Below are 72,089 nucleotides of genomic sequence, written 5' to 3'. Positions count from 1 at the left end.
TTGCTGCTGTATCGTGCGGTGTGACAATTTTTTCGCTCTCAATTTTTCCACAGCCACCAGCATCCTGATGCTGACCTGGCTCAAGTTTCGAATACTTATCCCCCGACAGTGGGGTATTGGGGCATCATTGCTAAGCATTTTGATGCATTCGGGGTCAAAAACGAATAGGTCAAAATCTCACTACTCTTAATAATCGGGATTTTTGCACTTCACCAAAAGTGAGATTTGAGACCATAAGCGTGTGTGCTTAGGTCTTATATAATTTTCCTAGTAGTTTCATAACATTCGGATGTCGTTTGATGCTGTAACGGTCATGTTTTGTTTGCCTATTAGCGATTAGCTTTTGATGACTTAGGTCATTTGAGTGTAGCTTGTGTTAGATACGGGAAACGACGCCAAATGTGGGATGGGTTTTTAACCTCACTCCTATCTTATTGCAGACATAGCGAGAACCACAAACATAATTGTCAATCCATGGGACGAAGCTGAATCAACTATTGCATAGAGGCTACAAGAGGGTGTCAATCGCTTGGAAAACAACAGACAACTCATATCTAACACAAGCTACACTCAAACGACCTAAGTCATCAAAAGCTAATTGCTAATCGATAAACAAAACATGACTGTTATAGCATCAAACAACATCCGAATGTTATGAAACTTCTTAGACAAGTATACAAGAGCTTAGCACACATGCTTATGGTCTCAAATCTCACTTTTGATGAATTGCAAAGATCGCGATTATTAACAGCAGAGTGAGATTTTTACCTAGTAATTTTTGACCCCGAATGCATCTAAATGCTGAGCAATGATGTCCCAATACCCCGCCTATGCTTACTTTGTAATTTTCTAGCTTAAATTCCTACTTATGATGAAATTAGGCCACGGGTCGGTGACACCAAAAGCTACAGTTTACCATGATATGTTTATGCCAATGCGTAGAGCTCTTACGTGCGATTGCAACACAACAAACGGCACTGCAATGTGACAATCAAGAAGGGATTAGGAAGCGCAAGAAGGAGAGAAGTGAGCACCGTTAGCTCACGCTATGTTTCTATTATCCAAAACTTAAAAATAACTTACAAAAATTGTCCTTTATACCTTAGCCAAGGTTTCTTTGGTCAAAAATTAATAATTTGGGAGCTCTAACTAAGGATAAGTTGATACAATTTGGAATCTTATAGCCTCGACTCATTGATTACAATATCCATCTGAAAAATAGGAGTTACAATATTTCCAATTTATCAAAAGAATAAGTGTTTTTACAATGAAATCTCCCAAAAAATGTTACATGGGTCATCTTGCTAGCTAACAGATATATAATTCCCTTACTGTCAATAAACTTTTTTGTAAGAATTTTGAGATTCCTTATGTAAGAGATACGTAACTCATTTTAAGTCACTCTAGAAGTAATGGGGGTTTTGAAAGTGCCAAATGCAACTATTTTGAACTATGAATGTTGCTATATTGTAAGCTCTTCATTTGTGATATTTAAACAAAAAGATCTCTACACTTTCACTACACTACAAGCTCTTTATACGTGATGTTAAAATAGAGATTATATCCATCACAAAGAGTATGTGGTAGCATTGATCTATTTTTTTTGAATGAGAGTAGAGTTTTAGAGTTACTGATAAAAAACTTGCCAAATTTGAGGGCTGAGCAAATAGCTATGCCATGGAGTATATGTAGCCCATTTACATCATTCCGTACTAGGAAACTAGATGTAGATTCTACTTGCAGTAAAAGATGAACTTCCACATTAAAGTCCATGCTTTGCAAGAAATAAGAATCCCTCTAATCCATGTTAGCCAGATTGATACCTTTGCATTTAATGGGTTTATACTACCTTGACTACACCAATATATTACAATTAGGTACTTTCCATTGTTGAAAATTAAAACCATCCAACCTCTCAAGATGCCCTCTTCCTCTTTGTCATCACACCTGCTCCAAGCTCCCTCCTCCCTACTCCACCTCCCACACCCTCTACCTCTCTCTCCCTTGTCCACCTCTCTCCACCTTCTCCCTCACACACAAACACACACACACACACACACACACACACACACATTTTGGTTCGTTTGCGAAGGAGTTTTGGTTTTTTGCGACGAAGCCTTTGAAGGGGGTTTACCGCGAATGTCATAGGACGCTCAACCTAACGTTCAACATCTCCCACACACACACACACACACACACACACACACACACACACACACACACACACACACACAAACACGTGCACACACACATACAAACACCCGTGCATGCGTGCGCACACACACACACACACACACATTTACATGCATAAAGATAAAGACAATAGGAGAAAGAGAAGTGCACATACCTCATTCATTTGACGTAGGTTGCTTAATGAAATAGATGCAATCTTCTTGCGCATTGTTGTTGTATGCTAGCTTTGTTTGCAAATGAATGCGGTAGATTTGTTAGGAAATGGATTATGAGAGAGATAGAGAGAAGTACATAAAAATAGGTTAGAGAGAGAGAGAGAGAGAGGAAAGAGAGGGAGAGAGAGAGATAGAGATAGGAAAAGAGAGAGAGAGAGAGAGAGAGAGAGAGAGAGAGAGAGAGGGAGAGGGAGAGGGAGGGAGAGGGAGAGGGAGAGGGAGAGGGAGAGATAGATTGATTCAGAGAGAGAGAGAGAGAGAGAGAGAGAGGGAGAGATAGGGAGAGATAGATAGAGAGAGAGGGGGGGAGAGTTAGATAGAGAGAAAGATAGATAGATAGATTTTATTATCGTCCTCGGAGGTCAAACATGACCTATGGGACCAAAGTTACATGTGATGTAGTATGTGTATGGCTGATGAGTGACTCTCAATGCTCCAAAATTGTGGTGATGAGAGTCGCAAAGTAGAGCCCACACTGTGGCTGGGAGGGGAAAGTGTGTAGTTCTAAGTCATGGCTGAAAATGTGAGAGAAGCAAGTTCGGATATGACCAAAAGCTGAGCACTCTAGTAGTGTGTGATACTTAGACTCTCAAACTTATAGTGAGCATAATGTGCACAGTCAATTTGACTCCTTTCCATTGCCCCAACCCCCTGTCTCTTATCGAAGGAAATGGAAGCTAAGCCGAATGGTTGCGATAGTGTGTATCATCGACAAGGGGATAATCTTAAGCATGTAAGTGTGAGTATGGTTTCCTCTTTCAATGAAGAACATGGTTCTGTAGTTGGGGGCAATATGGTTGGTGTAATGTATGAAGCGTGACCCACTGGATTTTTCCCAAGCCGTAATACATTGGCATTGTAGAAAAGCTTCATTCACTTGGGAGTCAATTGAAGCATCATGTAGCAAGTGTAATGCATCCCATCTCCCAAACCACTTCTTTATGTCTTGCATCCATCCTTCGATCAAGATCTTGCTTTTATGTGTCTTCTGAACTTTTCTATTTGCTTCCCATGAAATTGTAGGAAGTCGATGTGAGGGGTTTTGAGGCATCTTTATTATGTACTCCCCAACCCTTTCCATGCCCATAATCTCTATTGGAAGAGATCCTTACTCAAGAAGTAGGATTATATATGGTGTTTGTGTCTTAACTTGGAGAAAGTTTGTAAGAAAACACTTTTGGACATTCTCAAACTCTTTCCAAGTAGACTTTGAGATGCTCCCGTCCCACACTTCAAATCCATAAAGAAGAACCGGTGTCACCAATGCATCAAAAAGGTACTTCTTGAGAACCCAACACTTGATGTTTCCCACATTACACATGTTCTCAAATGCATAATATGCTCTCTTTCCCACTTCCAAATGACGCATAGCACATTCATGCCACTTGTGATTGAACGAAACCTCAACGCCAAGGTACTTAAAGCTCTCAACAACTTTAAGTGTCTCATTGTTGTACACAATGCATGGCTTCTCCTTATGGTTGGTTTTCACAAGCATAACCTTTGTTTTGGATTCATTCACAATCAGCCCACTATGCAAGCAAAAGTCCTCAAGGACAACCATATCATCTGCATACAACAAAAGCATGACTACCGCTAATGGTCGGGTTTCAAAGCCGTGGACGTGGGAACAAACCCCACTTGGGGAAGCATGAAATAATAACAATAAAATAAAAAAGCATTATTTTTTTGTGGGTTTCTGCATGCCACCACCTCCCTCCTTGACCAGCACTCACAGAGGGGTCCGCCAAGCATGGCACCACCCTCTCCCTCTCCTCCATTCTCTCTCTCTCTCTCTCTCTCTCTCTCTCTCTCTCTCTCTCTCTCTCTCTCTCTCTCTCTCTCTCTCTCTCTCTCTCTCTCTCTCTCTCTCTCTCCAATACCACAAGCGACCAAAATCTCTCTCTCTCGCTTGTTTGTCCCCATCCGAAGGGGTCGCCATGTCTATCTTTCTCTCTCCCCCTCATCCATTATCAAGCCACTCTCTCTTCCTCTTCACTGACACTCCCTCTCTATCTCTCACTCTCGCCATCTTCTCTCTCTCTGATTCTCTGTGTAGCCAGCCCATGTAGGGTGCAATAAAATATATATATATCTCTCTCTCTCTCGTTCGTCAACCCAAGGGGGCCGCCATGAAGCAATAGTCTCTCTCTCTCTCTCTCTCTCTCTCTCTCTCTCTCTCTCTCTCTCTCTCTCTCTCTCTCTCTCCTCTCTCTCTCTCTCTCTCTCTCTCTCTCTCTCTCTCTCTCTCTCTCTCTCTCTCTCTCTCTCTCTCTCTCTCTCTCGTTCATCAACCCGAGGGGGGGCATGAAGCAATAAGATCTCTCTCTCTCTCTCTCTCTCTCTCTCTCTCTCTCTCTCTCTCTCTCTCTCTCTCTCTCTCTCTCTCTCTCTCTCTCTCTCTCTCTCTCTCTCTCTCTCTCTCCCCCCACCCACCCATGCCCTCCTGTTGCCTCACACTCCCTCACAGCTCTCTCATCTCTCTCATTGACTCTCTCTCTCTCTCCCTCTTCCCTGGCAGCCGGTTCAGCCCACATAGCTCTCTCTCTCTCTCTAGACAAAAACCACACACTCTCCCCCTCAGCCTCTCTCTCCCCATCTCTCGCTTACTCCCTCCCTCTCTTCCCCTCGTTCAGCCTCCCTCTCCCTTCATGTCCTGTGTCGGCAGCCCGAGCAGCACGGTTCAATAGGCGCTCTCTCTCTCTCTCATTATTTACACACACACACAAATCCCACACCCCATACACACACACACACACACACTCACCCTCTCCCTCTCTCTCTCCATCTCTTGTTCATTCTCTCTCTCTCTCTCTCTCTCTCTCTCTCTCTCTCTCTCTCTCTCTCTCTCTCTCTCTCTCTCTCTCTCTCTCTCTCTCTCTCTCTCTCTCTCTCTCTCTCTCTCTCTCTCTCTCTCTCTCTCTCTCTCTCTCTTCCTGTGTCGGCACCAGCCGTGGGCCATGTAAAAAATCTCTCTCTTTCTCTCTCATTCCCACACACTCACACACTTACATACACATACACATTTTGCTACAAACGGGAGCGTGGTTGCCCTGCCAAAATACCCCAAACAACATATTGCTAATCATAAATGAATGAATCAGCATACCTGACACCTCGCATAGCACATAATCAACGATGTACGCAAACAGAGAGAGAGAGAGACATGGAGCATGATAGAATGAGAGAGTGCGTGCAGATGCACCTCTTAGAGCGGAGTGCTACGCCGACACGACGAGAGAGAAGAGAGGAGAGGAAAGAAGAATAAGGCAGACATTGGGTGCAATCTCCCCCCGAGCAAGAGTGAGAATGTCCCCCTTGCACATATTTTATTTATAGAAAATTTCATGCTCAAAAATTGAGCTACATCAGTTACTTGGGCATAAGATAGTCATGGATCATAAAGAGCTCAATATAACAATTAATAGTTGTCTGCATCTCAACTTATAACTAAACCATAAAATACTAAGGCTTGACACGAAATCCAATGGTGGAAGGTTTATTCTGAATAATTGCTATCGCCTTATTGTCTAGCACGTGCCAGTCACACTCATCTGCTCACACAACACCCGACAAGTGATCATATCCACAATTCAAATCAACATTGCAATGCTTCATGAAAATATCAAATATTTCAAATAAATCATCAAAATATCAGTTCCATTACATACCCCGCGGTTGAAAGACAATTGTCCTCAATTGTTACCAAAACCAAACTAGCAACGGTGGTGGCCAGAAAGCCACCACTGGTAGAGTAGTCTAGTAAGTGGTGTTGCCTAAACCGGCGGATCTACACCAATGGACATGCTGCCTAAATTGGTGGATTTGCACTAAACTTGCCTAAACCTACAAATTTGCATTTTGAATTCGTGTTGCCTAGATCGGCGAATTTACACTAGTGCTACCTAAATCGACGGATTTGCACTTTTAAAATTCGTGTTGCCTAAATTGGCAAATCTACACGAGAAGAGAGGCACTGCCTAAATTGAAAAATCTGTGTCTCTAGGTGTGTGGTATGCAAGGATCAAGTGATCGTACTGCGGACGTAGCGATTGTTCAGAAATCCATTGACACTCTTCCAAAGAATGGTTTTTGTATTTTATCCAATATCTTGTGTAGTGGTCTCCTCTGCGGGTAGTGGTCATGTCATGATCTAAAATTATTTTGGGAGTCAGAATTTCTTCATCATCCTCAATTAAGGGGGGGTCAGCTGTGGAAGGAGTATCAAGAATAGGTCTCTTATGTGGTCTCAACAAACTAACATGGAAGGAGTTGTGTATTTTTTACAATGTGAGGGATTGCCCAAGCAGAACGCATTGTCATTTATCTTTTGAAGGATTTTGAATGGGCCATAAAATCTAGGGGCCAATTTTACTTTGGGATGTTTTTCTATGCTTTTTAAGCGGCCTTTTTCTATTCTAAGCAAAACAAGGTCATTTTCTTTAACAAGTGCAGGTCTTCATTTCTTGTTGGCCTGTGTAGTTTATCATTGTTGTGCTTGTTTAATACAGGTCGTGGATTCTTGTAAAATGTGTGTGTGGTCTCTTGCTAAAGTACCAGCTGCTGCAGGTACATCAGTGCCAATAGTGGAGATAGGGACATGGAGTTTCTTCCCATAGACCATTTCAAAGGGTGCACAGTTTGTGGAGGAGTGAGGGGTGTTATTGTAAGAAAATTGAAGCATAGGGAGGTGTTGGTCCCAGTTTCCAGTATTTTCAATGGTATAAGATCTAAGGAGGTCCATAATAATGATGTTCGTGGCTTCTATTTGACCATTACTTTCAGGGTGAAAGGCAGACGTGAAATCCATTGTGGAGCCTAAGTTTTTGGCTAGGGCGACCCAAAAATGATTGCAAAATTGTCCATCTCAATTGGAGAGAATGATCTTGGGGAAGCCATGATAGGGAAAGATGGTTTTGAGGAAAAGGCTTGTAACCTGCGGTGCAAACAGTTGTTTTTTTGCAAGGTACAAAGTATGCTTGTTTGCTAAAATGGTCAGCTATGGTCCATATCATATCATTGTGTGAGGATGTGGTGGGGAGTCCCGTGATAAAATCCATGGACATTTGCTCCCAAGGGCCATCAGGGATAGGTAGAGCCATTAAAAGACCATAAGACTTACCATGATAATGGTGGTGCAGCCAAAGTTGGTCCGAGCTAGGAGATGGTCAATGCCAGGCAAAGGCAGCAGCTGAGTGCAATGTAGAAGGCTAGGGCAGGTACCAAATCCCTAGGCAGCCCAAGGATAGTGGAGATGTATGTTTAAAGTGGTTTTTTTAGTCCAAAGGTGTGCTGCAAAGAGCCGAGAAGGTTGGTGGCCTATTGTACCCGATATGTGGGCTTTATGTCCTAGAATGTAGTGATCAGTGTGCTCTAGAAGCCGGTCCAGACGGCTTGTCAAACGGAGCCCAGGTGCTCTAGATATTGCAGTTTAAAGTTGAAGTGTGTAGCAGATCCCCGACGGACAGGGTAGCTGGGGACAGGTGGCCTGGCCTGAGCCGACTTGACCGCATTGGGAAATGTGCCATTTGGTAGTTTTTTGGCCTCACCAAGGTTCTTGGTGGGAGTGTTTACCATGTGGAGCTAGCACAAGTTGACTGCACGTCAATCGGATGCTCGGTCGGCCAGATACAGCAAGATGAAGTCGGAAGCCTTGGACAGTGAAAGATTGGCAGATGATTTTTTTCGGGTTTTTGTGGCCTTGGATAGCGGACCCAGGGAGTTTGAAATTTGAAGAGCATGGGAGGAACTGAACTCGAAAACCTAGACGATCGGATGGATTTTGTGCTCGGGTCACGGGCCTTTTCAGTGGAAAATGGCAGGATGACAAAGTGGGCCACAGAATCAATGGGAATGAGCAATTTTTTACAAAGCCTTGGAGGCCATTCACAGTGAGACGGACCCAGGCACTGCCACGTGGTGGGAGACAAACCCCACATGCGCAGAGAGAAGGCAGGGGCGTGCAGTATAAAGGCCAAGCCTTTGGGCCTTTTGAGGTTGTGTGATGGAGTGTGGGGAGCGAGAGCTCCGCAAGCTCTTGGATATGGCGCAAGTGGTGGAGTTAGTTATGGGCACTACGTGTGGCATTTGGCGGCGCTGCATTAGTGCGCCCGCGCGGTTTTGGAGGAATGCCGGCGCAGTAGCGCGCCCGTGCGGCAGCGAGGTCTGGTCGCGACAGAGGACATGGCAAGCCCGATAGGGGGCAACTCCCGTGCCCCTTGTTGGGGCCCCGATGTTTTAAAGGAGAGAGAGGGAGCAATAGCGACATCGCTATTGCCTCCCCCCTCAGGTAAGGGGAAGGTCCCACAGTAGGGTAGGAGAGCTAGAGAGACAGAGAGAGAGAGAGAGAGAGAGAGAGAGAGAGAGAGAGAGAGAGAGAGAGAGAGAGAGAGAGAGAGAGAGAGAGAGACAAAGTCCGAGCTCGAGGGTGGCAAAGACCAAAGGAGCAAGGCCAAATGGGCCAAGCTAGGGAATGTCCGGACAAAGTGGAAGCCAAGGTCAAAAGAGGGCAAAAGAGGCGTTGGATAGAGGAAAGGGAGAGTCAAAGTAAAAAATGGCGCAGTGTAAGGTGGAGGCCATAAGGGTAAAAAAGGTGAAAGATAAAAAAATATAAAAATGCTAGGCGACAATAGCGACGTCGCTAATGCCCCCCCCCCCCCAAGTGCAAAAGAAAAGAAGAGAGCAGATGGAAAAAGGCGGTGCCCCCTTCCCAAGAGATACCAAAAAGGGTGCCACATGGACCAATTAGAGGGCAATTTCCCAAATTGAACCCCCCACCCTATAAAAGTCAAAAAATGATCAAATTAGGGGCTGCTTCTTAGCTTCTTCTTAGCTTTTTCTTGGCTTGTGGAGCCCGTTTGAAGCCTGCAAAGGGGAGCTGTTGGCCAGAGGAGTGTGCCTGTCAAGCCCTTTGCATTTTTCTTGTGGAAATGGCCATAGAGATGGCAGTGTGAGTTTGTACAGGTGTTGGGTGGAGTGTAATCGAGTCGTTGTTGTCTCCTGTGCTATTGTTTCCCCTTTCCCCCTTCTCTTTCTCTTGATTTCATCGTTCTCCTCGGTGCCGGTTGTGTGGAAGTGTGTGCCCCCCCCGGACCGACGGTGTTTTGAGTGAGAGAGTGAGATTGAGTTGTTGTTGTGTGTGTGTAAGGGTGAAGACAGGCCATGACAACAGGTGTATCTTGTGTGGTGGTTTTGTGGAGTGTGTGAGCAGTGTTAATCGAGCAGGCGGTGGTCTGCTAGTGTTATTTGTGTGTTGAAGGTGTTTTTTCGAGAGGATAGGGGTGCTGTGAATGCCCTGAGCTATAGAGAGGCCCTTGTGTTTGTGCCGGGCGTGTTCCCCCATTCCCCCTCTCCATCTTCTGGTGCCCCCACTGAGGAGTATTCTGATGCTCCTAGTTAAAGTTGAAGTGGTGATTTCGGTGATACCAAAGGTGCGGCCTTTGAAGAGCAGGTGCTGCTAGTGATGGCTTGGACGGGATTTCCCATTTTCACTGGGGTTGAAGATGCGGAAACATGGCTTCAAGACTACGGGTTGTTTGTGTTGGAAAGCGGTTTATCAAGAGAAGATGGTGCGGTACAGGTGTTCCCGCTCCTGGTTCGTGGTAAAGAAAAGCTATGGTTCGATAGCCTTGGTGAAGAAGGAAAAACAGATTGCGAAGCCCTGGAGGTGGCTTTTCGAAGCAGATTTGTAGCGGATGCGCAACTAGATGATGTAAAGCAGAAGCTAGACAGTTTGAAGCAAAGCTTGGAGGGAGATTTTCAAGCGTTCGAATAGGAGTTCGAAGCCCTATGGGGGAAGTTAATCAAGGTAACTGTTGCAGAAAATGCCAATTTTTTGAAATTGTGTAAGTTTATGGATTGCCTGCATGAGGAAGTCCGTGATAAGGTGGAAATAGATGGTCCAATGTCGTATGAGGAGGCGGTAGCTCTAGCGAGAGGGCGAACCAAAAAGATTTTGAAGAAGTGCGAGGCTAGGAGGTGTTTGCAAGGTGCAGTGGTGCCAAAGCAGTGCGAGGTGGTGGTAGCCGAGCCACAGGTGGTGCAAAGAGAAGTGCAAGTGCGAGAAGAACCAAGGGTTCTTTGGCTGCAAAGAGACAGGATGGTTCCTATGCCGAAGATGCCGGCTAGAGCGGTTCCCTTGTGGAGGAAGTGCAGGTGGTTCTAGAATGGACAAAGATTGAGCTGCCGAGTTCGAATGAAGCCTGTGAAGCTCCAATGAAGTGTGGTAACGAGCAAGGAGTGCGGTTTGCAGACGAGGTTGAAGCGGTGAAGCTAGAGGAGATTCTCGAGCTTGAAACCGAAGAGGAGGTTGAATCGAATGACAATAGCTCTATGGACGCAAATACGAGTTGGGAGACCGAGTCATCCCAATCCAGGTATGATGAGTTCGACCTCTTGCATGTAAGTGGAGAGGCAATGAATATGTGCGAGGAGCAGCATGAAGTGCAAGCCGAAGTACTTAGTGAAGACCGAGCGGAGCAATTTAGTCCTACATGTGGTGGAGAGCAGGTAAAGCTGGTGTGCAGTGCCATGCTAATGTCTATGTTGATGAAGATAGCGGTGGAATATGCCATAGTGGTGCAGCAGGTGCAAAGTTGTGCTAAAAGATGTGAAGCAGTTGTACGTATGGAAGGGGATGAGGCGAATGTGATAGAGAACGAGTTTCTCTCTTCCTTGGCAGAGCTTGAGGATGCAGTGGTAGAAGAGCAGGTAATTGCAATCAACAAGCAGGTGGTGCTTATTGACCTTGAAGGGCCAGTTGACAAGGAGGAGCTCGACGGTGCTGGAATTGAGTTCATGACGGGTGAGAAGGGCAAAGAGGAGTCAAAGTTAGAGGTGCTTCCTAAGCAGTTGGTGCCCTCTATGACAGGTGATGCGGATTCTAAGGCGGTGTCCAAGCTTTGTAAGGAGGTCTGTGAGTGGTGGTTGAAAGGAATGGTGATAAAGATAGCTGTGCAGTGTGCTGTTAAGCCGGTACAGGATCTGCTGGACGAGGATCTAGCTTTACATGGATGGGAGGGCGGGTCACATAGGTCGCGACTGTTGATTGAGCAGGATGGTGAGCACGAAGGTGATCTATTTGGTGTTCTTGAAGGTGCTTTGTTGCGAGTGGGAAGTTTGCTAAGGAGTACTTGGAGTGGTAGAAGCATGTGGATGGCAGTTTGGCTATGCAGTTGGGTATGTGCCTTGGTGTGGCACTATGCAAAGCTGTTGCAGGTGGATGGAGAAGACCAATGCAAAGTGTTTGACCCTGGTGGGTGATTACAGGTAAAGCAGGGGGTTGGGCAACCCGCATGAACCAAGATAGCGGGTAGCAGGTGCCAGTTTTGTACATATGGTGGGTGTTTTGCAGTGTACAGAGAGTTTGTTTTGGTGTGCAGTTTTCTAGTGCAATAAGGCCATGTGTGGTTGAACATAAATGTTCAACGAGGGGGTGGGAAATGATGGTGCAGCCAAAGTTGGAGATGGTCAAATGCCAGGCAAAGGCGGCAGCTGAGTGCAATGCAGAAGGCTAGGGCACGTACCAAAGCCCTAGGCAGCCCAAGGATAGTGGAGATGTATGTTCAAAGTGGTTTTCTAGGCCAAAGGTGTGCTACAAAGATCCAAGCAGTTTGGTGGCCTATTGTGCCCGAGATGTGGGTTTTATGTCCTAGAATGTAGTGATCAATGTGCTCTAGAAGCCGGTCCAGACGGGTTGTCAAACGGAGCCCCGGTGCTCTAGATATTGCAGTTTAAAGTTGAAGTGTGTAGCAGATCCCCGACGGACAGGGTAGCTGGGGACAGGTGGCCTGGGCTGATGTCAGTGTATATGTGTGTAGTGATCGAGTTGTGGAGCATGCCTGTCTTCTCCGATCGCGAATCGGAGCTCTGGATAGCAGTTGAAGATTTCCCGGGGGCCGGGTCTGAGCCCACTTGACCGCATTGGGAAATGTGCCATTTGGAGGTTTTTCGGCCTCGCCAAGGTTCTCAGTGGGAGTGTTTACCATGTGGAGCTAGCACAAGTTGACTACACGTCAATCGGATGCTCGGTTGGCCAAATACAGGAAGATGAAGTCGGAAGCCTTGGATAGTGAAAGGTTCGCAAATGATTTTTTTCGGGTTTTTGTGGCCTTGGATAGCGGACCCAGGGAGGTTGAAATTTGACGAGCATGGGAGGAATTGAAGCCAACAACCTAGACGATCGGATGGAGTTTGTGCTCAGGTCACGGGCCTTTTCAGTGGAAAATGGCAGGATGATAAAGTGGGCCACAGAATCAATAGGAATGAGCATTGTTTTACAAAGCCTTGGAGGCCATTCATAGTGAAACGGACCCACGCACTGCCACGTGGCGGGAGACAAACCCCACATGCGCAGAGAGAAGGCAGGGGCGCACAGTATAAAGGCCAGGCCGTTCGGCCTTTTGAGGTTGTGTGATGGAGTGTGGGGAGCGAGAGCTCCGCAAGCTCTTGGATATGGCGCAGGCGGTGGCGTCCGTTCTGGGCGCTGCGTGTGGCATCCGGCCGCGCTGCATTGGTGCGCCCGCACGGTTTTAGAGGAATGCGGGCACAGTAGCGCGCCCGTGCGGCAGTGAGGTCTGGTCGCGACAGAGGTGACGTGGCAAGCCCGATAGGGGGAAACTCCCGTTCCCCTTGTTGGGGCCCCGATGTTTTAAAGGAGAGAGAGGGAGCAATAGCGACATCGCTATTGCCTCCCCCCCTCAGGTAAGGGGAAGGTCCCACAGCAGGGTAGGCGAGCTAGAGAGAGAGAGAGAGAGAGAGAGAGAGAGAGAGAGAGAGAGAGAGAGAGAGAGAGAGAGAGAGAGAGAGAGAGAGAGAGAGAGAGAGAGAGAGAGAGAGAGAGAGAAAGTCCGAGCTCGAGGGCGGCAAAGACCAAAGGAGCAAGGCCAAATGGGCCAAGCTAGGGAATGTCCGGACAAAGTGGAAGCCAAGGTCAAAAGAGGGCAAAAGAGGAGTTGGATAGAGGAAAGGGAGAGTCAAAGTAAAAAATGGAGCAGTGTAAGGTGAAGGCCATAAGGGTAAAGAAGGTGAAAGATTAAAAAATATAAAAATGCTAGGGGGCAATAGCGACGTCGCTAATGCCCCCCCCCCCCCCCCCCCAAGTGCAAAAGAGAAGAAGAGAGCAGATGGAAAAAGGCGGTGCCCCCTTCCCAAGAGATACCAAAAAAGGGTGCCACATGGACCAATTAGAGGGCAATTTCCCAAATTGAACCCCCCACCCTATAAAAGTAAAAAAATGATCAAATTAGGGGCTTCTTCTTAGCTTTTTCTTGGCTTGTGGAGCTCGTTTGAAGCCTGCAAAGGGAAGCTGTTGGACAGAGGAGTGTGCCTGTCAAGCCCTTTGCATTTTTCTTGTGTAAATGGCCATAAAGATGGCAGTGTGAGTTTGTACAGGTGTTGGGTGGAGTGTAATCGAGTCGTTGTTGTCTCCCGTGCTATTGTTTCCCCTTTCCCCCTTCTCTTTCTCTTGATTTCATGGTTCTCCTCGATGTCGGTTGTGTGGAAGTGTGTGCCCCCCCGGACCGACGGTGTTTTGAGTGAGAGAGTGAGATTGAGTTGTTGTGTGTGTGTGTAAGGGTGGAGACAGGCCATGGCAACAGGTGTATCTTGTGTGGTGGTTTTGTTGAGTGTGTGAGAAGTGTTAATCGAGCAGGCGGTGGTCTGCTAGTGTGAGTTGTGTGTTGAAGGTGTTTTTCCGAGAGGATAGGGGTGTTGTGAATGCCCTGAGCTATAGAGAGGCCCTTGTGTTTGTGCCGGGTGTATTCTGCCATTCCCCCTCTCCAACGGGATACTCTTTGACAAATCAAACATTCTGAAACAATTTTTGTGATATCGTGCTTTATTCCAAGCCAAAAAAAATGATCTTGACATGTGGATTGAATTCCTTGATGACCCATATATGGTGGTGCATGCATTTCAGTCATTTCTAGTTCCTTAAAGGGTGTTGTGATGCATAGCTTTTGCTGAAAATAAATATAACCATATGCCAAGGTGTAGTATTCATAGGGAAGACCATTATTGTGAGTTATTTAAATCCAATCACGTGAGAAATGTGGATCTTGAGCATATGTGTTAGGCATAGAATGAAATGATTGCACATCACTCACATAAATATGATTCAAATAAGCATGCTTGATTTTATCAAAGACACATGAACGAGTAATAGAAAGAACATTCACTTCAGGTTTTCTACTTAATGCGTATGCTACTACATTCGCTTTACTTGGTTGGTATTGTATCATGGGATGGAAATTTTGAATGAAACTGGCCCATTTGATATGATGGTCAAAAATGGTGGATTGAGTCAGAAGATGTTTAATGGCCTGTTGGTCAGTCTTCATTAGAACTTCAGAGCCCATAAGATAGTGTTTCCAAATGTCTAGAGCATGGACTACGATTAGCAAGTTTTTATCATATGTGCTATATTTGGTTTCAGATGGTGTGAGTTTTTGACTTTCAAAGGCAAGTGGGTGATCATTTTGCATTAAGACTGCGCCTAAGCCTGAGCCACTCACGTCTATAACAACTGCAAAGAAGGATTGTGTGAAGTTGGGCAATTGTAGGATGGGGGCATGTGTCAGGAGATATTTGAGAGTGTCAAATGATTTTTGTTGTGTGGGACCCCAATTGAGTGGTATTATTCTTGACAAATTAAAGTGGTCATCGGTGATGCAATGTGTGAGAAGTTTTTGACAAATTTACAATAAAAACCTGCTAAACCTAGAAAGGATTTGATGTCATGTATGGATTTGGGGGTAGGCCATGTTTTAATAGTGTCAATCTTTTGAGGGTAAACAGATATGCCTGTTTCTGAGACTATGTGGCCTAAATAATCAATGTGTGTTTGAAAAAAATGTACTTTTGTTAGGATTTGCAAACAATTGGTGCTCACGCAATACCTCAAAGACAATATGCAGGTGATTTTTGTGCTCATGCTCATTACGACTAAAAATCAAAATTTCATCAAAGAACACAGTCTTGATAATCAAGAAAGATTTTGTTCATCATCCTAGCAAATGTGGCAGGTGCATTTGTGAGATCAAACGGTAAAACAATAAACTCATAATGACCAGACTGGGTACAAATGCAGTTTTAAAAATGTTATTGGGGTGCATACGGATCATATTATCTTGATTTTAAGTCAATTTTGCTCCTCGTAAGAGATCCAAGAGTTCGTCTATACGTGGGATGGGATGGTGGTTTTTGAAAGTGACCTTGTTTAACGCGCAATAGTCTATGCACATGCGAAAGGTGTTGTTTTTCTTTTGGACTAAAAGAACTAGGGCACCAAAAGGGGATGCACTGGGACGTATGAGGCCCTTGTCTAGGAGTTCGGTGGTTTGTTTCTGGATTTCTTGCTAGTGCAAGAGACTATGTCTATATGGTGCTCTGTGTGGAGGTTGTGAGCTTGGAAAATTTTCAATTTGGTGATCTAATTCACCTTGAGAGGGTGGAAGGGAAGGGGGGTAATCATCCACAAAGCAATCGTTATACTATGAGAGGAAATCATTATGTGTGTGAGAGATAGACGATTGTGTGTGCTCCACTTCAGTAACAAATATCATGTATGCCTTGTCATCTTTTTGTAGTGCACGTTTTGCTTGTCTGTGCGATATCAACGGGAACATAGCAAGTGATGCATCAGTAGTAGACAGTGAAATAGATTTTCCATTGAAAGTAAAATTCATTGTGTGTGTGATAATCAATTTGTGGATTATGTTGGTGACAAAAAGGCATGGCCAAAACAATATTGATGGATTGCAATGGTGAAATTAAAAAATCACGTTGTTGTGTGTAATCACCAATAGTAATTGCGGGAGATTTAATTTTATGTGTGCCATTGTACCTAGTTCCTTGAAAAGCACATTTGACTTTGTAGGCAGATGGTGTGGTGGTTAAATTCAATTTTCTAATTAATTTTTCAAAAATAAAATTGTGTGAACTACCCACATCGTCTAAAATAGACACACTTGAAACTTAAATTTTCCCTGACTAACGGAGCAAGGCATGAATTGGAATTGGCTTACCTGGTACATGAGGTGGTGTTGCAACTGTCTAATCATCCATGTCATCATCCAGGGATCCTAATTCATCTTGAATGTTGTGTATGTGAGCTGTGGGTGGGCGAGGTCGGGGCGGACGGGGTTGTTGGTGTAGTTGGCTTCAACATGGCCGTATTGGCGGCACTTGAATCACCAAACACCATTACAACGTGCAAGGGGGTGGGGATGATAATGTGTGTTTGAATTTTGAGGTGCAGTGCTTGTGCGTGGAATGGATGTGTTGTGTATTAGGGGATGATTATTTTGGTGACGACGAGGAAAAGGGGGTAGACGGTTTTGTGTGTAATTATTTTTGCGAGGGTTTGAAGTATACCTGTAGAAATTATCACCATTGCAATTGCGATTTCGGTTTCGGTTTTTGTTACCACTACAAGAGGTTGTGTGCACTTATGACGTTGTTAGCGACGAAAATACATTGGGTTTTTTTACTCCCCGGCATCGCTATGACCGTCGCTAATAGCATCAATATGGGAACATCACTATAACGGTCGCTATATGCGTCGCTATATAGCGACACCTATAGAGATGATCATAGCGACGTTTACAAGCCACCTATAGTGACGTTTATAGCGATGTTGCAGAGCCTTATATAGCGACGGTCATAGCGACACCTAAGAGAAACAAATTTTGGTGGCAGGGCATTGAATGCCTTGCTACCCATCAACCATATTGAATGTTTCAATAATTGAGTAAACCTAAATGAATCCAAGATAAGCCCAGATTCACCTTTGAAAGAAAGTGCAAGCTTAGATAGAGATCCAAAGTAGTCACCCACAAGACAATATAACAATTAAGTCCATCATCCATAGTATTGTTTGCAGAATAAAGATACAAAACTGACAAAAGTAAATTGATGAAAGTAAATCAATGAAAATTGTACACATCATATGCAGAATTGTTAAACTTTGCAAATGTAATAGTTACAACACCATTGTCATTATTGAAAAAATATACATGGTTTTCAAATCATGATACATATGCTATGACAAAAGGAAACTAATACTATCTAGATACAGCTAGACTGACATCGTCTAATCAAACGTCTCATCGCATCCAAGCGGCGTATCTGTCGGATTTTGCAAAAAAAAAACAATAAGACAGCTTTTTGTAAGTATAAACATATAATTTCTAAAACAATACAACAAATAGAAAAGAGTAAACCCTAATACTAACCATGTTGCCGCGATAACTCAGAATGTCCATCAGGGCGTTTAAGCCCTTCCTGCCTGCGTACTCGCGTCGTACGGTGTGGGGTCACGACCTGTCATCGATCACTGTCATAACATACAAAGAATCCATTATGTTAGAATTTAAAAACCCCTAAACCCTAAACTATCAAACCTAAAGAGCAATGCAAAAACACTTACAAAATCGGCCTCAAATAATGCCCACCCGCCGCTCCCCAAGTGGTGCGAGCTCCCTGCCTCTACTCGCGCTCTGGCTACCTCCTTTTGTTGCTTCCACTTGTCGGGATTCTCGTGCGCTGCTTTCTTTGCATTCTTCCAATCTTCTTTGGCTAGCCAATCTGGTATGTTCCACCCATTATTAATTGCTTTTTGCACTTCGGAACGCTTGTGCTTGCAGTATTCGCGCATTCAAACCTTCATCATGTCTTCATTGAAGCGGTCATCCCGTGTTGAAATGGGAAACTCGTCATGCAGCATGCGGATAACTCTGTCTTTTAAATCACTTGGTACTTCACTCTAGGTGTTTAGTATGTAGTGTCTAAACACCTGAGAGCGAAGACCGCGCATGCGCGAGATCACCTTCTTCCCTTCATCATCCAAGATGATGTCGTCGCAGAAGTCAACAGAGTAAGGCAAGCCCTCTTGTCGGTGATGCATGAACCTGGGTGTCCTGACAGGGGTCTCTAGCGGCATGTCAACGGGGGTACAGACGTCAGGTGTCTCTGCTGGAGTCTGGTCCCCGAAGCGAGGAGTGTTGACTGGAGTGACTCCTGAGGAGTAGCTAGTAGTGTGTAGCCGCTAGGAACGGCCGTCAGCGGTGCAAAACCTGGTGTAGATGGCGATGCCGTGGCTGGTGTGGGGGCGGGCGAAGAAGGGGAGGGTAAAGATCCTCGTCGAACACGAGGTGGTGTTGAGGCATTGACGGATTATGGCGGCATCCCCACAACAACTGCTACCGCCACCACTAGAGCACCGGTGCCTAGACAAGTGTGAAGATCATCTCGTCGATACCGAAGCTTCGGAGCGCGTTGAATGCTCCGAAACAGAGGGAGACGTGAAAGAAGTAGGAACGCGTGATGGTGTTGGGAGCGATGACGCTCCACGTACCATTGTCTCTGCTCGAGGTGACAAAGAAGAAAGAAACTCCTCATCATCCATACCTGCATTAAACACATGAACAATTAAACTTAATATTGAATGAATGGAAAAGAAAACATGGACAAGTAGAGAGAGAGAGAGAGAGGGGGGGGGGATTCCTGTGTAGAGAGATTTCGTTGAATTTTTGTGAATTTGTAAAAGCATTGCACTCCGTGTGCGATGGAGACTGAAGCTGCATCGCAAAGGTCTGCTCATAGAAGTTGCTTGCCCCACCAATAAATCTAATTGATCGGGTGAAAGAAATGTTGAGAATCAGTAGTAGTGCTTCTTAGTGTCTCTTTCACCAGATCAACTAGGTCTAGCGGTGGGACGAGTAGCATCTATATTGAGTAGACCAGCTTCGCGATTGCAGCTTCAGTCTCCATCCCACTCGGAGCGCAGTGCTCATCGTCCCTACTTGTGAGAGCATACCTACAGCATACTTACCTGGAGTGGATGCAAAGACCATTAGATACAATGACACAATGATGCATATAGATAGAAATGGACAAAAAACCATGTGAATACAATATACATTATAAAACGGAGCTAAATTGTTCAAATACAATATTTATGGCTTTAAGAGGTCTCTCTCTCATCCTCGCAAAGCTCAGCATAACTTCCTATATCTATATAGCGCTCTCCGTTTAAACAGGTGTCCTTCGTTTCATTCTGTAGATCCTCTGCATGCACCCCATAGAGATTAGTAGCTTGATGCTCGTCTAGCACCACCTCAACGACTTCTGACTGAGCATCTTCTCTTATCTCCTCCATTGATTCCGTTGTGGTTGGCACATGGTAGCCTTCATACATCCGTGCACTACGAGGGGCTACCTCTATGACGTACCACCAGTTTGATGCTGACTTTGGATGTAACATTTAATGGCCAATAACTTGTGTGTAGCGGAAATTAGCATGAACATAGTGGGCATTTCATTAGAATAGATTCCTAATGAGAATTACAAGAGTGCTTGGGTGGAGAGAGCAACAAAAAGCATAACACCTAGTTAGATAGCATCAACAATACTTTCAAAAGAGAGAGAAATTAAGCTATTGACAACAGTTGAGGACCGGATTTGCATGGAGCCGGTCCCCCCTCCAAAAGGCTTTGTATTATGGTTTCTCCCATCAAGAGAGACATTGTACAATACAATTCTTTGTGTTCCTTCAAGACTAGCTAGTGCAATGAAGATGAAAGCTTCATGCAGCAAGAAAAACACTCAGCAAACACAACTTTAATTATCCCCGGTCTCAGACCCAAGACCTCGCACACCTTCGAAGATGGTGAGAGCTAGCAGGGTATGAGAGTAGATTGAGAGGAAGAAGGAGTATCTTACGAGAAAGATGTACATCTCCTCACATAATCACTCATATTAGCATAGCTTTAGTTTAGTAATTAGCTTGATAGAGGAGATGAGCATGCATTGAAGCTTGGCTCTTGGTTGGATTTGCATCCACACGCCAAGAGTGTGTCGATGTAGGCTTCTATCTCACAAGCTTGGAGTAGGTGATGAGCTCTCCATTAAAGCTTGGGAAGAGATAGTCTTCTCTTTCTTCACACATGAGATTGTGTGAGTGTGTGTGTGATAATGCCTTCAAAAATCAGCCCCCTCTCTCTCTTGGGCGAGCCCTCTTGCTATATGCTCTTGCAGGCTCCCCATTGGACCTCCCCAAGTCAAGCCAATGGCTATTAAGCAGCATAAGTGATAGCCTTCTGACATGTGTCCCCCTTTCCCCTTTTGTGAGAGCTTAATCAATTAAACTTAATTGATTCAAATGAATTAAATCCCCATTGGACCTTTCCCCATTCTGACCAATAGGAATTAAGTAGCCCATTGGGCTGCTCAATTCCTATTGGACCCCTTCACGGGCTGTCCAATAATCATCCAGGAGACTTAATTTTCATTGGTTCTTTTTATTAAGTGTTTTTTTAATTAATTACACTAGATTTACTCTAGCCTAATTCTCATTGGTCCACCTCTAAGGCCATCCAATAGGAATTGAGTACACCTTGTGGGCATCTGGCCTAGGGAGCTGACATGTATCCCTCATTCCCTTTGTGTAAAGGGAACTTGTGTGTGTGTGTGTGGCTTTCTCTCTCATCCCCTAGAAGAAAGGCTCGCCCCCTCCCATGTAGGGATATGCAAAGACTTTTTTTTACACACACAAAGCATCCAATTCCCCTAGGGTTGACCTTTGGACATAACCTTTGAATTTTGGAACCTTAGCATTTTGGAAGTCTTAATGGGCTGAACCTTAGGGTCTTTTTAGCCCATTGTTGCACATGGATCTTTTGCAGATGGCCCCCCTTTTGGATCCCTATTTTCCCTCCTTTGGATCCCTACTGTGGCCGGTCTGCTAGCTTAACCAATATTCTAGCTTTTTCTCCCCTGGCACTTCCCCACATTAAATGATCAGTTTAATATGAGAAAATCATTTAGGAGAATTAGATATTGATTATTATGACATTACCTATCTCTTGAAATCATAGTCGTCCTCGACTATGGTGTAGAGAAGATAAAGCATATTCATGAGTCCTTTTCTTAGCGGGTAGAGGATCCCTATGTTACCCTACGACATCATTCCACAATGGATGACTAGTCCATTCGGTGCTTGAGAGCCTGACGCCGCCGCAAGCATGTCTGCACATTAGTCCTATCAGTCTTCCATAGTAGAGTGACAAGCTCTACTTGGTGTTTGGGAGACATCGTCTCCAAACACTTGATCTAAGCATGCATACTACTTCATTTTTGTGCACAATAAAGAGAAAGAGAGTCTTATAAGACAAAAAACTTTGTTCATTTTGTACATTTGCTTACTCTTGGGAAGCATTGTAAGCATTGACAAGGTTTAGGTTATCCTTTAATTGTATGCCTTGCATCCATCTAGAATCTTCAAAAGGATAATTCTTAAACTGAATAAGATATCGTCGGATAGTCTTACCGCCTCTTAATACCTTGTCTTCATGTCGGAGAATTGACTCGGGCTGTAGCACCTCCTCTTGGTCCTCGATCTCTGGTGGGTCTTCAATAGTTGGTTCTTGATGTGTCTCTCCTTTGTAAGGCTTTAATAGGCTCACATGGAAAGCATTGTGTATGAGCCAATGATTGGGAAACTTGAGTTGATAGGCCATCTCATTGATTGGCCTAAGAATCTGGAAGGGACCATAGTACCTTTTTGCTAGTTTAGCATAGTACTTTTGGTGGCCTGTAGGATTCTTGCCCGTCGTGTGCCTTAATCTAGCCTTGGGAAACTTTAACAAGACCCAATCGTTTTCTTTAAAGGCTTGGGCTCTTCTGTGCTTGTCAGCAGCAGCCTTTTGCCTTTGCTGTGAGATAGAGATAGCATCCTTAATCTTTTGAAAAGATTCTTATAGGTCTCCTATACTCATATGCAGCGAAGATCTTCCCATGTACCTTAAGTAGCAAGGGACTTTTTGATCTTCCCTCAATTACCTCGAAAGGTGCTTTTCCCGTGGAAGTATGTACAGTGTTATTGTAAACATACTCCACTAAGGGTAAGTACTTCTCCCATTGGGATCTTTGATCTACTTCCGTTACATAGGCTTTTAGTAGATCGAGAATTGTTAGGTTAGCTATTTCACTTTGGCCATCCGTTTGTGGATGATAGGCCGAAGAGAAGTTTAGCCTTGTTCCTAAATTCTCAAAGAGACCCTTCCAGAAATTACCGGTCATTCTAGGATCTCTATCCGACACTATAGACATTGGCAAGCCATGGTACTTGAGAATTTGTGAAATGAAGAGGGTTGCCATTTGATGGGCTTTGGTAGTCTTTTTGACAGGTATAAAATGAGCTTGTTTACTGAACCTGTCTACTATCGTCCATATTCCCGTATTCCCATGGATAGACTTAGGCAATCCAAAGATAAAATCCATGGATATGCTCTCCCATGGTGAATTAGGAATTGGCAAGGGTTGAAGCAATCCAAGTTGCTTCCCTCTATCAAATTTTGTCTTTTGGCATACCACACATTTAGAAACATACTCTTGTATGTTCACATTCATGGTAGGCTAATAGAAATATGTTTCAATTCCCTTTAAGGTAGACTGAATCCCCCTATGCCCCGCATAAGATGGAGCATGAGATTCATACATTACTTTCTCACGTAGTGAATTAGTAACACATAGTCTATTGCCATAGAGAAGATAACCATCTTGTAAAGTAAATGGTTCTTCTTTCTTCCCTAATGCAAGGGCTGAAATCACATCTCTAAAATCGGGATCAATAGCGTACTCATCTATCATTGAAGATAGATCATTGTGAGTGGCTATGGAAACCGCATTCACTCTCAATCGTCTTGAGAGTGCATCAGCTACTTGATTATGCTTGCCAGCAATGTGAGCGATATGAAAATGAAATTGAGAAAGGAAATTTGTCCACCTCATTTGTTTGTCGGAGAGCTTGGTCTACATCATGAAGTACTTGAGACTTTGGTGATCCATTCGCAGAATGAAAGGAGTTCCCAATAAATAGTGCTTCCATGAGTCTAAGGCATGTAGAACTGCAAGGAGTTCCTTTTCGTATATGCCTAGAGCTTGCTCAACAGGGTTGAGCCTTCGACTCTCATAGCCTATGGGGTGCCCTTCTTTGGAGAAAAACAGCTCCAAGGCAATCACCACAAGCATCACATTGGACCTCAAATGGTTTTGAGAGATCCGGTAGTGTAAGCACAGGTTGAGAGATAAGCTTCTCTTTAAGCTTTTTGAAAGCATTGTTCTCCTTAACAGACCATGTATACCTAACGATTTTCTTTGTTAGGTCATGTAATGGTCCCGCAATTTGTGAGAACTTTTCTATGAAGCGTCTATAGTATGCACACATACCTATAAAGCTTCTTAGTTCATGAAGATTCCTTGGTTTAGGCCATCCTTTTATTACCTCTAGCTTTGATGGATCCATTTGGATGCCATCTTGAGAGATAATATGACCTAAATACTAAATCTCTTGCAAGAAAAATTCACTTTTCTTTCGATTAACATAAAGTTTATTCTCTCTCAAAACTTGAAATATTACCTAGAGGTGTTGCTTGTATTCGTCTAATGAATTAGAGTAGATGATAATATCATCAAAGAACACTCCAGTGAAGGTTCGATGAGGCCTTAACAGCTTCTCCATCAAGCGGTTGAATGTGGCTAGTGCATTGGTCAAGCCAAAAGGCATGACAATGTATTCATAAAGACCAAATGTGGTGCGAAATGCGGTCTTTACAATGTCTTGATCAACTATCCTTATTTGATGATAGCCACTTTTTAGGTCAATCCTACTGAAGTAGGTCGATCCTTGTAGCTTATCAAATAGGTCCTCTACCCGTGGAACGGGAAACCTATTTTTGATAGTGATCCTATTTAGTGCTCTATAGTCAACACACATACGATATGTGCCGTCTTTCTTTTGCACTAATAGCACAGGTGAGAAAAATGGAGATGAGCTAGGCCTAACCATGCCCTTCTCAACTAACTCATGCACTTGCCGCATAATCTCCTCTTGTTGAGCTTGAGAAACTCTATAAGGAGGTTTATTAGGCGGTGAACTTCCTGAAAGAAGTTCAATTGCATGGTCATCATTACCTCGTTTAGGAGGTAGCTCACAAGGGATGTCCTCAATAAAAACATCTTGAAACCCCTTGAGAAAATTGGATGGGTCTAATTCCTTTTGGTTGTTTTTATTTTCTTTTGTTAAAGCATTAGGTTCATTTTGAGAATCTTTAACAAAAATCATGTACATGGAAATAGAGCTCTTTATTGACTTGTTGAAAGCTGGTGTATGTACAATGGGGATAGTGTTACCCATTTCCTTAGCATCTATATACATGTCTTTTTCCCTGAACTTAAAGGAGATTCTCCTTTCAGGAAATTTAACATCAGCAGCCAGGCGGTCAAACCATGGTGCCCCTAGGATTACATCCTCATGCTTGAGAGGAGAAATAAAGAAGTCCTCTTTGTCCACATAGCCTTGGACATGAAGCCTCAATTTCCCGATTAAGGGAGTGACTGAAGCTTCTTGCCCCTTGAAGGCACAGTCTGCGGGTAGGACATCTCCCATCTCGTAGGATTGTATGCCTAACTTGGTAGCCAACTCTATAGATATAAAATTGTGAGTAGAACCAGGGTCAAAGAGAATAAAAGCATCATGTTCTCTTACCTTTCCCCAAGCATGGCATAGAGGAGATCCTTTGTGGTGAGTTTGGTGAGTCTCCTCCTCTTGGATTTCAACCAAGGAAGCTCTAGGAGGATCTTGTGAGTTGTTCTTTTTGGGACAAGCACGGTACGCATGCCCTTGTTCACCGCACTTGAAACACCGGTTATCCTTGTGATAACGCTCAAGCTCTTCAGGAGAGAGTTTTTTCTTACCTTTGTAAACTCCCTTCTCTTTAGCTTTGTTGGAGTTGCCCTTAGGAGACTTTTGGACATTGTCCTTCTCCTTAGGCTCATTGGAACCCTTGTTTTCCGGGGGCTTATTATTTCTTTTAGCCCCCATTTGGAAATTGATTCGTGAGGCCACCATAGTATGGTGTATTACCGCCGATATGGTACGTGGCCTTTGGGAGTTGACATACTCCGCCATTTTTTCGGTTAAGCCCGCACAAAATTGTTGCTTTTGCTCTCCAAAATCCAAATTTTTAAAGACAGTGGCTTTGAGTTGTAGGTCCCAAAACTTGTCTACATATTTTTGGATGGATTCATTGGGAGAGAGTTTTAAGCTTCACCATTCGGTGAGTACTTTGTCTTTGGCATCGGTGGCCCAAAACTGCTTCATAATGGAAGCTCTTAAAGCTTTCCATGTTCATGGAGCTTCACCGTTGGCTCGTAGGCTAGACCACCATTGCCTGGCGGACTTTTGAAAGTGCATAGCTACATGGCGTAGCTTAGAGGACTCCGTGAAGCCCTCATCTCCAAACGCCGCATCAAATTGCTGGATAAAGGCCAAGACTTTGTCCGTAGCACCAAAGGTGCCATCATAGGTAAGGAAAGAGATTCTTTTCCCTCCCTCTTTGAACTTCTTCAGCTTGTATGACCTCTTCCATGCGGCATAGGATTTCCTATGGCCTCTTCTTTTTGATGGTTCAAAGGTTGCACCATCACTTTCTTCAGAAGGTGTCTTGATCTTCGTTGTCTTTACCATCACTTTCATAACAGGAAGAGGATGATGAAGATGGAAAAGAGGGTGTCCTCTTTCTCGCCTTTTTATTCTCTTGCTTTTTATCATCCCTCTTTGAATTATGGCGTGGAGAAGAGTGTGATGGTCTTCTCCGCTTTGGTGGTGATGGAGAGCGTTTAGCCCGCCGTCTTCGTGGAGCCATCTCCGCCGAGGTGGCGGGAGACTCATTTCTTTCTCGTTCCTTCAGTGGAGGCTCTTGAGTTCTTCTTTGGGAAGGAGATGCATCATCAAGAAGTAAATTCTTGATCCCTTCGTATGGATTCTCTTCTTCTTCCCGAATCGGAGAGAGACCTCTTTTGGAAGTCTCACAAGGAGGCTTCCTAGGTGTTCTCTCGTCATGGTGATGAGCTTGGAGAATCTCGTGAGCACGGAGCTGCCGTTGCACTTCACTTTGGAGAGTTGGATTGCCCATGGCTTGTTGAAGCCTAGAAACAAGATAGTTAACAAGCATTGAAGCATCATTAGTAGCTTGCTCATGTGAGCAACATCAAAGTTATCAACATTGATTTCACTCTCTTTACTATTGTCAGCCATTCTAACAACTTTTAGGTGTAAACTTTTTAGGTGTACTTTGGCACTTCAAGCCCTAGTTGCTACTCCTCTTTACCCCTTTATAAAAAGCACTCAAGCTACTGTACCCGTGGCTCGAATACCATTAATTGCAAGGAATAGAAGAGAGGGTCTTTCGACACCAAAACAGCACCAGCTCCTGTCAAGCTTCTAATAGCTCAATAGTGGTTAAGCCGTAGGCAAGCCCCGTAGGACTCCACTATTAACACCATAGCTCTCAACGGTGATGCCCCGTTAACTGCACAAAGGCAGGCGCACTGCAAGGCTGAAAAATCCCTATTCGACTTACTCACAGGCAATTAATAATACCAACCATTTATAGCTAGCTTGAGGACCTCCCTTCTTGAGCAAGAAAAGAGAAACCTTGTGCTCTGATACCAATGTAACATTTAATGGCCTAATTGAAGGAGTACGAGCGGAAGTGCGACGCGAGAGAGAGTGCGAGAAGAAGAGCACGATGATATGGTGAACTCACTCTGCTGTAATGTGTAGAGCATAGTGAGTTCTTATTAGGTTTTTACAAAAGAATATGTGTACATACCTGGCGGCCCGCCCGCTTACCTGGGCGACCACATTGGGCTTTATACCCCAACAACCTCCCACTTAAAGTCCAATGTGGTACTTTAAGTGTGAGATGTAGAGAAGTGATGTACTACCCTACACCTAACTGCTTGCGAAAATGCGCAAAGCTCTCTGAGGGAAGTCCTTTTGTAAGTAGATCAACAGGATTTTCTGTGGTGTGAAATTTGACAAGCTGAAGTTGCTTATCCTCGAGCATTTCCCTGATGAAATGATACTTCACATCCACATGCTTTGTCTTTGAGTGATAAACTGGATTGCGAGCCAATAGTATAGCACTTTGACTATCACAATATAACACAGGCATCTCTTCTTTGATTCCCAAATTTGTTACTAGTCGATTAAGCCAAATTGATTCTTTGCATGCCTCTGATGCTGCAACATATTCAGCCTCTGTAGTAGACTGAGTAACACAATCTTGTAATCTAGAACGCCATGATACTGCTCCACCAGCCAATGTAAAGACATACCCTGACGTAGAACTTCAGTTTTCTAAGTCACGTGCATAATCTGAGTGTGTAAAACCCTTTACACTTAGCTCCTGACTCACATAGCATATACGCATACTCTTTGTAGCTTTCAGGTATCTCCATATTCCTTTCACTTCCTCCCAATGTTTCTTGCCTGGGTTTGACATGTATCGACTTACTACTCCCACTGCAAACGCAATGTCTGGGCGAGTAGCAATCATTGCATACATCAAACTACCCACTGCAGACGCATATGGAATCTTATCCATTTCAGTCTGTTCTTCCTCAGACACAGGACAATCTTGTTTGCTAAGTTTCACATATGGTGGCAATGGAACACTTAGTGCCTTTCCCATCTCCATATTGAAACGTTGCAAAACCTTGTCAATATACTCTGTTTGAGATAACCAAATCAACTTCTTTTATCTGTCTCTCTCAATGCGCATACCAAGTATATGACTTGCCTCACCCATGTCTTTCATGTCAAACGATTTTGCCATCTTTGACTTCAAAGCTGAAATTTCTTCCAAGTACTTGCCAACAATCAACATGTCATCCACATACAAAATAAGGATCAGCCAACTACCATCCTTAGCCTTCTTTGTATATAGACAGTGATCTAACTCACTACGCTTGTAGCCTTGAGAAAGCATAAACTTGTGGAATTTATGGTACCATGCCCTCAGTGATTGTTTTAAGCCATAAAGACTCTTTAACAACTGGCATACCCAATCTTCCTTGCCTTTCTCAACAAACCCTTCTAGCTGCTGCATGTAAATTTCCACATCTAAATCACCATGCAAGAACGCTGTCTTGACATCCATTTGGTGCAACACCAAATTTAATATGGCAACCAATGCAAGAAAGCATCTCAATGTAGTCATCTTGACCACCGGGAAGAAGACTTCATCAAAGTCAATGCCTTGTTCTTGCTTAAAGCCCTTGGCAACAAGCCTTGCTTTGTACTTTGGCTGACTATCATGAGCGGTGATCTTATTCCTGTAAACCCATTTACAAGGTAGAGCCTTTTTGCCCTGTGGTAATTTAACTAGCTTCCATGTCTTGTTTTTATGCAGAGCTGTCATCTCTGACTGCATGGCCAATTGCCAATTCCCGGAGTCCTTCATTTGCACTGCTTTCTTGTAACATGAAGGCTCATTGCAATCAGTCAACATGACATAATTCATAGATGGAACAAACCTATCAGGAGGTCGCGTGACATGTCCAGATCTACGCACAATAGGTGGCTCAGGCTCAGCCACAACCTGTGGTTCCACTCTATCCTGTCCTTGCTCCTCTTGAGCCCTGACATTTTGTCTTACACGTGCATGTCCATCTTCTTGGAAGACAACTCTTCTAATCTCCTCAAACCTCTCTGGTTTAGAATGATATTTGGATTCATTAAAGTGAACATCATTGCTGCGTACAACCTTTCTAGATTCGGGATCCCAAAGTCTGTACCCCATCTCACCAGAATTACCATAGCCTAGAAAGATGCACTTTCTACTCTTTGGCTGAAGTTTGTTCCTAAATTCCTTTGGAACGTGAGTATATGCCTCACAGCCAAAGACTCTGAGATGCTTGTATGAGGGCATTTTGCCTGACCATACCATCTCTGCCACTGAATCCTTCTGCAAAACCTTGCTAGGAGATCTATTTACAAGATGAACAGTTGTTGATACAGCTTCAGCCCAAAACCCATTTGGCAGCTGTGCATTAGACAACATACTTTTGACCTTCTCTTGTATGGTCCTATTCATCCTCTCAGCAACACCATTTTGAGGAGGATTGTAAGGAGCAGTAAGTTCACGTTTTATACCTTTTGACTCACAAAAGTCCTAAAACGCCTTTGAAACATACTCTCCACCATTGTCAGTGCGTAAGCATTTAAGCTTCTTGCCACTCTGATTCTCCACAAGTGTCACAAACGTTTTGAAAACACTAAACGCTTCATCCTTGTGCTTGAGAAAGTAAACCCATACTTTCCTCGAGTAATCATCTATAAATGTCATAAACTAAGAAGCTCCCCCTACAGATAGGTTAGGCATAGGTCCACACAAATTACTATGAACAAGTGCCAACTGTGTATCTCTTCTACTGCTTCTATGCTTATGTGGCTACTATGTTTGCTTACCATACAGACAATGTTCACAGAATTCAAAATGATTAAATGAAAAGCCAAGAAAATAACCAGAACGAGACAAGATTTCCATTCCCTTCTTGGACATATGTCCTAACCGGCTATGCCACAAAGAAACGTTCGGCTGCTTGGTTACATTGATTACATTTTTAGAGACATTTGATACATAAGTCATGTAAAGTCCTCCAGACTTTACTCCATGTGCTACTGTCATAGAACCCTTGGATATCTTCCACATGTTCTGTCCAAAAGTGGTGACGTAGCCAGCATCATCAAGTAAACCTGTGCTGATCAAGCTCTTTGTAATTGCGGGAACATGTCTCACATTCTTCAGCATGAAAGAACAGCCATTCTGAAACTTCAATTGAACATCTCCAACACCTAAGATCTCACATGTCTGCCCATTTCCTAGCCGAACGTGATCTTTAGTGGTCACATAAGAAGTAAACCACTCCTTGTTTGGAGACACATGAAGTGATGCCCCTGAGTCTATAATCCAGTCACTCAGTGCATCTCCATCAGATGCTGTAAGAAGAGCTGAGTCCATTGTATTCTTCAAGAAGTAGATGTCTCCTGACACTAGACTGTCATCCTCTGCAACAGTGCTTGTCACATTTATTTCTTGAATCTTCACTGAGGACTTGTTCTTCTCACCATGGTCTTTAGCTTTCTCTTTGCCTTTTTCTACTTTCCATTCTCTGCAGTCTCTTTTCATGTGACCCTTTTTGCCACAATGGTAGCATTCTATGTCACTCTTGCCTTTAGCACTGCGGGACTTGCTACGAGACTGATTCCTCTTTCCACCTTTGTACTTTTCTTTGGTCCTTCCCCTGACAACTAAGGCTGTTCCTTTGCCTTTGTCCATTGTCTTTCGATTGTTTCTTCAGTAAGCAGACTTCCTTCTACACCTACTATGTTCAAACCATCTGGAGGTGCAGAATTACTCAAAGCTGTGCGAAAAGTGTCCCAACTTTCCAGCAATGTGATCAACAGGAACATAGCTCTAACAGGTTCATCAAACTTGACACCTTGAGCTGACAACTGACTATAGATTGTGTTGAATTCATTCAAATGATTGGACATAGGTGTCCCTTCTTTCATCTTCAAGTCAACAAGCTTCTTAAGCCAGTATACCTGTGAAGCTGCACTCTGCTTCTCATAAAGATCACTCAGCTTTAACCATGCTTGATAAGCCGAAATCTCGTCTGCTACATTGAAGTAAACGCTTTCTGCCAAAGTCAGCATAATGGTAGAAAGTGCCAATTCATCCATTTTGCTCCATTCATCTTTGTCCATATCTTCTGGTTTTATCCCCTTGAGCTTTATAGGTTTTATCTGCTTCTTTTCTACCAACACGTGCCAAATCTGCTTCTTCCACAATAGGAAATTGGTTCCATCCAGCTTCTTGATATTGTAAAGAGCAGTGTCCTGTGATCCAACCATAGCTACGCTTCACAGTAGTTTACTTTCCTGGGAAAAATTCGGCAGAGTTTCCCCTGTAAACTGACCTCTGAACCAATATCAACCTGTCAAATGAACCAAGAAAGCTTCAGATTCTACAGAAATTTTGGCAGAGTCTCCTTTGTAAAATGGCTCTGGTGTACTAAAAACAGACCAAAAAACAGCTCAAAAAACCACTGTCTCTCTGACACTGTAAGCTGCGGGTAAACCTGTCCTGCACCTGTACTGTCTCTCACTGTCCTGTCACTGTCCTGTAAGCATAGACTGTGACAATGCCTCAACGGCAGTAAAGCAAAGATGCAATCCCAACAGTCTAACTCACAGTCAATACATCCTAGCTGCCTATCTAAGGGTGCTCGAGGGATCGCTCCAAGACCAGTATCACCGAAAGGATCTCAACATTCGAGAATCCCCCAGCTCAATAAAACCTCACTCGACCCTCAACAAAGGCTGCAGTAAATCTGACAGTACATAGACTTCCCACAAAGTCATACATCCACAAATTTCCCACTATATGCTGTAACCGCTGCGGCGATTGTTTGCTGCGTGACTCACAGCCAGCAAACCCTCAACAAACATACATCATCTCTGACAATACATCCCATGTGGAAGTACCTGCAATGTCAGGATCAAATCTGGAATATCAAGCAGCAAACACAAGCTACCTGATGAACTAGTGGATGTCGCCTATAGTCTGTGTAGATGCGCCCGTGTCGTATGTGACACGCCTCCAAGAACTGTGAGCCGTCCTTCGATGTGTAGACAGCGACAAATCAACACTTTGGGAGTGTCGATATCCTTAGCACCTGCAATCGTAGGCCGAAAACCCCAAATTTGCAGAGTTGGATCTGCACCCGTTAAGACCACGTAGTCGAAAATGGCCTGCGCAGACCTTTGTCGAAGCCGAACGGTGGCCGAGATGACCTCAGAATGAAATTCTGACAACACCAAGCCCTTCAAGCTTTCCCACAGGATATGGGGCCATGTCTTCGCCTGTCGAATTTCACTCCAATCTGAGCTGGTGACTTTAGCCTCCTGTAGTGCTGCCCCGAGCCTCGATCTGATCTCTGATACCAGTTGAAGGAGTACGAGCGGAAGTGCGACGCAAGAGAGAGTGCGAGAAGAAGAGCACGACGATATGGTGAACTCGCTCTACTGTAATGTGTAGAGCATAGTGAGTTCTTATTAGGTTTTTACAAAAGAATATGTGTACATACCTAGCGGCCCGCCCACTTACCTGGGCGACCACATTGGGCTTTATACCCCAACACTAATAACTTGTGTGTAGCGGAAATTAGCATGAACATAGCGGGCATTTCATTAGAATAGATTCCTAATGAGAATTACAAGAGTGCTTGGGTGGAGAGAGCAACAAAAAGCATAACACCTAGTTAGATAGCATCAACAATACTTTCAAAAGAGAGAGAAATTAAGCTATTGACAACAGTTGAGGATCGGATTTGCATGGAGCCGATCCCCCCTCCAAAAGGCTTTGTATTATGGTTTCTCCCATCAAGAGAGACATTGTACAATACAATTCTTTGTGTTCCTTCAAGACTAGCTAGTGCAATGAAGATGAAAGCTTCATGCACCAAGCAAAACACTCAGCAAACACAACTTTAATTATCCCCGGTCTCAGACCTAAGACCTCACACACCTTCGAAGATGGTGAGAGCTAGCAGGGTATGAGAGTAGATTGAGAGGAAGAAGGAGTATCTTACGAGAAAGATGTACATCTCCTCACATAATCACTCATATTAGCATAGCTTTAGTTTAGTAATTAGCTTGATAGAGGAGATGAGCATGCATTGAAGCTTGGCTCTTGGTTGGATTTGCATCCACAAACCAAGAGTGTGTCGATGTAGGCTTCTATCTCACAAGCTTGGAGTAGGTGACGAGCTCTCCATTAAAGCTTGGGAAGAGATAGTCTTCTCTTTCTTCACACATGAGATTGTGTGAGTGTGTGTGTGATAATGCCTTGCAAAAATCAGCCCCCTCTCTCTCTTGGGCGAGCCCTCTTGCTATTTTCTCTTGCAGGCTCCCCATTGGACCTCCCCAAGTCAAGCCAATGGCTATCAAGCAACATAAGTGATAGCCTTCTGACATGTGTCCCCCTTTCCCCTTTTGTGAGAGCTTAATCAATTAAACTTAATTGATTCAAATGAATTAAATCCCCATTGGACCTTTCCCCATTCTGACCAATAGGAATTAAGTAGCCCATTGGGCTGCTCAATTCCTCTTGGACCCCTTCACGGGCTGTCCAATAATCATCAAGGAGACTTAATTTTCATTGGTTCTTTTTATTAAGTGTTTTTTTAAAATTAATTAAACTAGATTTACTCTAGCCTAATTCTCATTGGTCCACCTCTAAGGCCATCCAATAGGAATTGAGTACACCTTGTGGGCATCTGGCCTATGGGGCTGACATGTATCCCTCATTCCCTTTGTGTAAAGGGAACTTGTGTGTGTGTGTGTGGCTTTCTCTCTCATCCCCTAGAAGAAAGGCTCGCCCCCTCCCATGTAGGGATATGCAAAGACTTTTTTTTACACACACAAAGCATCCAATTCCCCTAGGGTTGACCTTTGGACATAACCTTTGAATTTTGGAACCTTAGCATTTTGGAAGTCTTAATGGGCTGAACCTTAGGGTCTTTTTAGCCCATTGTTGCACATGGCTCTTTTGCAAATGGCCCCCCTTTTGGATTCCTATTTTCCCTCCTTTGGATCCCTACTGTGGCCGGTCTGCTAGCTTAACCAATATTCTAGCTTTTTCTCCCCTGGCACTTCCCCACATTAAATGATCATTTTAATATGAGAAAATCATTTAGGAGAATTAGATATTGATTATTATGACATTGGAGGATGAAATATCACCTGCCAGAGCCACATAACTTACATGAGAGCTTCCAAGCACATAACTTCTAAAATTGGATGTTAACTATCTACATACATACTTGTTCACAATTCTCGGGTAGTACGAAAGCGTCTCTTAGGTCAGTCCATTTCTTAGTTGAATCCACCTCAAGAAAACGAGACTATCCTCTACGCACAGTAGCATTGCAACCCTCCATGATTATCTTGAACCATTGCACGTCGAACAAGTAAAAAAAAAATCCTCTATAATCGATCCTCAAAATCTCTTGTAGCATGCTGAAGTAAGTGGGTTCCACCACCACAAGATCTGCATCAGAGGACCGCCGTCGACTAGACTGTTCAAACTTTGCAATGATTCCACAATCTTGAGTAAAATGCTTTTTGTCAATTTGTTCCACCCTAAAATGTCAACCTTTACACCATGCTATTGTTTATGACTTATACTACAACCAACAAAGATTATGAGTGGCCGTTCAAACATCTAGAAAGTCACTAGTCGTACATTGCAAACTTACCTTGGTCGCGCAACCCTGAGAGTACTCCCACTCCTCCTTAGTCACTTCTTCACCGCACTGTTGTGCGCTTTTCAATTGGTTGTGCAACCATCTTAAGATCATAAATTGGTAGGCTCTACAGACCCGTTGGATAGTGCATCGGTGGTCGTCTTCCCTGTCTCCACTCGATTCGTGCCCTTTGTCGCTCTTGCTTTGCATCCTCATATTGTGAAATCCACTTTTGCATCACTGGATTGTGAAGCATGCAAAATCGGTTGATTTTAGCCTCTAGATCTTCCATTATCTTCTTCTCAACACCTTGATTGCACATGACAATCCCAGATATGCGCTCATCATCTATGGTTCGCCATAGCGTGTCCCGGGGTTTATCAAACCCATCTAGCCACTCTTCAATGTACACTAGGGACTCTGATACCAGCCAACCTTCTACCATCCTACCTTCCAAATGTGCCTTTTGATGCACATATCCCTTGAGAGGTTTCATGAAACGTTCTAAAAAGAACATCCATCTGGAATGTACTGTGCCAGCTATTTCCACCTCATCAACTATGTGAACAAGAAGATGCACCTAAATGGTTAGCATGGTAGTAGGAAAGTGTTTCTCAAACATACACACAACCTCCACAACGTTTAGTTTGGAGAATGGTATGGAGTCTACGTTGATCTCCTTTTACGAGATCTATTGCACCAACTTTGCAAGTTTGTAGATTGTGTTACGGACGTCAAGAGACAAACATCCCTCAATGGCCACCGGTAAAATAAACTGCAAAACACATGGAGCAATGACATTAAAGTCCACACACGAATTTGTTACACAATTCCCACTATGAACATACCTGACACATTTTATGTCAGTCGTGTGACTTCAACCGGTAAGATTTCCTTCTTTAGTAAAACACGTTCAGAGCGAGTGCATTACTCCAGTGGGGGTCCACAAAGATCGAATGGTCTCTTTTACTTTACGTTCTTGGGCTCCCGTGAAAATCCTTGGCGCTTTAGGGAGTTTAATCGATCCATCGAATGTTGCTTGTGGCCAATATTGTTCCATATGATCCACATTTCTAAGGTCAACCTTGGCTCCCAAAGTATTTTTCTTGCCGGTCAGATGGTCCCATAGCAAATTACCCACATTCTTGAATATGTGCATTGGATCGAGCAAGTGATTGATCATGAGTCGGGGCCAATATGGTAACTCATACCATAGAGAGAGTATCTTCATCCCTGGGGACAAACCATCATCACACATCTCCTTCTGCTCTAACCATGCTTGTGCAGACATCCTCGATGGCTCTCTTCCCAAAAAGCCATCGCGTAACACATGATTCTCTGGAAAATACGCTTGATGACCTTCGTAGATTTGCTTCTTCAATGAGGGCGCCCGACGTGCATTCAGTCTAGGTCCACATGTGACACATGCTCTATATCCGCTTGCTTGAAGCCCTGCATGTATACACATGATAATAGATAAGCTTGAAAAAAACCAAGATTTACATTGTTTGAGTCTAAGTGTAAATCACCTAAGTATTCTGTTAGTCCGTGATAGTCATACATGGTCCACATTAGAATGCCTCTGATCAAAGCATTCTGTCGACCTGTGTGTCGGCTCATATCCACCACTTCTATGCCAATCCACAATTGTTGTATCTCTTCCAATAGTGGAAAAAGATACACATCCATATTCTTCACTTTATACCGCCCAGGCACAATCAAGCTTAGCCATACGTGCCCCTTCTTTGTAGTCAACCACGGGGGAATGTTGTAGTTGACAATGACAATGGGCCATACATTGTAAGATGTTGAACTTTGATCAAATGGATTTACGCCATCCATAGCCAGGCCTAGGCACAAATTTTGAGCTTCCCTGGCAAAATTCGACAATGTTTCATCTATATGTTTCTAGGCTGCGCACTCTACAGGAATCCGTAGCACGCCATCCGAAGATTTATTCTCCTCATGCCATGATGCTAGGGCGGCCATGGACTTACATTCGAAGAAATGCTTGATCCGAGGAAGCAAATGTCGCAAAACCTTTTGTGGAATTTTTGTTCCATGGAGATCTACTCGATATCTCTCGAAATCACATTTCGGACACTTCTCCATGTCTATGTATTCCCCTCTAAAAAGAATGTAGTTGTTAGGACAAGCGTGGATCGAATTTTAATCCATCCCCAAGTTTCGTTCTTGCTTCCTCTCTTGAATCTAGCATCACATTATCAGCAGCTGGCAGCATGTGCTCTTTGAGGAATCTACACAATGAAAAAAGTACGGTACAATTGTGCAAAAATATATTAGATCATTATACATCTAGAGTTTTTTATTAGTAAACACATTGTAATAGATCACCTAAAAAGCATTGTGACGCTAGTGTCACTCCATCCAAACTTTGTCTACATGTTGAGAAGAACCAGGAGCGCCTTCAATCTAGTCATATGTGCTCCATCATACAATGGCGTATCGGCTTCACTTTTCATATCATCATAGATAAGGCTTTCTGAATCCATGATCATCTCAATCATTTCATCGATCTTGGGCTCAAACATTGCCTCGTTGGGAATGTGGTCTCCATGATCATCCCCCGAGCTGTCAGAGGCTACATCTTGTGGTCTCACATATTCTGCTTGACCAAAGCGCCTACGAATATGTCTATTGGGTTGCAAGATTACTGCGTGTTGGCCAGCATAAGAGTCCGACGAGTTATAATTGGCAACAAATTGATCTATAATAGATGGATCGAACTGGAAAAATTCGCGAACGTGCTGCAAAGAAACACGTCTTGTCCGTTGCACAGCATGCTTGCATTGATTACAAGGACATAAGATCCTCGTTGAAAGATAGGTGTTTCGGTTGGACAGCCCCACATCCTCATCACTACTCATAATGAGGGAAAAAACCTTATAACCTAGACAATAATTTTAATCTTCTATTGACATTCTTCGTCTTTTATCTCTCTCTCTCTCTCTCTCTCTCTCTCTCTCTCTCTCTCTCTCTCTCTCTCTCTCTCTCTCTCTCTCTCTCTCTTGAAAGGTCAACCTTTCAACAACGCTTCCACAAAGATTCCATAAAGATTCTCTAAAGATGTTATAGAAATGATATTTTATGATTTATTACAGTTGATAGGTGGAAAAGACTAGACCAAGCTTGGCCTATGAAAATGTATCTGTATATCATGTACAATTTATTATTCAAGTGCTCTTTTATGAGCTTTGGCCAATTATGACCGGCCGGCCAGTTTGTATTCAATTTGACCATTTAAGAAATCTATAAATGAAATACGTGCAAGGGGGAAATGGTCACTCTTGCACGGGGGGAGATTGCACCCAGTGTCTGCATTGCTCTTCTCGTCTCTCCTCTCTTCTCTCTCTCCGTGCCGGCGTAGCACTCCGCTCTAGGAGGTGCGCCTACACGTGCTCGCTTACTCTGTCTCGCTCTCTGCCTCTCTCATGTGAGATTTGCTATGGCGTTTACGCGTACACGATGGTGAAGGTATGGAGATCTATTGATTTATGGTCTGTAGCATGTTATTCTATGTATTTTGTAGGGAGCCTCGACTTCCGCTTGTAGCAGTGGTATCAAAGCCCAGGCTACGCTTCAGAGGTTGCAGATTTAGATAACCAAAAAGCTAAGTGCTCTTGTTTTCTTCTGACTTTCAAATTTTATAATTCTATGTCCTTGTTTTATATTATCTTTTTCATGCAAATTTGATGTTAATCCTTCATTAATTTATAATTAGTGAAAGATCTGAATAAGATAGTAGAAATGATAAATTTTTACTGCAAGCAAAGTTTACATAATATTAACATGTGTGTATATATATACATATATATATTTTAATATTAATAAGCATGATAGATATCGTCATATGATTTGTATAGGAGACGGAGAAGAAGAGCTGTTGTCGATAAATTTTAAATCTTTAGGAACAATCTAGGAGTTGTAGAGGGTGAAGCATTTGAGCAATTTTTCTCATTAGTTGTAGAAGGGAATCAAGGCACTGTGGCAAGAGTCTCGAGCCCAAGATCACGTTATAGTGAGGGAATAAGGCTCAAGAGACAAATTTGCATGGGAACGTAGCCCAAAAAAACGTATACTGTTCTTATATTATAGGAGCAGTTACGGTCTATAATGGGGATGTAATCATCGAAGGTAGTAATCAGAGAAGCGCACCATCAATCGGATCAGCAATCGTCAAAACCGTAGGATCAGTAGTGAGCGACGACCTAGGTGACGACGGTTTGGCGATTGATAGCGTCCCAAGCACTTACACCGCTTCTCACCACCCACAGCAAGCTCACAACAATGCTGAGGGTGCCTGCCTAGCAGCTTCTCTATCTCTCTCTCCTCGTTCGCTTGTGGCATGCACATCCCACCCAATCTCTCTCTTCATTCGACGGCCATTATCTCTCTCTCTTCGACCGCCACACTCCCTATCTCTCTCACTCGATTGCGGCACCAACTGGACACTCATTCTCAAACTATCTCCTCCATTCGTTGCCACGCAGTGTTGCGGCTGTGAGCGACATCAAGTCTCTCTCTCTCTCTCTCTCTCTCTCTCTCTCTCTCTCTCTCTCTCTCTCTCTCTCTCTCTCTCTCTCTCTCTCTCTCTCTCTCTCTCTCTCTCTCTCTCTCTCTCTCTCTCTCTCTCTCTCTCTCTCTCTCTCTCTCTCTCTATTCAGTTGGTGGCTGCCAGGCGTACTAGGCTACGCACCTCCCAGTCGCCATGCAAACTCTCTGTCTCTCTCTCTCTCACAGGTAACCGCCACTGCCATCCCGAGGCTCATAACGGGTGCCCACCATATCTCTCTCGCGCCTCGTGGCACCCACACCATCCACTCTCCCCCTGCCAACCACCGGCATCGCCATCAGCTCGAGCTGCCAACCAACTTACTTCTGTCTTCTCTGGCTCTCTCAGCAACATGCACTCCACCAACTACAGTCCTCCAATCGTTGTCGATACCCTACCCTCTTTTTGCTTAACCATGCAGTAGTCCTCGACCACTTATCGATGTCTGCCACTCATCTCCCAACCACCGGCCACTTGCCCACCTACAAACGTCGCACTCTCTCTCTCTCTATTTGTCTCACTCGGATCAACTGTCGGTCGTCCACCACAGAACTCCCACCGCCCACCTCCACGAGAACTGAGTCAAGCAACCCCTTTTAATTCACACCATGCAGCACCTACAACCCCCTCATCCCACTTCAACCATGCAATTTGACGACCAACTCTCGCCCTCACATCAGCGACCTTAGAATGGTGGCTCCATGCAACAAGGTGGCCAACAACCTCTCTCTTTTACGGCGGTCTCCAACCAACTCTCTCTCTCTTTGGATCTTTTCAGCCGCCACCCCTCTCCCTTGTGAGGTGACCAACTCTCTCTTTCTCCTCCTCTCTCGTTGTTGCATGCCCACACCATGCAGAGGGTGGCTACCTACTCTCTCTCTCTCTCTCCTCCTTCTTTCCTAGTCCAACTACCTGTGCCAGATTCAGCCACTAGCTGCCTATTGCAGACAGCTTAGCCTCAACTTCAAGAGGAGCTGATGCCACATACGATCAACCAAAAAACTGAATCATCCATCAAGCTGGCATGACGACATTTCCAAATCAGTGTATGGCTGGGAATGCTTGTCGAAGGGGAGTCAAAAGCATGGCCGCTCAATAGGAGGGAGCTGGAGAAGGCGACCAAGAAGGACTTGGCACACGGGGAGCACTCTCTCGCTCTCTCTCATTTGCCTGCATGACGTCAACCACCCAGCAACCAGTCGCGCGTACACACTCAACATGCAGCTCAGCTTGCAACTGGTTGCTCTCAGAGTCTCAACTACCTGCCTCGCCAGTATCCTACTTCGCGCTGCTCGTGCTCATATTGGCTACATGTCACCGAGTTATCCTCTCGCTGCTGTTGCTACCGGACATGCAAGGGCATCCGCACGTCGGGCCTCCTGGACGCTATCCTAGCCGAGTACGACTACTTCCACAGGCGGACATTCACGAAATTCTGCTGCGAGACGACTGCAATACTTTCTTAGACTCCATCCAATGCAGGGCATTGTCGACAAAATGCTGATGAAGATTTGCCTTTTTTTAAAATTTATTTTCAACTTTACTTCCTTTTAATTTGTACCCTGGCATTAGATTAGATTCACACATAGTTTGGCCTCATATTTAATTTGGTCTTTTGAGGATGTTCAATTTCATCTCATTTCTCTCTTTATCCCCCCCTTCCACTAACGGTTCCCTACAAAGAGACGGACAGTCACAAATCTTTTCAATAATCAGTGCAATACTCTCTCGGACATCGTTTTCGTCTTCATAATCTTTCATTTCACTACATTTTATTTTTATGTTTATTTTTGTCCCCAGACATTAGCTTAGATCCATAAGACTTGTATCTTTTGGTCACATTTGGCAAACGAGTAATTTAACCTTCAACGTAATTTGAGTCAGTGGACGAGAGATTCACTTTCACAATAAAACTTCAAGCAAATGATTGCGATATGGAACCGATACAGCTCTTAATAATGAGGAAGAAAAACCATGCCTGCTCAGCTAACTCCCTGCTCTATTTGGCACACTATCCCTAGCCATTGCTTATATACCCACACATATACACACATATTGTATGTGTCTTAATAATGTGCAAATTGGCATCCCTACTTAAGCGAACCTCTTTTTTTTTTTCTAACCAAGCTCCTTACACATCTACCTCACTAAATTTTACCAAGATTACAACCACTGCGGTCTACACTCACCGACTTTCTACGCATTGTCTAGTCAAGTCTAGGTCATTTGTATAAACTGCCAACTCCCATCCTACCTCCTCCTAGTTAACATCCAGAGGCTTAAGTAAATGGTTTTGCAAGGGATTTTCTTGCTGCACCACAAATCTACATTCTCATACAAAATTCTAGTTCTAACTAGCAAACACCTATCGTAACTAAAGGCTTATAGGCAAGGGCCGTTCAAGATCAAATTACTTTTGGGTTGTTTGACCAATCAGTCCCATCTATCTTTCTATTCATTCCACGACTAATCATCGTAGACATCTGTAAATCCTCAATGTAATTTTGCATCCCACAATTGCATTATACACTCCTTATCTACATTAGGACTTCAACATTTTCTCACATTTCCATTTTTGCAGGGCTCTGGCTAACTTTTTATTTGTGTTCCAGCCTCATTTAATTTATTTTGCGAATCAAAGTGCTAACACTGTCCGTTCTAAATATGTGATCGCATACTAATCTTGAATCAAATTCTACATAGACAACCTATTCTTTATTTCATTTCAAATTACTAACACACAATTAACATATTTTGGATTTGTTAATTATACTATGGTGCAAGTTTGATAGTCGAAGTTCTACCTAGCTTGTACAATCTGTTTGACACGCCTCAGATGCAAGTTACGATCATATCTCTCTCCACGAACACACTGGCTCAAATATTTTTGCTCAAGGTATGTACATTAACCTCACTCCCTTTTTCATAATTCCGTTACCGACAATCTTTTATAAATTTGGCAACCCAACATCTCTCATATCATCACTAGTACTTATAAAATGGAACCACTTCCTACATCCTGTCAATAGGTATCTCACATACAGCACTCCTATTTTTAAATTTCATTTCTCTACATTATCTGCTCAACTGAATACTCCATCAAATGTTAAGATAACGGCTTCTACTTGTACTACCAGTAATTTTTGATATGCCTTGTCGATTAGCTACGCAGTTCTTCAATTGAGCTAGGGTGCTCTCGGATATCAAGCCACACTTCGTAAGTGCCTTGTTAGTGGAACATACTCTAATTTGGTGTCAAATAGGTGGCAAATGTTTGTTTTTTTTTTAAATGTCTTGCTTGGTCCATCATACACACAGATTCGCCGATTTAGGCAGTGTGTCAATGCTCATCTACTGTAGATTCGCCGATTTAGGCAACACAACACTAAACTACAGATTCATGCTTTAAAAAAAATTAAAAATAAAATCCAATGCAGATTCGCCGATTTAGGCAGCACGTCTTATTGGTGTAGATTCGCCGATTTAGGCAACACCAATCACAAAATCATGCTGCAGTGGCTGGCCACCACTGCAACTGGTATGATTTTGTTACCCGGGTACATAATGAAAGTGATTTGGATTTGGACTTATATTGTGGAATTGGAATTGGATTGGGATTTGGTATCTAGTGATTATTATGGCAGTGTTTATGTGATGAGACTTGACATTATGAGATTAATGATGAGTGTGACCAATGATATCCTGATTCATCAGGGTATGACATATACTGCTTATTCTAGTGGTATGGGACACTAGAATAGGTGGTATGTGGATGAAGACAGGCATAAGCTAATGTTGTTTAGTTTCATAAATTTTCCTTATTATGTGATGTTTTTGACACAACATACTAATCACTGTTTTTGACAAGTATTGTTTGCAAATTTTTATATTCGCAACTGAGGACAGTTGCTTTCCAACGGAGAGGTATGTTATAGAAATGATATTTTATGATTTATTGCAGTTGACAGGTGGAAAAGACTAGACCCAGCTTGGCCTATGCAAATGTATCTGTATATCATGTACAATTTATTATTCAAGTGCTCTTTTATGAGCTTTGGACAATTATGACCGGCCGGCCAGTTTGTATTCAATTTGACCATTTAAGAAATCTATAAATGAAATATGTGCAAGAGGGAAATGGTCACTCTTGCACGGGGGGAGATTGCACCCAGTGTCTGCGTTGCTCTTCTCGTCTCTCCTCTCTTCTCTCTCGCCGTGCCGGCGTAGCACTCCGCTCTAGGAGGTGCGCCTACACGTGCTCGCTTACTCTGTCTCGCTCTCTGCCTCTCTCATGTGAGATTTGCTATGGCGTTTACGCGTACACAATGGTGCAAGTATGGAGATCTATTGATTTATGGTCTGTAGCATGTTATTCTATGTATTTTGCAGGGAGCCTCGACTTCCGCTTGTAGCAAAAGATTCCAAATAAAGATGTTGATGAAGTGATGAAGATGAAGATGGATGCTGTAATGTGAAGATACAAGCTCATGGACATCATCGAATATCCCGTTATTATTATTTTGAGCCATTACGGCCACTTTTGTAATGTTTACGGGAACTTCATATTTTAAGTCGGCAATTGTATTTAGGCCATAGATGCTTGTTGGATGAGCAAAGCCAACTCACGGTGTTGTAATTAAGCTCTATATAAGCCTAGGGACAAATAAGGTCATTTTGGTCGGACATTAGGTTTTCTAAGGCTTAGTATATAAGCAAAACCTAAAGCTTTGTAAAAAGACTTCTAATAATCTCATCTTCTGTGTCGTTGGGAGACTGCGAGAGAGTGTGTGTGTGTGTGCTACAGGAGCTACGGTGGTCGGAATCGCAAACGGAGAGCAGCAGTGTGTTGCCCACCAAGAAAGCTACGCGTTGATGCTTACATCACGCACGTTCGTCTGTGTTTTGGCAGATTCACCCGCGAGCTACTTTTGGAGTTTCGGTGAGTAACTGTTGTCCGTTTTTGCATTTCAGCATATCCTCGCGATCAGAGCGAGTAGAGCTGCACATTAGGCACTTTAGTTTTCGAAAACATCGACCTGCAAAAACCGGCCAGACATCCTACGCGTTTTCTGGACGGAGGGTATTGGGTAGGTTTTTTTGGTCACGGACCTTAGGGAGAGTGGCCTATTGGTGTTGATAGGATATCCCTCAAGTTTCATAACGTTTCAAGAATGTCTAATGGGCTTTTGGCTTGCGGTAGCATCATAGGAGACTCTCACATTCACATAACCGAGGGCATGTAGATTTGATATCTCTGTAGGAAGTAGTCATTAGTCGGTCGAGTAGAGGTTGACACCCTTTGCTTGCTTCCACACGCCTGCGGGTCGAGCTCCGTCCTCAGTTGAAATTATATGTTAGGTGAGTTCTCGCTATGCTGACGTCCATCGCGACGTATCCGTTCAACATTGGTGCCGTTGCCGGGGACGAGGGCCCTAAGTAGGTGACCGAGACTAGTCCTTGAGGATAGAGGTCCCTCTGGCTTGCCAGAGTACTATTTTACATTTAGATAGGATCAAAGGGTGGTGGACTCTCTAGGTCTTAGGAGGAGTCTAGGGAACTTGTGTCTAGCCTAGATCTTCTGTCTTAGGTAGTATTAGGTAGTAGTAGGTTGTTGTGTAGAGAGTAGGAGTTGGAGTGGTAGATGTGGTGGTAGGTTGACTTGAGAGTCCGTGTGAGGCCAGGAAGCAACCAAGACATCAAAATCACCATCTCACATGATGAGTAGGAGTAGGGTAAGTAGGATATCTTGATTGATCTAGAGTACTTTATGCATGTCTTATTTGTTGATTAGGCTCATAAGAGAAGTGGGAAACGCTAAGAAGAAAAGACGGTAAATTGTGTTTGGAAGCTGATTTGAAGTCCAAAAGTTTCTGTGATTATTGCTGAGAGCTCTACAGAGCATAGGGAGTACTACTGGCAGAAAAAATTTGCATTTTAAGACAGTAGACATCCTATGTGTAGGATGTCTCCAGGGTACTTTTGACAGGGAATTTGGGAAAACTAAGGTTACCAGTGGGTTCAGAGGGTAGGTTTTAACTAAGTAACATATCGACTTGGGTGTTTTTCTCTATTTTTGTTGACCAAAAGCCAAAAGGTGGAGTCAGAAAACGTAAAATTTCAGAAAAGGCTTAAATTGAGTGATTTTTGCATGTTTTTGCAATTGTGAAGCATACTTGCACTTGCTGAGAGCATAAGGAAGCATCAGGGACACTTTAGTCTGAAAAAATAAGCAGTAGACATCCTACACGTAGGATGTCTACAAGGTGATCTGGGAACTTTTTGGAAAATCTAAGGTTACCAGTGTGTTCAGAAGGTATGTTCTACCCTATTTTCACCTGGAAAGTGGAAATTTGACCAAATTTTGACAGATCAAAGCCAAAAGACGAGAATTGCCAGACATCCTACCCAAATTGTGTCCAAGGCCTAATTTTGAGACCAAACGATAGGATGACTCCAAAGGCATGTTATAAATGTTGTATTGAGTGCATGTGATAAATTTCATCTCATTTGGGTCAGTGAAAGGAAGATTGAACAGACTTTAGCATTTTTTACTGAAAAAGGCAAGAATAGCTAGTTTTGGGGTCTTTTGACATCCAAACTCAAATCTGAGCATACCAGTGGGTTGCTGAAGACTAGGGGAATCTTTGGTCCAAGTTTGGGTTCATTCTGAGCAAAAAGACATCCTATGCGTAGGATGTCTCCTGCATCATTTTGAGACCAAAATTCTACAGTGACCATACCATGCTGTCATATAGCCTTAGTAAGCCTCCTAGGCAAATTTGGTCCAATTTGGAGTTGATTTGACTTAGGAATTCATCAGAACAGACATCAGGCTTTTGGAACAGATTCTTGATCATTTGACCAACCTATAGGTGTCATAATCAAAAAGTAAAAATAGCTGTGAGTTTAGCACATCAAGGGGAAGCTATAGTGCAATTTTGAGTTGAAACAGAGAAAAAAGACATGCTACGCGTAGGATGTCTCCAGGATCATAAAGTGGTCAAAATTCTACTTTGGCCGTATAGGGAGGTTCCTAGTGTCTCAAGGATTCCAGAATTTTTTTCAAAAGTGAATTTGGACCTTGTTTGGCCTATTTACCAAGCAAAGACAAGAATTGTCAGACATCCCATTCTTGGAGTGTAAAGGAAGCTTATGCAAACCAAATCTTGACCTATTGGCATCCAAATTCAATTTTGAGCATACCATCGGGTTGTTGAGCCCTAGGAGAATCTTGGGATCAAGTTTGGACAAAATTTGAGCACTTAGATATCCTACGCGTAGTATGTCTCCAGCTTGATTTAGGACTCCAAACCAACTTATGAGCACACCACTGTGATCAGCACATCAAGGAGAAGTTGGGGTGAAAATTTCAAGTCATTCTTAGAAAAAAGACATCCTACACGTAGGATGTCTCAAGGCCATGTTTAGGTCTTAATGAAATTGTGAGCATACCATTGTGTTGCTGGACTCAAGGGGAGTCTCTAGACCAAATTTTGTTCAATTCTGAGCATATAGACATCCTACGCGTAGGATGTCTCCAGGCCAGTTTTAGGGACCAACTATAATTTTGATCATACAGGGGTGTTCCCAGTGTCTCAAGGATTCCATAACTTTTTTCAAAATTGAATTTGGACTCATTTTGACCATTCTAAACTGCATTTCACTGTTTTGGCCATAACTTTCACAAATGGTATCGGATTGGAAAAGTTTTTATATCAAAACGTAGCTTGAGAGAGACACTACAGATCTTAGAGCAGAACATGATCTAATTGTATGCCAACAGCAACCATTTATTTCAACTTTGAAAAAAACGTCGTTTAAGGCCTCAAATTGCATCCGGAAGTCACGTGTGTCTAAAACCGACAGTTCAAAAGAATTGTGAGAAAACGGGCACGGTTTTGAACATAGTTTTGACTTTTTCCTAGGAGAGGGGCTAGTGAGCCTTAAGCGAGGTCATCGGCTACAGTCGACCCAGGCTCTAGAACAGACCGCTCAAATCGACCTAGAGCAGACTCGAGTGCATGTGAGATTTTCATCATCAGGGAAGCTGAAATTTGAAACCAGATTTGGTCTCTAGACCTTCTAATTGACCGTCAAAGAATGCTAAGTTAGTAGATTGAAATTATCTTTTGGAAAAACCATTGGTCACCCACCGTTGTAAGGTTCTCAAGGCACAAGTATGGTTGTCAAGGGTACATCAAGAATTTTTGCATTCATTGTGAAAAAGTTTGCTAGCTAAATAGAATTTTGCAGATTGTGTGCTACAGTGAACATAGGTTAGCTCGACTCAAGAATCGCTACAAAGGGAGCAGTCGTTGCAGTATAGTCGTAATTTGCATAACTTATCACAGTGCTTCCACTAGATCGAGGCCTGCTAAAAAGCTCTAGGAAAAGCAAGCAGCCAGACAAGACAGTATCAGCCTTGGAAAGCAAGGGAGCTAAGAAGTTCAAGCAAAGTCCAGTTCAGAAAACTCAGAGATTAGGGAATCCACAAAATCTGAAGGACCTCAAGCAAAAAAAACCGATACAAGGGTGCTAATAATTTTTATTAGCATTGAGGCAAGAAATTAGAGCTATCGCTGAACAAGTACAACAAGGGAGTCAAGACGAAAGCAATGGTGTCTCAAAGGAATGAGACTAGTCATCAGAAAGAAGCTTCAAGTACATCCACAGAAATTACAAGAGAGCAAATTTGGATCTATCTTATCGGATACTACAACGGACTGCCATGCTATGAGGATGACAATCGGAATTTGTACATCAAGACAAAGAAAGATACAGAGGAAACTCGGACATCTCAATATGTGGAAGTTGAAACAGTGAAAAATGTACTACACCCACATTCAGATTTCATGGAAGACTGTCTGGGATCAATTTACATGAGGCACGGAAAATACATCGACAATGAGATAGAAATGTTGTACAAAGATCAACTTACAGATATCTGCACATATCCTCCAAGTATTTTTCTGTACAAAGCACAACATGGAAAACGGAAAATTGGTACACTCTATGGAGACGAAGACGTACTACAGGGCTATCACAAGTCATGAAGTTTCTATAGAAAACAATCATTACTTTACAGCAGAAGCGTTTGGCTCAAGAGGAGAAGACTACATGTCTAAAGGTGGTAATGTATACCATCTCGTCATGGGTTTACCTCTAACTATGCACTTGGAAGAGTTAACAACGACAGCTGTCAATGCAAAAATGAGTAACACACCATGACACACAACAAGGCACAACACAAGACACCACATGGAAAGACACGGCACAAGTCTCGTGCACCACACCAGCACAAGACAAAGCACAAGCACACCAAATTGCACAAACAGGGCATACGTCGGAAGTATCACCTATGAAGATAGTGACGGGAGCAAAGCGAACCCCGAACCTCGACGGCCTCTAAAACACCGGGGACCGAATGGCGTGCCTCGAGCCTGTCATGGTAAAGCAAACAGGGGCACCACCTAGCTTCAGTGGCTAGGACGCAAACAACACACCACCATAACAAAGTTTTCATCCAAGAGAGATGGATGCTTGGGAGTAATGATGAAGAGGAAAGGGAATGAGATCAAGTGAGAGAGAGAGAGAGGGTGCGGGATGGGGTATAGCGGCTTAGTACTTAGGCACCACAAAAGGATGGCGAATCCGCACACCCTTCACACATACACAAGCTCACTCCAAACACAAGACTACGTGACGATTCCGCACACCTCACATGGGCAAAACATTGCAAGAAAACATACTCACAAAACCTCAAGCTTTATTTAGAGAATAAGGCGATGAAATGGGGAGCATAGGGTAGGGGAATGAGAAGGGAGAGCGTGGTAGAGCACATTGCGGATAGGTGGGAGTTGATGGCGAAGACTCGCACGAGGGTTATGGCCATCATCCTTCATTTAGTTGCCCTTCATCTTCCATAGCCCAAGGGTGTAGAGGTCATGCTCAAGACGAGCATGGTGATTGCGGTGATGGTGATGGTGTGGGTGTGTGTGTGTGCACTAGGCACACACAGTGCATAGTGTACTCTTTGGTGATGGTGTGTGTGTGTGTGTGTGTGCACTAGGCACACACAGTGCATAGTGTGTTCTTTGATCATGTTGTGTGTGTCTTTAGTGTGATGGTGACCCCTCTTTATATAGGGGAGGAGGGGGGGAGGAATTCTAGAATTTAGAAATGAAGAAATCATTATCTACATAGGCCATGTGACTGTGGGCCCCACTTGTCTGGTTGTGTGTATATGTGCCAGAACAGCAGTCTCATGAGAGAGAGACTAAGAGAGAGAGATGGGTTGATGAAAAAAAGTGAAAGGTGACATGGAGAATAAAGTAATTACAAGAGGGGAGAGAGGGGAGTGTGTTTAGAGGTGAATCTGTGTGCAGATGTGTGTGAACACAAGAAAAATCAGGTAACCACTGGGTGGGGATGGGTCTGTGGACACTTTTTTTAGTGAAACTGAGTGTGTGTGAGTGTGGGGGAGGTTATTTAGCTGCAAGACAAGAGACATGGTGCCCTTTAGAGAGAGAGGGGGGGGTATTTGGGTCATGGGATATGATAGGAGAGAGAAAGAGGGGGTGGGGTATACTATTTTGGAAGATAGGGTAAGTTGCATGTGAGTTAGGGTGCATTATTGGTGAGTTATAATGCATTATTGGTGAGAGGTGGGGTAGCTTGAGGGGAGAGAGAAAGGAGAAGGGACAAGGGGAAGAGAGAGGGGGTTGACCTTCTGAGTGGAGAAGAGGAAAAGGGACACCCGGCGGGGCAACAGTGAAGAAAAAGGAGGCAAGGTGGGGATGGGCTACCCCGCAGGCATGAGGTGGTCTATTTTACCTTTCTTATATATTTACATAATCATACTTTATTTTTTTCTTACTTTTTTCCAATGCCTTTTATCACTCCCTCCCTAAGAGGGGGTTTTCATGGGGTGGGGACGAGAGAAGAGGGGTATGGGAGTTTGGCTTGTGAAAAGCCCCCATCATTAGCCCTCCCCTTTTGGCTAGAGGCATTCATGTCTCTAGCTCATCTGTTTGATCATTATCGTCGGAGGTGGCGGCTGATGGTGTGTCCTCATCTGGAATGTCAATTGGTGGAGCCTGGTCAAATCGAAGAAAATAAGGTTTAAGTCGCCAACCATTTACCCTGGTTTTATGAAGTTTTCCATCAGCCTCCATAAGCTGGTAGCTTCCATTGGCATACTTTTTCCTGATGATGAAAGGACCTTCCCATCGGAGTAGGAGTTTCTTATCCTTGTGCGTGTCGAAGCGATTGTCGTAGTGGAGCACCAACATTCCTTTCTTCAATTCTTTTTTCCGGAGATGCTCGTTAAAACTAAGCCGTCTATGCTCTGCTTGTGCTGCATAATAATTTATTGCTTCTTCTCTGTCCAGCTGCAGTCTTTCCAAGTTGATGATGTGATCTCTCAAATGCATGTTGGGCTGTTGAAGCTGGCTTGCCATTACGCTGAGACTTTGTAGTTGCACTTCAATGGGCAAGATTGCTTCCTTACCAAATACTAGATGATACGGTGTGAATCCCAAGGATGTACGAAATGAAGTTCTATAGGCCCATAAAGCTGGTAGTAGATACTTATCCGAGTCTCCAGGATGATTGTTTACCTGCTTGGTAATAATTTTAGAAACCATTCCATTTACCTTTTCGACTAGGCCATTACATTGAGGGTAATATGGTGAAGAGTGCCTCCTTGTAATGCCCAGTTTCTGCATTAATTCTCCTACCAAGTCTGCTCTGAAACCTGGCCCTCTATCAAAGATGATCTCTAAAGGTGTGCCAAACCTACAGCATATGTGCTCATAGATAAATTTAGCTACCTCTACCGCTGTGATTCTAGTGGTGGCTGTAGCCTCTGCCCATCTAGTCATGTAGTCGACCCCCATGATAATGTAGAATTTTCCTGAGTTGGCCCTAGGTAATGGCCCAATGGCATCAATACCCCATTTTTCAAATGGGCCATATGAGAGAATAGGTGTCTATGGTTCAGGCATAAGTGACCTAGTGCCGGCCTTTTGACACAACTTACACGTTTTGCACCATTGGTGTACATCACAGTTGAGGCTAGGCCATATGAAGCCTGCCTGCAAGATTTTCCTACTTGTTATGTCTAGGGCAAAGTGACCACCACAAACCCCGTCGTGACAGCTAGCAATTACTCCCGTGATTTCCTGAGAGAGAGGGACCTTCCTGAGTATTTGGTCCTTACCCTTACAGTACAAACCATCATTGATGAGTCGATACCTTGTGGCCTTCCACGTCAGCCATTGCTTCTGTCCCTTTGTTAAATATGATGGGCATTCCCCTGTTTCCAAAAAATGCATGATGTCAGGCAAGGCATCACTACCTTGAAATAGAGGGAGCTTTAGTTTTATTGCTCCAACCACCACTTCCTGTAGTCTTTCACTTGCTAGGGCATCTGCTTCTTGGTTTTGAGCCCTTGGGATATGGTGTATTTGAACTTCTTCAAACTTACCCAACAAGGTTTTTACACCACTTAAGTGAGTCCTCAAACTAGGATTCTTGCATGTCCATGCTCCATTTACTTTCCTTACCAGAAGTAGAGCATCCCCAAATACATTAAGGCGTTGTACACCTTGCGAGACGCACCATTGTAGACCCTTGGTTAGTGCTGCATACTCACCTTCATTGTTAGAATGTGAATCTAACAATTGGCGCAACGAAAATACCTTTGTCCCTTTGTCGTCAAAGACCACTATGCCTGCAGCTGCTTTGTCGGACGCTCGCTTGTAGGCTCCATCAAAGTAGAGAGAGTATGCTCCTTCTACCATCGGTGGTACTGGAGGTAATCGGACTTCTCCTTCCTTAGATTGCTTCTCCTTCCTTTCAAAGACTTGGTAGGTCATGAGTCCCCCCAAACTTGCCCTTGTCGTGCTTTCTACCTGTACCGTGTAGTCAAACTCTTGCAGACGAACTAGCCATTTAGTAATTCTAGCAGACACATCCATGTGTTGTACAACATAGGGAAATATTTCATCCGTGGTTAGAATCACAAATTGCTTAGGCAGCAAATATGACCTAAACTTTGTAGTTGCAAATCTAAGAGCTAGGACTAAGTGTTCCACATGGGTGAAACCTTTCTCTCCTGCTGTCATCATTCGACTAGAGAAGTAGATTGGCCTCATGAAAGATGTCGTCGTATCCTTTTGGAGTAGCACAACCCCCAATGAGTCATCACCAACACTTGAGGTGACATAGAATTTTTCATCCCACTTAGGTGGTGAGATAGTTGGCAGAGTGACTAAGACCTCCTTTACCTTGTTGTAGTGATGTTCGCTTTCCTCCTCCCAAGTGAAAGTTGATCTTTGAGTGAGTTGTTGCAGTGGTAGAACAAGTTGTGATAGTAGATGTATGAATCTACTTAAGTACCTCACCTTCTGTAGAAAAGAGACCAGTTGACGTGCGGTCGTTGGTGAAGGTAGGGCTATGAGTGCGGACACCTTACTTGGGTCGGCGTTGATACCTTTTGCTGAAATTTCATGGCCTAGTAGAATGACTTTACTCTCCCCAATGTGACATTTATCCACATTTAATTGCCCGCCTAGGCTCTGCAACCTGGCCAAACCTTCAGTTACCTTTTCTAAATGTGAAATACGGGAGCTATATATACAAAAATCATCAATGAACACTCTTATGGATGTTCCAAAGAACGGTTGAAAAACATATGTGACATATCTTTGGAATGTGGCAGGTGCATTTGTAAGACCAAATGGCATAACCCTGTATGCAAAACAACCCCATGGCGTGATAAAAGTGGTTTTTAGCTGATCTTCCAAGGCTATGCGTATTTGAAAGTATCCTGAATAACCATCACAGACGGTATAGCATTCAAAACCCACTACTTCATTCAGAATTTCATCCAAGAAAGGGAGAGGAAAGTGGTCTCTCTTTGTAGCTGCATTTAGTGGTTTGTAGTCAACACAGACCCTACACTTACCATTCTTTTTAGGCGTCACCACTACGGGTGACACCCATTCTGAGTTTTCTACAGGATAGATGAATCCCACCTCCAGCAATTTCCTTACCTCGGCCAAGAGTGCCTTTTCTTGTATGACCCCCAGTTGTCGTAGCTTTTGCACAACTGGTTTTACCCCTTCCTTCAGCTTAATATGATGTTCCACCACTGTAATGCCTGTGATTCTTTCATAGTTGTCAATGAACAGGTTAGGAAATCCCATCAACATTTGCAAAAAACTATCTTTCTCCTCAAGTGTTAATTCCGTAGACAACATACCCTTCAACCTACTTCCTCCTAGGCCAGGTGATTTGCTCTCCTCTTCATTGGGTTTCCCTTTTGGTGATGGATCACCAGTTGTGCTTACCCTTTGTGGATACTTCATAATGATACCCATCACATCAATGGAACTGTCACTTTCTTCGGTGGATGTGGTCTCCTCCTCAGAACTGGAAGATTCGCTAGTGGTTTCATCTGCCGATGTTTCCAGATTCATTTGCTTCTGCTTGCCAATCCTCATGTCGTAGTAGATTGTCTCCCCTTTCTTACCGGTCATGCGTAGAAGGCCAGTACCCCAGTCCTGTTTTGCTTTCATGGCCATCAACCATGGCCTTCCCAAAATTAGTGGATAGCCCTCCCCCTTAGTAGGCATTACAAAAACATCTACCTCTACCTCAGTGTTGAAAGCTTTGATTTTCACGGCACTTACCACACCCACACACTTTACTTTTGCGTTGTTTGCTATCTTTGCCTTGCATCGAGAAGGCCTATCAACCTTGAGCTCTAATCGAAGAATCATAGCTTGGCTCATTACACAGATTTGTGTACCTCCATCAATGTAGGTGTTTCCAACCCTCTTTCCTTTTATGTTTACGTGGACAATTGGAAGGATGTCATCCATGTTGCATCCCGAAATTGCTCCGGCTACCTTTGTTTTGGAGCATCTTGTACTTACCATTTTAGACCATTGTCGCCTTACTTTAGGTACAAGATGTAGCAGTTGTGGCCATGTAATCTTCGGTCCTTGCTCTGCCACATCCAATATTAGATCATAGGGCTTAGAACTTTCCCCTAGCTGGAAGTCGATGATGCCCAATTTCCGTTGTGGCCTAGATGGCCTCTTGCTAGTTTCTCCTCTCATGCTTCTCTCATCATCTGATTGTGTAGCCTTCTCCCTCCTAGCTCTTTTCACAGTCATGGCCTCAAGTGGTTCTAAAAAGGTTACCTTCTCCTTACCCTTGTCCCTCTCCTTTGCTCTGGGTGGATCCACTACTACGGCTTTTCCTTTCTCTTCTAGCCTTATGATGTTTACAGGGCGATCAGGTGGTGGGGCTGGTGGAAGAGGTGGGATGGATGCTTGTAGTGGTGTCTTGGGTGGACGTAGAATTTGTGTTGGTGGGGGTGGTGCTCCGGGTGGGGGTGTTCTTTCTCTAGGGGGTGACAATTGGTTCCTCCTACCTCCTCTATTATAGTTTTGTCGTGGTTTGGGACCGTAGTACATACCGTGACCGTCTTCTCCGCAGTTGTAGCAATGATACTCCCTGTTTTGTCGACGTGCTCTTCCAGGGTCTTGATCTCTTTCTTGACTCCTCCCTTGCTGTATTAAGTGGACAGACAAATTCTGCAGTTGGTCAGTAATATGGGCCAACATATCTTGTTGGTCATCTCTTACCCCAAGAGCCGGTGGTGGTGGTGGAATGGTGGTTGTCGTAGTTGCTGGTCGACGCGATGTTCCTGCTTCTATTGATTCGGTTTCCTTGGCTTTCATTCGCAGCTTCTTGTCCTTAAGGCGAGCAATCTCAACGGCTAACTCGTACGTAGCCGGGAATCTACCTTTCACCTTCTCCTTGAGAAGCGGCCATAAGCCATGCGTGAACCGATCCTTTTTTAGGAAATCGGGTGCGGCTTCCCCCCTTGCCAGTGACTCAACCCACCGTTCCCACAAATCCACAAATTTGGACTCATAGGTGGCATATTATAAAAGACCCTCCTGCTTCAAGTCTCTCAACTTGTCCCACAACTTTTCTGAAGTGGTACCTCCCCCAAAGCGCCTCTTAAAAGCGGTTTTTAAGGGTTCCCAGTCATCCTTGGTTGCTTGTGGAAGTGCATTGTACCATGATCTAGCTTCTAGCTTCATGAGATGCTTAAAGATTCTAACCCGAGATTCATCCGTATCTTTGTTGCTCACTACACATGCTACTTCAAAGTCATCTAGGAAGTCTGTTACCAAATCCTCCCCCTTCTTTGCTTTAAATGTTGGAAATGCTACACTTGCCATGATTACTGAGAGAGAGCTAGAAAGACACACTGCTTAACTTGCAAAAAAAATTTTCTTCTTTACAAGGAGGCGTGTATACCCTCTTATACTAGGACATAGATTAAAACTTCAAACGGTACATTGCCTTGTACCAAAGGTAAGACAAATGGTTGATCTGATGCCAGAACCTCAAAAAATCGCTCCCCACCCAGCATGGTGTCAATGACGTGCTGGTAGTGAGCCTTCAAATCCAGTATTACCTTGATTGAGCATACACATGTTGATATGTGTGATCTGTCTTGAGGTAGGTTGTACTGATTCATGTGAAGCTTAGAGGTGCTTAGTCACTGTCCAAGCTTGTGGGAGAGGGTGGTGTTCTTTCCTGAAACAAACTCAGTAGATCCCTAGTTTCTCTAGTGAGAGTGTGAGCCAATGATTCCGTTATCTGTGCTGCAGCATCAGGTCCGACTTGAAAACTGACTGTGATAATTACCTCGGTGACTTGAGTTACCCGATTCTCAAAGTAGAATAGTGTTGATTCTCTATTGTGTAAAGCTCCTTCCATTTTGTTGTTGTGGGTTGGTTGTAGGTTGCGGACATGGTTTCGACCTTCTCCTTCTTCTTCTTGGCACTTGGCCTATGTATATCCACTGGGTTTGGAGTGTTGGTTGACTCTCCCACTGCAAATTGATTACCGTTAAGCCTGGCACTCGAGCTTCGATGGAGATGCGGAGTTCGTCTAGTTGTGCTTGGAGCTCTTCTTCTTCTGTCGTCCAATTACCAAATCCTGCTAGCCATTCATCCATTCACAATAGTTTAGGGGTTTCAGTCTTGTAAACTGAAGGGTTTCGTGAAAAGATCCTCAGTGGGGGCACCAAATGACGGGAGCAAAGCGAACCCCGAACCCCGACGGCCTCTAAAACACCGGGGACCGAATGGCGCGCCTCGAGCCTGTCATGGTAAAGCAAACAGGGGCACCACTTAGCTTCAGCGGCTAGGACGCAAACAACACACCACCATAACAAAGTTTTCATCCAAGAGAGATGGATGCTTGGGAGTAATGATGAAGAGGAAAGGGAATGAGATCAAGTGAGAGAGAGAGAGGGTGAGGGAGGGGGTATAGCGGCTTAGTACTTAGGCACCACAAAAGGATGGCGAATCCGCACACCCTTCACACATACACAAGCTCACTCCAAACACAAGACTAGGTGGCGATTCCGCACACCTCACATGGGCAAAACATTGCAAGAAAACATACTCACAAAACCTCAAGCTTTATTTAGAGAATAAGGCGATGAAATGGGGAGCATAGGGTAGGGGAATGAGAAGGGAGAGCGTGGTAGAGCACATGGCGGATAGGTGGGAGTTGATGGCGAAGACTCGCACGAGGGTTATGGCCATCATCCTTCATTTAGTTGCCCTTCATCTTCCATAGCCCAAGGGTGTAGAGGTCATGCTCAAGACGAGCATGGTGATTGCGGTGATGGTGATGGTGTGGGTGTGTGTGTGTGCACTAGGCACACACAGTGCATAGTGTACTCTTTGGTGATGGTGTGTGTGTGTGTGTGTGTGTGCACTAGGCACACACAGTGCATAGTGTGTTCTTTGATCATGTTGTGTGTGTCTTTAGTGTGATGGTGACCCCTCTTTATATAGGGGAGGAGGGGGGGAGGAATTCTAGAATTTAGAAATGAAGAAATCATTATCTACATAGGCCATGTGACTGTGGGCCCCACTTGTCTGGTTGTGTGTATATGTGCCAGAACAGCAGTCTCATGAGAGAGAGACTAAGAGAGAGAGATGGGTTGATGAAAAAAAGTGAAAGGTGACATGGAGAATAAAGTAATTACAAGAGGGGAGAGAGGGGAGTGTGTTTAGAGGTGAATCTGTGTGCAGATGTGTGTGAACACAAGAAAAATCAGGTAACCACTGGGTGGGGATGGGTCTGTGGACACTTTTTTTAGTGAAACTGAGTGTGTGTGAGTGTGGGGGAGGTTATTTAGCTACAAGACAAGAGACATGGCGCCCTTTAGAGAGAGGGGGGGGTATTTGGGTCATGGGATATGATAGGAGAGAGAACGAGGGGGTGGGGTATACTATTTTGGAAGATAGGGTAAGTTGCATGTGAGTTAGGGTGCATTATTGGTGAGTTATAATGCATTATTGGTGAGAGGTGGGGTAGCTTGAGGGGAGAGAGAAAGGAGAAAGGACAAGGGGAAGAGAGAGGGGGTTGACCTTTTGAGTGGAGGAGAGGAAAAGGGACACCCGGCGGGTCAACAGTGAAGAAAAAGGAGGCAAGGTGGGGATGGGCTACCACGCAGGCATGAGGTGGCCTATTTTACCTTTCTTATATATTTACATAATCATACTTTATTTTTTTCTTACTTTTTTCCAATGCCTTTTATCACTCCCTCCCTAAGAGGGGGTTTTCATGGGGTGGGGACGAGAGAAGAGGGGTATGGGAGCTTGGCTTGTGAAAAGCCCCCATCAATAGCACAACTTCAAAAAGAACTAGCTCGGTCTCAAGAGCTACTTAACAAAGCACAAGAAGTCATAGCATCAGGCATTAAACAAATGCCAACATCAGATATGAAACCCTCTCGGATGGGGGGAGTTCAAACACAACAAAAAGACCCTATATCTTCAAGAATGGGATTAATAAGTCTAGTTTTACAAGAAGTAGTGTCCTTTTCAAGAGTCCAAGTGGAATTTCAAGAAGCATTGGAAGATGCCGAGCCGGAGGAGAGACCACTGGAAATTAACAATGCCCAATGTAAAAGGTCAGGTCAAGATGTCATTGTGGTCGACAAATACAATAGGCACTATGAAATAGCCGATGTGAAAAATATGGATGAGTTTAGCAATTGTGTGCAACCTGTAAGTCACATACTTGGACCCCATCCAAAAGCACCATCAAGGGAAACGGAAAACAAAGATTCGGTTCAATCTTCACCCTCGGTGCAGAACTCGCCAAAATCAACTCGAAAACATAGCCCTAAGGCTATGCAGAAGCCCTACATCAAAGACCATATATTGATGGAAGAATTAGAATTACAACTGCTAGAAAGCATGGATAGTGATTTGATTTTGTATGCGAGCAATAATGGAAGCTATTTTCAGCTTCTCAAGGACAAGACGATGAAGGATAAAGAGACAAAGCCAGTGGATACACCTAAGACAGTCGTAATCTACAGGTTCATGCATGCAAAGAAGAGGTCATATCTGTATCTAGATACCACAGGAAACCATTATCAACAGTATTACGGAGAGTTGCCTCTTCCAAAGGGTGCACATGTTGAGATAACAACATATTGCGACCAATGTGCCATTGGTCATTTAGTGAAGGACTTCCCAGCAAAGATCTACATGGAAAAGAAGAAGCAACAAGCCAAAAGCAAAGTTCAGATAGTGACAACAAGGGAACGGAAGAAAGAATCCCCAACAAGATCTCCAGAAAAGAAGCAGATCTTGTCGTAGAGCACAAAAGATAGGCTCAAGACACAGTTTCTTGAAGTCAAGGGTGTCAACGACATTGTCATAGAGAATCGGGCTTTCAAAACAGATCAAAGTAATCAGCTGATTCAAGATCGTTTAAGGAACCTCAGTGAGGACAAGTCAAAGCATCCACAAGGTGATGAAGATGAAGCTCGTAGTTCAAGGTTCGAGAGCAAAAGAAGCCAAGATTCTGATGATAGTGAGCCAACACAAGAAGAGGTGGCAGAGGTAACAAAAAATCTTAGTGCCACGTCACAAGTGGAAGACATGCAAATAGAATCAATGGATGAAGCTAAAAGTCTATCAAATAAATTCTCTACTGTGGACTCTTCATTGGTGATTGAACAAATCAAAGAGTATGAGAAGCTAAAAGAAGATGTAACTGAAGACATAGAATGCACAAAAGAACAAGAAATGACCGAGTCCAAGATTGACTACCAAGGACAAGCAATACAAGATATGAATGAATATTTTCGAGAAGAGACTCTACAAAAACCCATGGAACAATGGAAACCAAAGGCCACTGCGACCATTGCACCAAAAGAAGAGAGTCAACCTTAACATCCTGCTACACAAGCTTCAAAACATTTCCAAGAAGAAAAGTCACCATTGAATGACCTTCAAGTGCTAGAAGAAGTAAATAGTGACAGAGAGCTTCTAAAATCAAGAATCAAGGTGTCACAGTCAGAAACTAGCAATGAACACCAACAAGCAGCTACAGCAGAAGATAGTACGATAGTAAGCACTTGGGACATGCTACAACCAGTCAAATGACAAAGAAGTTCAACATACAAGAGGATGACAAAGCCTTCAAGGCACAAAAGTCCAAGAAAAGTACCGAAAGCAACGAGGACATCAGCTACTTGGCAGCCAACAAGAAGATTAAATTCTCGTTGGATGTGTATGAGAAACTGAAATTCAACTTTACAGCAGCAGAGATAGATTGCATTGCCATGACTAATGTCATGTCTTATGGGCTGTGGTTACTTCTAGATAAGCCAAAACTGTATGAAATTCAGGTACAGGTTCCTATATCACATGGAATAGCCGTCACAAGTTTAGGGATTGCAAAAGCTACCCTTACACTACGGTCAAAGGTAATCAAAGACAAATTCCTAGTGGTGGATTCCTCCGAAATGAGTACACATTTGATTTTGTCCAAGCACTGGGAAAAAACATTGACAGAAGAACCTGAATTTTCAACAATGGTCATCACAACTAGCTCTCAAGAAATCCAGCCTACTACTGCTCCAAGATTATCGGCTTCCGATAGAGGCAAAGCCAAAATGAGCCCACAAATGTCCTACCAACAGAAGCAGTCCCTTAAATCAGAGTCTTCAATCCAACCAAAAAAAGTTCAAGATAGAGCTTCTATATCAACTGACCACATGCTTCCACATGAAAGGCAGACTCCAAAGAAAACCTTGCAACCAAAATACCCTACACTGCGAGATCACCGCCGTGAAAGGTTTTCAACGGTCTACATTAAAACTGAAGAAATAAAGTTCAAGGACCCAATATGGGTAAATGATCCTAGCCAATTGACGAACTTGGTAAACACATGGGATGGATAGCCTCCCACTACAGCTTAGTAGAGCAAGGCTATTATGAGGGTCAAAAGAAACTTTGGTTACCAAAACCACAGACCTCGGCTTATGTGGTGGATAAAGGTTTCAAAAAGCGTCCCCAAAAGCAACAAATCTCATATTTATATGGCCAAAGGAGACCAACCAACAAGGCTCGCCAAAGGGATACAGGAAATTTCAAATCCAACTGGCCTTCATACCAACATAGGACTTCATCGATAAATAATCCCAAAAATGGCACTCTTGTACATCTCAATATGACATCAAAAACATCATGGAAAGTGCCATCTACAATTCTTCAAGCACAAGGATACTATCAAGGAAATCGGAGAATCTGGCTACCAAAGATGCCAGGTAAACATTCTTCAATCAGACGACTTCAGCTTGAAGATAATCGCAATTTCACGGAAGGCAAAATCAAGGACAATGTCACAGGCAAGGCAAAGGATATCTGCAAAGACACGCTAATCACACGATGCAGATACAAATGGGTGCCAAAAGAACAAAACATAACGAAGAAGATTGAAGTAATCTCTAGCTCTGAAGAAATGTCAAGACATGATAGACAAAGTGTTACGGGGAATGGAGCAAGCCAATCTTCTCAACCAAGGGACCAACAACAACAAAAAGAAATTTTGACAACCAAGGTCACCCAGGTATGGCAAAAGAAACCAATATTGCCAGTATGGTCCTTTACAAATCCTCTCTTCGAGGATGGGAGTTTTGAATTTCAAAACCTATTCTTGGTCGAAAGCTCCCGAGAGTAAGTCAAGTCGCCATAAAAATCATGGCATAAGAGTCAAGAGTCGGGCAGCTGAGCCACTAAATGAGCAAGCATCAGACCCAAGCTTCATGTCTTAATATTTTTTGTGGTCTATGAGTCTAGATATTTAGATTATAGCTCAAGCTGGAAGAGTTGAGCATATTGTAAAATGGGTCGCTCATGCTGGATAGGTGAGCATAAGAGTCTAAGTCTACTATTTTAAATGGTGGAGTGGCGAGTAGTCCAGAAAACACTCACGCACATGAACACAGTGAGGAGAGTGGAAAAAACCTCATCGACAAAAACCCTTCTTGTGAGTAACGGCAGCTCTTGAAGTCAAATATATTTTTGCTTCTCTAGCTACGTTCACTCCTGGAAGCACCCATTCAAACTCCTCTCGCACCGCATATTGTTTCCCATGCATCTATCTGTGCAAGCATATATAATGTCCCATCATTGGACATTTGCATTTGACACGATTTGTGTTCCACCCATGCACTTACACAACAAAATGACGATGACGAAGCTGTAACAGGTTTCATCAACATTTGCTCAACAACAACGACTCTGACTTCAAGCTACTAACACTTATCCACTGTATATGAAGTCAATAATAGTAGCCATACGGCCATAAGTACTTTAACTCAACAAAACTCGGTTACATCAAACATAAGTACATATAGCCTCACATTTAATGGTGACTAAAGGCATTTTCTTCCCACTGGGTTTTTCCCTTTAGTCTTATCTAGATATCCAAGACCTTCATTTTGTAATATACGCCATATTTTATTTTTACTATTTTTCTTATTAAAACATAGAAAAGCAGACCAACAACATCCCCAAACAACTACATGCTCATCAACTATAGGATCCAAGGGGAGCTGCCCAGAAACAATTCAAAAAGGCTTCAAGATTACAGGTACACATGCAGGATGACACCCAAAGAACAAACAATACAGAGCTGCCAAGATAAAGACTTGCTGCAACAACAAACCTCACTCGACTTATTCACGCTACAACAACCAATCGGAGGGGGAGAGCTATGGCTTCAACTACACTACATGTACAAGAAAAAGGTACCTCTACAACATACAAAGCATTTGGTAGAAGCAACTGCAATAACCAAAGCTTCAACCAACACCAAAACATGAAGCACTCGTCAAGGCCACTGCAGACATAGGGTCTTGTCGGGGACGACAAGACTTCGAAAGGGGAGAGTGTTGAAAGGTCAACCTTTCAACAACGCTTCCACAAAGATTCCATAAATATTCTCTAAAGATTTCAAATAAAGATGCTGATGAAGTGATGAAGACGAAGATGGATGCTATAATGTGAAGATACAAGCTCATGGACATCATCGAATATCCCGTTATTATTATTTTGAGCCATTACGACCACTTTTGTAATGTTTACGGGAACTTCATATTTTAAGTCGGCAATTGTATTTAAGCCACAGATGCTTGTTGGATGAGCAAAGCCAGCTCACGATGTTGTAATTAAGCTCTATAGAAGCCTAGGGACAAATAAGGTCATTTTGGTCGGACATTAGGTTTTCTAAGGCTTAGTATATAAGCCAAAACCTAAAGCTTTGTAAAAAGACTTCTAATAATCTGATCTTCTGTGTCGTTGGGAGACTGCGAGAGAGTGAGAGAGAGAGTGTGTGTGTGCTACAGGATCTACAGTGGTCAAAATCACAAATGGAGAGCAGCAGTGTGTTGCCCACGAGGAGAGCTACGCGTTGATGCTTACATCACGTGCGTTCGTCTGTGTTTTGGCAAATTCACCCGCTAGCTACTTTTGGAGTTTCAATTAGTAACTGTTGTCCGTTTTTGCATTTCAGCATATCCACGCGATCATAGTGAGTAGAGCTACACATTAGACACTTTAGTTTTCGGAAATGTTGACCTGCAAAAACCGGCCAGACATCCTACGCGTTTTCTGCATGGAGGGTATTGGGTAGGATTTTTTGGTCACGGACCTTAGGGAGAGTGGCCTATTGGTGTTGATAGGATATCCCTCAAGTTTCGTAACGTTTCAACAACGTCTAATGGGCTTTTGGCTTGCGGTAGCATCATAGGAGACTCTCACATTCACAGAACCGAGGGCATGTAGATTTGATATCTCTGTAGGAAGTAGTCATTAGTCGGTCGAGTAGAGGTTGACACCCTTTTCTTGCTTCCACGCGCCTACGGGTCGAGCTCCGTCCTTAGTTGACATTATATCTTAGGTGAGTTCTCGCTATGCTAACATCTGTCGCGGCGTATACGTCCAACACTCTCTCTCTCTCTCTCTCTCTCTCTCTCTCTCTCTCTCTCTCTCTCTCTCTCTCTCTCTCTCTCTCTCTCTCTCTCTCTCTCTCTCTCTCTCTCTCTCTTTGTTCACACTGTAAACTACCTCACATTCTCTAATCATATCTAATCCCCGCACACCTCGGTCTAGAGGTGCACGGAGATCAAAACCACCGTGTTATAATCTCGTCTTTATTGGTCAATGCCTATATTTGTGGGTACAAGAAATCTACACACCCATGTCTACATGATAGTGCATGTAGTGGACAAAACCCCTTTGCCTCTTCTCTAGCTGTAGGATTTCACAGCATCTTAATATCTTTTCACAGTAGATCTTTGTTCGAGGGATTACTTAACACATTACATGTTGGCCTCCAATCTGAGTATCATGCCGTTGAAACCTTTCCAGCTTAAGGTTGCATCCGTAGAGAGGAAGAGAGGGTTCACCGTTCATCTAACTCTAATTTTTTTACCGTAATCTCGAAGGTAGACTCTAATATAAAAACTCAATCCAAAATCTAATCTTAAACTTAACCTAATTGAACATGTGGTGATTCGCTCCATTGAAGAGTAAAAGACATACCAACGGGGCTACTAGCTGCGTAGATGTGAATGGGCCTCACTTCATAATAAGATTTTAAATTTCAAATTCGTCATTTGCTCTCGCGTGCACGCTCTCTCGCTCTCGCTCTCTCTCTCTCTGTAGAGCAGCAGTCAAACATGCAGGTGGAATTGCTGGCCCGCATGGTCCATCGAACATAAATGTAGATCTAATTTTACATTAAACTCAAAATAAACCTAAATTTAATCTAATCTAACGTAGATAAAGCTAAATCTAATCTAACGTAAATCTAACTCAAAATAAACCTAAATCTAATTTAATCTAACCTAAATAAACATAAATCTAATCTAACATACATCTAAATCTAACCTAACCTTAAACTCAACATAAACATAAATGTAAATGTAATCTAACCTCTCTTGTTTTGTGCCCTAACCTCTCTCTTTCGTCTTCAGCCCCTCTCTCTCTCTCTCTTTGTTTTTTTATTCTCTCTCTCTTTCTGTTTATTCAATAGGTCTTGAATTCAACTCCTCGTCGGCTAGATCTTTAAGGTCTCTTGGGATAGTTTCCTACGATGTTAAAACTTTCTTCTTCTTGGGTGTGTGTGTGTGTGTGTGTGCCAATAAAAAGAGGAAAATGGTATAACCTTTCTATCACCCAAGTGCGGTGATGGGGGCTTTTCACAAGCCAAGCTCCCATACCCCTCTTCTCTCGTCCCCACCCCATGAAAACCCCCTCTTAGGGAGGGAGTGATAAAAGACATTGGAAAAAGTAAGAAAAAAATAAAGTATGATTATGTAAATATATGAGAAAGGTAAAATAGGCCACCTCATGCCTGCGGGGCAGTGCATCCCCATCTTGCCTCCTTTTTCTTCATTGTTGTCCCGCCGTGTGTCCCTTTTCCTCTCCTCCACTCAAAAGGTCAACCCCCTCTCTCTTCCCCTTGTCCTTTCTCCTTTCTCTCTCCCCTCAAGCTACCCCACCTCTCACCAATAATGCATTCTAACTCACCAATAATGCACCCTAACTCACATGCAACTTACCCTATCTTCCAAAATAGTATACCCCACCCCCCCTTTCTCTCTCCTATCATATCCCATGACCCAAATACCCCCCCCTCTCTCTAAAGGGTGCCATGTCTCTTGTCTTGTAGCTAAATAACCTCCCCCACACTCACACACACTCAGTTTCACTAAAAAAGGTGCCCACAGACCCATCCCCACCCGATGGTTACCTGATTTTTCTTGTGTTCACACACATCTGCACACAGATTCACCTCTGAACACACTCCTCTCTCTCCCCTCTTGTAATTACTTTATTCTCCATGTCACCTCTCACTTTTTTTCATCAACCCATCTCTCTCTCTTAGTCTCTCTCTCATGAGACAGCTGTTCTGGCACATATACACACAGCCAGACAAGTGGGGCCCACAGTCACATGGCCTATGTAGATAATGATTTCTTCATTTCTAAATTCTAGAATTTCTCCCCCCCCTCCTCCCCTATATAAAGAGGGGTCACCATCGCACAAAAACACACACAACATCACCAAAGAACACACTATGCACTGTGTGTGCCTAGTGCACACACACACCCACACCATCACCATCACCGCAATCACCATGCTTGTCTTGAGCATGACCTCTACACCCTTGGCTATGGAAGATGAAGGGCAACTAAATGAAGGATGATGGCCATAATCCTCGTGCGAGTCTTCGCCATCAACTCCCACCTATCCGCCATGTTCTCTACCACTCTCTCCCTTCTCATTCCCCTACCCTATGCTCCCCATTTCATCGCCTAATACTCTAAATAAAGCTTGAGGTTTTGTGAGTATGTTTTCTTGCAATGTTTTGCCCATGTGAGGTGTGCGGAATCGCCACCTAGTTTTGTGTTTTGGAGTGAGCTTGTGTATGTGTGAAGGGTGTGAGGATTCGCCATCCTTTTGTGATGCCTAAGTACTAAGCCGCTATACCCCCTCCCTCACTCTCTCTCTCTCTCTCTCTCTCTCTCTCTCTCTCTCTCTCTCTCTCTCTCTCTCTCTCTCTCTCTCTCTCTTGATCTCATTCCCTTTCCTTTTCATCATTACTCCCAAGCATCCATCTCTCTTGAATGAAAACTTTGTTATGGTGGTGTGTTGTTTGCGTCCTAGCCGCTGAAGCTAGGTGGTGCCCCCTGTTTGCTTTACCATGACAGGCTCGAGGCGCGCCATTCGGTCCCCGGTATTTTAGAGGCCATCGGGGTTCGGGGTTCGCTTTGCTCCCGTCCTTTGGTGCCCCCACTGAGGATCTTTTCATGAAACCCTTCAGTTTACAAGACTGAAACCCCTAAACTATTATGAATGGATGAATGGCTAGCAGGATTTGCTAATTGGACGACAGAAGAAGAAGAGCTCCAAGCACAACTAGAAGAACTCCGCATCTCCATCGAAGCTCGAGTGCCAAGCGTAACGGTAATCGATTTGCAGTGGGAGAGTCAACCAACACGCCAAACCCAGTGGATATACATAGGCCAAGTGCCAAGAAGAAGAAGGAGAAGGTCGAAACCATGTCCCCAACCTACAACCAACCCACAACAACAAAATGGAAGGAGCTCTACACAATAGAGAATCAACACTATTCTACTTTGAGAATCGGGTAACTCAAGTAAGCGAGGTAATTATCACAGTCAGTTTTCAAGTCGCACCTGATGCTGCAGCACAGATAACGGAAGCATTGGCTCACACTCTCACTAGAGAAACTAGGGATCTACTGAGTTTGTTTCAGGAAAGAACACCACCCTCTCCCACAAGCTTGGACAGTGACTAAGCACCTCTAAGCTTCACATGAATCAGTACAACCTACCTCGAGACAGATCACACATACCAACACGTGTACGCTCAATCAAGGTAATACTGGATTTGAAGGCTCACTACCAGCACGTCATTGACACCATGCTGGGTGGGGAGTGATTTTTTGAGGTTCTGGCATCAGATCAACCATTTGTCCTACCTTTGGTACAAGGCAATGTACCGTTTGAAGTTTTAATCTATGTCCTAGTATAAGAGGGTATACACGCCTCCTTGTAAAGAAGAAAAAAACTTTTGCAAGTTAAGTAGTGTGTCTTTCTAGCTCTCTCTCAGTAATCATGGCAAGTGTAGCATTTCCAACATTTAAAGGAAAGAAGAGTGAGGATTTGGTAACAGACTTCCTAGATGACTTTGAAGTAGCATGTGTAGTGACCAACAAAGATACGGATGAATCCCGGGTTAGAATCTTTAAGTATCTCATGAAGCTAGAAGCTAGATCATGGTACAATGCACTTCCACAAGCAACCAAGGATGACTGGGAACCCTTAAAAACCGCTTTTAAGAGGCGCTTTGGGGGAGGTACCACTTTAGAAAAGTTGTGGGACAAGTTGAGAGACTTGAAGCAGGAGGGTCTTTTAGAATATGCCACCTATGAGTTCAAATTTGTGGATTTGTGGGAACGGTGGGTTGAGTCACTGGCAAGCGGGGAAGCTGCACCCGATTTCCTAAAAAAAGATCGGTTCACGCATGGCTTATGGCCGCTTCTCAAGGAGAAGGTGAAAGGTAGATTCCCGGCTACGTACGAGTTAGCCGCTTGAGATTGCTCGCCTTAAAGACAAGAAGCTGCAAATGAAAGCCAAAGAAACCGAGTCAACAGAATCAGGAACATCGCGTCGACCAGCAACTACGACAACCACCATTCCACCACCACCACCGGCTCTTGGGGTAAGAGATGACCAACAAGATATGTTGGTCCATATTACTGACCAACTACAGAATTTGTCTGTCCTTTTAATACAACAAGGGAGGAGTCAAGAAAGAGATCAAGACCCTGGAAGAGCACGACGACAAAACAGGGAGTATCATTGCTACAACTGCGGAGAAGACGGTCACAGTATGTACTACTGTCCCAAACCACGACAAAACTATAATAGAGGAGGTAGGAGGAAACAATTGTCACCCCCTAGAGAAAGAACACCCCCACCCCGAGCACCACCCCCACCAACATAAATTCTACGTCCACCCCAGACACCACTACAAGAATCCATCCCACCTCTTCCACCAGCCCCACCACCTGATCGCCCTGTAAACATCATAAGGCTAGAAGAGAAAGGAAAAGCCATAGTAGTGGATCCACCCAGAGCAAAGGAGAGGGACAAGGGTAAGGAGAAGGTAACCTTTTTACAACCACTTGAAGCCATGAATGTGAAAAGAGCTAGGAGGGAGAAAGCTACACAATCAGATGATGAGAGAAGCATGAGAGGAGAAACTAGCAAGAGGCCATCCAGGCCACGACGGAAATTGGGCATCACTGACTTCCAGCTAGGGGAAAGTTCTAAGCCCTATGATCTAACATTGGATGTGGCAGAGCAAGGACCGAAGATTACATGGCCACAGCTGCTACATCTTGCACCAAAAGTAAGGCAACAATGGTCTAAAATGGTAAGTACAAGACGCTCCAAAACAAAGGTAGCCGATCAATTTCGGGATGCAACATGGATGACATCCTTCCAATTGTCGACGTAAACATAAAAGGAAAGAGGGTTGGAAACACCTACATTGATGGAGGTGCACAAATCTGTGTAATGAGCAAAGCTATGATGCTTCGATTAGGGCTCGAGGTTGACAGGCCTTCTCCATGCAAGGCAAAGATGGCAAACAACGCAAAAGTAAAGTGTGTGGGTGTGGTAAGTGCCGTGAAAATCAAAGCTTTCAACACTGAGGTAGAGGTAGATGTTTTTGTAATGCCTACTAAGGGGGAGGGCTATCCACTAATTTTGGGAAAGCCATGGTTGATGGCCATGAAGGAAAAACAGGACTGGGGTACTGGCCTTCTACGCATGACCGGTAAGAAAGGGGAGACAATCTACTACGACATGAGGATTGGCAAGCAGAAGCAAATGAATCTGGAAACATCGATAGATGAAACCACTAGCGAATCTTCCAGTTCTGAGGAGGAGACCACATCCACCGACGAAAGTGACAGTTCCATTGATGTGATGGGTATCATTATGAAGGATCCACAAAGGGTAAACACAACTGGTGATCCATCACCAAAAGGGAAACCCAATGAATAGGAGAGAAAATCACCTGGCCTAGGAGGAAGTAGGTTGAAGGGTATGTTGTCTACGGAATTAACACTTGAGGAGAAAGATAGTTTTTTGCAAATGTTGATGGAATTTCCTAACCTGTTCATTGACAACCATGAAAGAATCACAAGCATTACAGTGGTGGAACATCATATTAAGCTGAAGGAAGGGGTAAAACCAGTTGTGCAAAAGCTACGACGATTGGGGGTCATACAAGAAAAGGCACTCTTGTCCGAGGTAATGAAACTGCTGGAGGCGGGATTCATCTATCCTGTAGAAAACTCAGAATGGGTGTCACCCGTAGTGGTGACGCCTAAAAAGAATGGTAAGTGGAGGGTCTATGTTGACTACAAACCACTAAATGCAGCTACAAAGAGAGACCACTTTCCTCTCCCTTTCTTGGATGAAATTCTGAATGAAGTAGCGGGTTTTGAATGCTATATCGTCTGTGATGGGTATTCTGGATACTTTCAAATACGCATAGCCTTGGAAGATCAGCTAAAAACCACTTTTATCACGCCATGGGGTTGTTTTGCATACAGGGTTATGCCATTTGGTCTCACAAATGCACCTGCCACATTCCAAAGATATGTCACATATGTTTTTCAACCGTTCTTTGGAACATCCATAAGAGTGTTCATTGATGATTTTTGTATATATAGCTCCTGTATTTCACATTTAGAAAAGGTAACTGAAGGTTTGGCCAGGTTGCAAAGCCTAAGCGGGCAATTAAATGTGGATAAATGTCACATTGGGGAGAGTAAAGTCATTCTACTAGGCCATGAAATTTCAGCAAAAGGTATCAACGCCGACCCAAGTAAGGTGTCCGCACTCATAGCCCTACCTTCACCAACGACCGCACGTCAACTGGTCTCTTTTCTACAGAAGGTGAGGTACTTAAGTAGATTCATACATCTACTATCACAACTTGTTCTACCACTGCAACAACTCACTCAAAGATCAACTTTCACTTGGGAGGAGGAATGTGAACATCACTACAACAAGGTAAAGGAGGTCTTAGTCACTCTGCCAACTATCTCACCACCTAAGTGGGATGAAAAATTCTATGTCACCTCAAGTGTTGGTGATGACTCATTGGGGGTTGTGCTACTCCAAAAGGATACGACGACATCTTTCATGAGGCCAATCTACTTCTCTAGTCGAATGATGACAGCAGGAGAGAAAGGTTTCACCCATGTGGAACACTTAGTCCTAGCTCTTAGATTTGCAACTACAAAGTTTAGGTCATATTTGCTGCCTAAGCAATTTGTGATTCTAACCACGGATGAAATATTTCCCTATGTTGTACAACACATGGATGTGTCTGCTAGAATTACTAAATGGCTAGTTCGTCTGCAAGAGTTTGACTACACGGTACAGGTAGAAAGCACGACAAGGGCAAGTTTGGGGGGACTCATGACCTACCAAGTCTTTGAAAGGAAGGAGAAGCAATCTAAGGAAGGAGAAGTCCGATTACCTCCAGTACCACCGATGGTAGAAGGAGCATACTCTCTCTACTTTGATGGAGCCTACAAGCGAGCGTCCGACAAAGCAGCTGCAGGCATAGTGGTCTTTGACGACAAAGGGACAAAGGTATTTTCGTTGCGCCAATTGTTAGATTCACATTCTAACAATGAAGGTGAGTATGCAGCACTAACCAAGGGTCTACAATGGTGCGTCTCGCAAGGTGTACAACGCCTTAATGTATTTGGGGATGCTCTACTTCTGGTAAGGAAAGTAAATGGAGCATGGACATGCAAGAATCCTAGTTTAAGGACTCACTTAAGTGGTGTAAAAACCTTGTTGGGTAAGTTTGAAGAAGTTCAAATACACCATATCCCAAGGGCTCAAAACCAAGAAGCAGATGCCCTAGCAAGTGAAAGACTACAGGAAGTGGTGGTTGGAGCAATAAAACTAAAGCTCCCTCTATTTCAAGGCAGTGATGGCTTGCCTGACATCATGCATTTTTTGGAAACAAGGGAATGCCCATCAGATTTAACAAAGGGACAGAAGCAATGGCTGATGCGGAAGGCCACAAGGTATCGACTCATTAATAATGGTTTGTACTGTAAGGGTAAGGACCAAATACTCAGGAAGGTCCCTCTCTCTCAGAAAATCACGGGAGTAATTGCTAGCTGTCACGACGGGGTTTGTGGTGGTCACTTTTCCCTAGACATAACAAGTAGGAAAATCTTGCAGGCAGGCTTCATATGGCCTAGCCTCAACCGTGATGTACACCACTGGTGCAAAACATGTAAGTTGTGTCAAAAGGCCGGCACTAGGTCACTTATGCCTGAACCACAGACACCTATTCTCTCATGTGGCCCATTTGAAAAATGGGGTATCGATGCCATTGGGCCATTACCTAGGGCCAACTCAGGAAAATTCTACATTATCATGGGGGTCGACTACATGACTAGATGGGCAGAGGCTACAGCCACCACTAGAATCACAGCGGTAGAGGTAGCTAAATTTATCTACGAGCACATATGCTGCAGGTTTGGCACACCTTTAGAGATCATCTCTGATAGAGGGCCAGGTTTCAGAGCAGACTTGGTAGGAGAATTAATGCAGAAACTGGGCATTACAAGGAGGCACTCTTCACCATATTACCCTCAATGTAATGGCCTAGTCGAAAAGGTAAATGGAATGGTTTCTAAAATTATTACCAAGTAGGTAAACAATCATCCTGGAGACTCGGATAAGTATCTACTACCAGCTTTATGGGCCTATAGAACTTCATTTCGTACATCCTTGGGATTCACACCGTATCATCTAGTATTTGGTAAGGAAGCAATCTTGCCCATTGAAGTGCAACTACAAAGTCTCAGAGTAATGGCAAGCCAGCTTCAACAGCCCAACATGCATTTGAGAGATCACATCATCAACTTGGAAAGACTGCAGTTGGACAGAG

Source organism: Adiantum capillus-veneris, chromosome 23, assembly GCF_014529385.1.
Source record: "Adiantum capillus-veneris isolate H3 chromosome 23, ASM1452938v2, whole genome shotgun sequence".
Lineage (NCBI taxonomy): Eukaryota > Viridiplantae > Streptophyta > Polypodiopsida > Polypodiales > Pteridaceae > Adiantum > Adiantum capillus-veneris.
This window is presented reverse-complemented; position numbering follows the sequence as displayed.